Source organism: Onthophagus taurus, chromosome 6 (genome assembly GCF_036711975.1).
Source record: "Onthophagus taurus isolate NC chromosome 6, IU_Otau_3.0, whole genome shotgun sequence".
In the NCBI taxonomy this organism is placed as follows: domain Eukaryota; kingdom Metazoa; phylum Arthropoda; class Insecta; order Coleoptera; family Scarabaeidae; genus Onthophagus; species Onthophagus taurus.
In genome coordinates this window covers 21,976,681-22,032,152 of record NC_091971.1, presented here as the reverse complement: position 1 = coordinate 22,032,152, position 55,472 = coordinate 21,976,681, and the positions used below count along the sequence as shown (strand labels likewise).

Here is a 55,472-nt window from a genome sequence, read left to right as displayed (position 1 = left end):
AAAGGATGCTAATTTAAAAATTCCTGAAAGCCGTATTAATTGAAATTAAGGAATGAAACTTATTTTAAATTAAAGCTCTAAGCTTTCTCTTCAAAATGATGTAGAATAATCGTTGGGTTGAATTAGAAAAATATTGAGAAAAAGAGTATTGAGTTAAAACTAACATTTTCGTATAACCTAAAAATTTCAAAGAAGATGTTAATTTAAAAATTCCTGGAAGCCTTATTTATTGAAATTAAGGAATGAAACTTATTTTAAATTAAAGCTCAAAGCTTTCTTTTTAAGATGATGTATAATAATTGACGGGTTGGACTGGAAAATATTAAGAAAAAAAATGTTGTAACAAAACTTACATTTTCGTATAACCTAAAAGTGTCAAAAAAGATGCTAATTTAAAAATTTCTGGAAGCGTGTTTATTGAAATTAAGGAATGAGACTTATTTTAAATTAAAACTCAAAGCTTTCTCTTTAAAATGATGTATAATAATCATTGGGTTGGATTGGAAAAATATTGAGAAAAAAAATGTTGAAATAAAACTTACATTTTCGTATAACCTAAAAGTGTCAAAAAAGATGCTAATTTAAAAATTCCTGAAAGCCGTATTTATTGAAATTAAGGAATGAAATTTATTTTAAATTAAAGCTCAAAGCTTTCTTTTTAAAATGATGTATAATAATCGTTGGGTTGGATTAGAAAAATATTGAGAAAAAAAATGTTGAAATGAAACTTACATTTTCGTATAACCTAAAAGTGTCAAAAAAGATGCTAATTTAAAAATTCCTGAAAGCCGTATTTATTGAAATTAAGGAATGAAACTTATTTTAAATTAAAGCTCAAAGCTTTCTCTTTAAAATGATGTGTAATAATCGTTGGGTTGGATTGAAAAAATATTGAAAAATGTTGAAACAAAACTTGTTGAAATGAAACTTACATTTTCGTATAACCTAAAAGTGTCAAAAAAGATGCTAATTTAAAAATTCCTGGAACCCGTATTTATTGAAGTTAAGAAATGATACCTATTCTAAATTAAAGCTCAAAGCTTTCTCTTTAAAATGACGTATAATAATTGTTGGGTTGGATTGAAAAAATATTGAAAGAAAATGTTGAAACAAAACTTACATTTTCCTATAACCTAAAAGTGTCAAAAAAGATGCTAATTTAAAAATTCCTGAAAGCCGTATTTATTGAAATTAAGGAATGAAACTTATTTTAAATTCAAGCTCAAAGCTTTCTTTTTAAAATGATGTATAATAGTTGATGCATTGGATTGGAAAAATATTAAGAAAAAAAATATTGTAACAAAATTTACATTTTCGTATAATCTAAATGTGTCAAAAACGGTGCTAATTCAAAAATTCAAAGGGTTAATCAAACCAAACAAGTCATTTTCCTACCCAACTAAGAACAAACATGTTATGTTTCCACTCAACCAAAATCAAACATGTCACCCTAAATCAATCAAACAAATTACACTTATTGATTTTTATAAATCTGTGTACTTAATAAATATTGTTCTTTATTAATGAATCCAATTTATAATTGTTTTCTTATGCTACTTATTATCTGGGTAAAATCTAATTTGGTCCATTCTATAGATTGATAATTTAGTCCAGGCCCTAGACGACATTATTTTAGTTTGAAATGTGAATTTATTATCAGGTGAAAGTAGATTATCCTAGGCTGAACTAGTTAATCCTAATTTGTGTAGGAATTTCTAATAATATTGTATAAATTGTCCAATATTACTAATATTGGACCTAGGAAAAACTAGTTCTGCCTAAAATTCTTACGGAGACTTAAGATCTTTGATTCTGGAGATTTTTTTCAAGCAAGTAAGTAGTTTTTTTATTACTTTTTCATTATTCAGTAGGAATAATGAATTAACAGTAAGAATTCCGTACAAAATTATTTAATTCATATAAGGAAAATTAAAATAAATGTGGATTATACAAATTTCAAAGTAAAAACTATTCTGTAGGTTTTCTAGAAGACTCCGTGTCATTATTTAAAGTTTAATAAAACTAGCTGGAACAGCTTAATGGAAACAAACCCATTATATTTATCATTAAAAACGATAGCAAACAACAATTTTCTCATGGGAATAATAAACCCTAGGTACCGAGTCCTAACGGGAAAGACACGTAAGCGTATTTTCTAAACGACATTAACGTTCAGTTGGTCAAATTCCCATAAATTTCAGTTCTGAATTATTCAAAATTTACCGATCGATAGCACGTCCACGGGTAACACGTGCCGTCCTGGAGATTTCCTCCCCTTTTTTAATATGGTATGCTCTTGTGTTTTTCCCTTCGCGAGTAATCAATCGAATTGCTGATTTTGATTGATTTGCTTAAGAGGTTTTTTCTAGATTGTTTATTCATTTATTGACTTTCCTTGTGTTCTTCAAATACGTGGAATATAATTTGTGATTTTATTTCCTTTGCTTTTACATTCTAACTATATTATATTATTTCGCCACGATATTATTGATTCATTTACGAAAAATATATTAATTTTAAATATGTATAATATGTATAATTCCGAGTAATTTGCAATTTTTTAATACAATATTTAGTTAATTGCGTTATAGGAAAATATAATTATTAGTAATAATGTTGTACTGCATTCTAAGTAATTAATTGGAGTAGCATACATTCAACTCGATAAGCAAATTTATCATCAGAACGTTTTACATAATTATAAACACACATCCATTGTATTAATAACAATATATTATTTTTTAAAGTTCAACTTTAAATGAAAAAGTTTGAAATGTGTTTAGATAAAGAGCCATTTCCGGTTAATGGATTTAGCCCAAAACTTGATGCAGATCTACAGTTTTTGTATAAAAACTGGGCAAGATATTTCGTCACCACAGCTAATTTTGTTTTTAGAGTTATAATTATATAACACCAATCTGTGTGCACACTGGCGCAATAGCTTTTATAAACGTCTATTGGATAATAATAATAATAATAATAATCTTTATCCACAATCACCTTATAATTGAAGTTTTATCCACACTTATGAATCGTATAAAATACCACTAGTGGAATAAAGTTGCTTTATTCCACTAGTGGAATAATGAAAAATACAATCTTAAATCAATCACATCCTATTTATTTTTTATATTAACATTAACATTTATATTAATAGCAGTGATGGGCGCTGGGTAAATACCCGGCGGGTAGGTATTTATAAAATGGGTATTTATCTGGGTATTTACCCTGGGCCGGGGTAAATACCCAAACAGTACATATAAAAGTGATACAAGTAAAACTATAACAGATTCGGACAAAAATATAGAGAACATGATGAAATGGGCGTTGAAGACGAGGAATTGTCAACGATCGAAAACGTATTATAATCAGGTAACCACTGCTCAGTCTTCATTCTTGCGACGATGATCTGCCCAGTTCCACTTGAGCTTTGCTACAATGTTGACCGCCAGTTTACGCCAGTTTTTCTTCGTAGGTCTTCATTTCGTATGTGGTCCTGAGGGACCACCACGTATGTGAGCCTCTTGGTAATGGCCACCGTTAGTGTTAAAGTTTCGGAACCGTATGTCATAACCAAAGGAGGAAGCACGCATTGATTGAAAGCTTTTCTTTTCAATTATACAGGAATATCGCTCATGAAGATGTCTCTAAGTTTCCTGTAGGCTGCCCATGCAAGTATCATCCTTCCGTTTAGTTCGCTTGTTTGATTATTATCTTTCGGTACACGAACCTCATGGCCAAGACATATGGCTGCGATGCGAACCAACTGAGATGAGTACTTTAAGAACAATAATGGAAAAGACAAGAAGAGATAGAGTTAGGAACAAAATTGAGAGAATTTTGTGGATTCGGAGATATCATGAGATTTGCTAGGGTAAAAATAAAAAAATTTAATGAATACTTCCACAGAATGGAAGAAACCTGGCTGATTAAGACAGCAAGAGATCAAAGATTAGCTAGAAAGAGATCCCGGGAGACCAGGAAGTTGGATTTCCAGCTCTAATGAAACACCATGAATGATGCGTAAAAAACAGGTTACAACTTGAATAAAAGAAGAAGAATAATAAACTTCTAATATCTTAAACGAACTACTTAATTTTCATTAGGAAATCAACAATCTCATGGATCTTGGAATCTTGGATTTGAGGGAAGTGCAATATGACTAGAAAAGAATCAAACAACAAAAATTAATGAAGCACAAAAACTGAATGAGCTTGGAACAAAATTTGTCCTAAATTTTGTTGATATTTAGCCCGACTCTTGCACACGCCTCCTGTATACGTTCAGCATCAGTTTTATCTCTCCAAGACTATCCGAAATAAGAACTATATCGTCCGCGTAGCGCAAATTACTTAGGTATTACCATCAATGTTTATACCTTTTTAGGTCCAATCCAGTTGTTTAAATGCACTCTCCTGGACTGTGATGAACAATTTGGGTTGAACATTATATCGCCTTGTCTTACCCCACGCCATGGGTATTTGGTCAGTACTTTCATACAATTTTACCGTCATTGTAGCATTTTTGTAAATGTTATAAATAAGTTTGGTGTATCGATAATGGACTCTGCATTCTTGAATTACTTGCAAAACTGCCACCAACTCAATTTAAATCAAATTTTATAAATACCTCTAAATACCCATCTTGGGTAAATATTCCGGGGTATATATCCAGGGAATTTTTCCTTGAACATAAATATCCGGGTATCTAACAACACTGATTAATAGACATTTACCGCAAAGAAAGACTGTTACCCAGATCCTCTATCGATAACTGTAACACCAGTAAGTGCGAATATAACATTACAAAGTTTACTTGACCACACCACCAAAAGACTTTTTAAAACGCAATCAGAGGTAGTGTTAAAGTATCTTACGGTAACTAATCTCATATTAATGTGTGAGTGGGAATGTGATAGCTCCTCTCGACAAAGCCATATAAACAAATTCTGCCAGGTGAAACAGATCAATTAACCGATTCTCATTTGTTTATTTCATCATTAGTTTCTTTGCGTATAACCGACAAAACATGCACAACAATATTATGGGATAAGTCCATCCTTCTTCAACTTTAGTGTAAACTACCAATTATTTTTTACAATGATTGATGGAAAAGTATGCACATTAACAGATACTCCTTCTACATCTACTTGTATGGTATGCCTTGCCAAACCAACGCAAATGAATAATCTGGAGAAGGTAACAACAAGACCATCCATATAAATTTGGTTTCTCATCTTTACACGTTTGGATCAGATTTATGGAGTTGGTTCTTCATATCTCGTACAATCTTTCATTTAAGAGATGGTCTGCCATTGATCCTTTACACAAAAAAAGACAAGTACAAGACCGATTTAGATGAAGTAGGTATAATTATTGATAAGCCTCGACAAGGTACTGGAAACTGCAACGATGGCAACACTGCTAGAAGAATCTTTTCTAATCCTTCTTGCATAGCAGATATTACAGGAGTAGATGAGGATTTAATTAAAAGGTTTTCCATAATTCTTCAAACATTAGCCAGCGGACGAACCATAGATGCCAAAAATTTTGAAGAACTTTATGAAAAGCTATATAAATGGTACTACATGCCTGCTTCAGTACACAAAATACTTATACACGGTGAAAGCATCAACTTTCAACAACTTTCAGAAGATGCACAAGAAGCTAGAAATAAAGATTACAAAAAATACCGGTTACATAATGCTCGGAAATGTTCAAGGATTGCCACCATTCAAGATGTTTTCAATACGTTACTACACACCTCTGATCCTTATACAGGTGTATCTGAATGACTGCAACAAACTTCAAGGGGTGATTCTTTAGTGAATTTTAAGGGTACTTTGATATATGAACCATGGGCGACTTCGGCTCCCCTAAGGAGCTACACCCCTCCAAAAATGGCGGAAAATTTTGGTTTAATTTTTTTTTCTCAAAAACCATAAACGCTAGGAAAATGAAATTTGGGGAATATGTTTAACTCATAATAGGGCACGTTTTGACCCTATTTGTACTTTTAACCTACCCTTCTAAACTACTAAACGTAACCACCCCCGTTCAATTTATGCCTAGACTTTTTTTATGAAGATGATAAATACATCGGAAAAATTTCAGGTGGATAGATAAAACTATTCTAAAACTTTTTTGTCTCTCTGATGTTCTTCGAAAATTTAATAATTACTGAGAAAAAAAATAATTAAGCAAACACTAACTGTTAAGCTGTAGGGTTGTTAATCGAAAGTTAGAATGAATTTTTAATGGAAAAATCTTAGTAGGCTTTGCAATCTTTGTCAGAAATATTTTTGACGTTTAAATGTCGATGTGGTTTTCGTACTATTATTATTGTTTTATTTAAAATTTTGGAACGTGGAGTGAACGAGCGTAAATGCGATAGAACTTTATTTAAAAATTAATTTGAAAAAAATAATAATAGTAAGAAAAACACTGACATTTAAACGTCAAAAATATTTCTGACAAAGATTGCAAAGCCTACTAAGATTTTTTCATTAAAAATTCATTCCAACTTTTGATCGACAACCCCGTTGTTTAACGTGCAGTGTTTGCTTTATTATTTTTTTTCTCAAAAATTAGTCGTGTTTGGAAAAATTTTAGAGAGACATAAAAGTTTTAGGATACTTTCATCTACCTAGATAAAATTTTTTTAATGTATTTATCATCTGCATAAAAAAAATATTAGCAAAAATGTGAAGGGGGTGGTTACGTTTAGTAGTTTAGAAGGGTAGGTTGAAAGTACAAGTAGGGTCAAAACATGCCCTATTATGAGTTAAACATATTCCAAAATTTCATTTTCCTAGCGTTTATGGTTTTTGACTAAAACAAATTAAACCAAAATATTCCGCCATTATTGGAGGGGTGTAGCTCCTTAGGGGAGCCGAAGTCGCCCATGGTTCATATATCAAAGTACCCTTAAAATTCACTAAAGAATCACCCCTTGAAGTTTGTTGCAGTCATTCAGATACACCTGTATATCATCAATTAGACATGTTGTAGAAAAAAACAAATTAGATTTAGATTCAGAAGCCATTGATTTGCTAAAATTGCATTATTACGTGTAGTTTAACAAAAAGCAAGCATTATTTTTTTCTTAACGATAATTCTATATTTAAATAACATCTGTGTCTTATTTTAGAAGAAAGAATTGTGACTAACTTATGATTTCTCTGCAAAGTATACATAAAATTCTAGGATAATGATTATACCGTTTATATTATTTATTGGAACTTCACAGGCTTGCTATTAGGCGAATGGGACAACATATTAACTAACACTTTTAAACATACTATAAGGTTAGTAAATGTCTAAAATGTATACATTTATTTAAAAGTTATTGAGTTTTGGCCAGCAAAACTGCGACGTATTACAATTCTCAGAAAGCAGTATTTACTTTCTGTTCCAAAAAGGATATCAGCGGCTTTTAACAGGCAAGGTTTGATGCGTGTTTCACCGATAATGTGGCTTTTCTTGGTCTTTGCGATGAGTAGTGATAAATCATACGAAGTTTCAAACGCCTTTTCAAATGACTGAGCAAAGGATTCAGTACTATCTAAGTTTATGTGTTTCAAACTTGCAGATGTCTCAGCAAAACTCCTCTGGTTTATCTTTTAGCGCACTATGTTTTGTTGACAAATATCGCTCCAGAGGAGAAGGTCTCATAATAACTCACTTAACTCTCTGTAGCAAATAACACACTGTTTCTGGGCGATACCTTTTTTGTGTATAGCAACAACGATATATTTAATATAGTCATCACTGCATTTGCGTTTTTTTAGTCGAGCTAATGTCGAAGTAAAACGTAGTTACATGTTATTCCCATAATGATATAGCCATCATCAGCCATCATACATTCGGGAATTCCCCGTAAAACGAAAAAATGTAAAATATGCTTAGAAGAAATTGTATCACACTAACCAAAACGTAATTTGCTATTTTATAAGGTCACGGTGGAGTTTCATTGAGAGTTTTTACTTTTTCCGAAATTTTTACGAATTTATCGAGGGATTTTATACAAAAGAAATCAATAAATAGATAGATGAATAAAGAATTTAAACTACTATTATGTGTAAACGATGCACTTATGTCATGTTGGTTGCATTTTATATTTTATTACAAAGCGAAATGTTCTAATTCAAAATTAAGAGCAATTTTAAACGTAATTGTAATTATTTGAAACTGATGATTAAATTTTGTTGTTTATTTCGATTTTCTTAATTTTTTCTAAGAAATCAATAAAAAATAATCTTTTCAGAACGTCTTACCAGTTCTTATTAATTAATTTTGTTAAAAATTATTAACAGCGCAGAGAGTTAAAGAAAAAAATGTTGTCTTTAAAAAGATTGGGATTAAGAAATTAAATTTTATTATGCTATAAAGGTTTATTTGAAGTTCTAAGTTTGTTGAAGGTGACGGAAGGTGAATTGTGAATCGCAAATTAGAAATGAAACTTGTTGGGGTTATAAAAAAGCGCTCAAAGTGTGGTCATATAAAATTTTAATACAATATCGGAGGTGTTCACGGCCGATATTAATAGAAATAAAACTAAGATTAGAAACTTCCTAGTTATGGCGTGCGTCTAATAAAATACTGTTTGAGGTTTCAGAGAATATGTTACAACCTTCTATGACATCTTGACGTCATTCGAATTTATACATTGAATATTAATGCTTTCATCTACGCATCAATATAATTGGATCGTGTTGTTCAGTACTTACAATGTAAAATTCAATTATTTAATGTTGATATACACCTATTTTTATATCCTTTATAACCAACTTATCAAAAGCACTGAAATTTTGGAATCTACAAGATTGTCCTGAATAACTGAAAAGATTCAACTAATCGTCTAAATTAACCTAATCAAGCCATTTAACCACCATTTAACGGATAACAAGCAGAATGGCGTCAAAGTCGTGCTTGATGGGTACTTTAGAGACAGAATCATTAACATCAATAGGAAAACAGACCGTATCTTGGCTGTTAAACTTCCATTGGTTTGCGTGTATGTATATCAGGAGGGGTGTACGGAACCGGAAAAGATACATTCTGGGAAGACCTGGATGAAGTTATGACTAACGTACCATCTGGGAAGGCTAAATTATTCTTAGGCGACCTGAACGGCCATGTGGCAAAAACAGCAGAACTTATGGATATGTCCACTGAGGCATAAAAGATAAAGATGGAATTCTGCGCACGTCATAATCTAAGTTTGATCAACACCAAAATTTGTTTGGTGTTTTCAAAATAAAGATGAACATCTGGTTACTTATAAAAATGGAAGACCTTATTGGAGTACATATAAAGTCATCATAGATTTCATAGAATTCATCCTGGCTGATAAAGGTTAAGAGGGAACTTTAAGGATTACAAAGTTATACCGCGTGAAACACTGCTTGCTTAACACAGAATACCTATTAAAAAGATTATGGATAGAATAGTTCGAATTCAATGAAAAGAGCTTTCTGGAACATAGGATGACACCTTTCTCGAAGACTTGAGGGAACATCTAAAAAAGGATATAAAAGGTACTTTTGCCACGGCTATTAAGATGTGGATAAGTTTCAAGATGAAGTGCAGGAACAGAGTCAGTGACAAATTGGGACTATCTAAAGATCTGTTAACATAGGCAAAAGATCCCGCCTGGCGGGAGAAAGTGATAAGAGATACCATCAAAAATAAAAAGCTGGCGTTCAAAACTTGGCAGACAACGAAACAGAGAATTGATCACATCATCTTCAAAAACTCTAAAATTGCTCTTTAATCAATGATTTAAATCAAGTAATTTTTTTAAATTAGAGAATAATTTAAATCAAAATAAAAATATTCTTTACAAATATAATCCTTAGGAATTATAAAGATTATATAAAAATTGTAATTTCTTGCGCACATTGGAGTGGGCGAGCCCAAATGTTGAGAAGTCCCTTTCTACTGAAGTTGAAGAACAAAGAGTACATAAAAATTGTGTCAATTTGGAAGAAGTTTCTTATAATCAGGAACGTTTTTTTTGTGAAATCTACCATTCTAAAGCAAAAACAGTGGATATAACGTCCTTGGAGAACATAATTGCAGAATATGAATATAATAATTGATAGCTTCGTTCTTCTCTTCCATCGTCAATTTATATTTTGTTTTACTTACATATAAAATATATACAATTAAATGATAGGATGTAATTATCTTTTTGTACCGATTATGATAAACTACGTATTTGAGACAGATAATTCAAATTTTTCCTCAAATGCACATTATAATTCCTTCCACACTTCTACAACATCAGACAGAGAAGCACTTTTTTTGCAATTTGTAAAGATTCTTCAAGTCTCACGGATATTGGATTTAAGATTTTTAAGTTGTCTTCAGCAGATCGGTTGAGACCAATATTAGATTCTTTTTAGTATCTATCTTTTTCGTATTGTAGGACAATAATAATAATAATGACATAACTTTATTGCTATGGTTCATACAAAATAACATTTTCCTCATGTGTTAACCCTTAGCTACACGCGCTGCGATACAGAGTACCGCATTTTTTTAAATTATGTCATAAAACCGTTGTTTCTTGGAAACATCCCTGAACGGTTTAGGTACTCTTTAAATGGGATGCCTACTTAATGTACAACGTGAAATTTAAAAACAATATGCCTGTCCAGTATTATGTTACTTACAGGATTATGAACGAGTACTTCAAGAACTCTCTCACCCTTTGATTATATATAATATGGATTGAGCTAACTGAATATATCTACTAACAAAAATGTGGCTCAAGGTGAATAGACGCAGATGGAAAGCGATAATGTGAAAGTGTAACAAAGATAGACATAAAACGGTACTAAACAGACGGGCGCATGCGCACAAAAGTGTCAAACCTCTTCCATTTGACGTTTATCGTTTTGTTGTGTCACAGCCAGTCACACCGTTATGTTTAAAAATGTATTGTTTCGTGTGCAAAGTTCGCGACAATACAGTTTCACATCACCTGTAAGTATTATAAATGTTACTTCTAATTGATAGTTTTCTATCTTATAAATTAACGCACGCCCATTATATGTCAGTACGCTTCTATGTCTATCTCGGTTCGATCACCTTGCGCAAGCTATCTCTCTCGTTGGCTCAATCCATATTATATATAATCAAAGCTCTCACCATGATATGCAAGAGTAGCAAGAAGACCCTTACGATTTTACAGACGATAGTGAAGGTGAAGAAGAAACTATTTTGGAGGAGAGGGACGAAGGTGACGACGAACAATCAGGAGACGAAAGTGAAGAGGACCTGGCGATGACATTTGATTTCGAAGTTTTTTTGCCACAAGGAAAAAATAGTGACACTTTTTGGTTTAGTTCGCCTACAACCCTTCAGTCAAAAAATATCGTAAATATTTTGCCCGGACCTATACGCATTGCAAAAGATGCGTCTACCGAAATAGATGTGTTTTTAAAACTGTTTGATCTAAACTTGATTGACAGAATTGTAGAACACACTAATGTACAGGCTGTTTCATTTAAAATGACATATGCTTATATCTCGAAAACCAAAGCTCGAATCGAAAAAAGGGGGTTGCCTCAGGGTTACCTAAAGGTCCTTCTTCTGACGTCATTTTAATTTTTTCAAATCGCACATATACTTTTTTCTTTCAACGTCTTGAACAACTTAACAAACTAAGTATTTTTTGCTTAAAAGAAGAATTTTTTTTCTTCTCTGCACATTGCCAAGCATTTCTTCAGTTATTGATTTGCAAGCTGCTCTGATACGGTTTTTCATCTCGTTTGGTGTTGGTGGAACCTGGTTGTAAACTTTCTCTTTTAGGTAACCCCAAAGAAATAAATCGGGAGAAGTTAAGTCGGGTGATCTAGCTGGCCAATTCACCGGTCCATTACGTCCTATCCATTTTTCAGGAAACATTTCGTCTAAAACTTCTCTTGCGGCTAGAGCATAATGAGATAGACATCCATCATGCTGATACCGTAGCGCAAGTCTTCGCTCCAGAGTAAGGTCTTCCAACAAAACCGGTAAATCGTTTGTTATTCGTTAAATTAAAGTCAGTTTTCTTGTAAGAGATATATTGGCTTTACTGAGAACACAAAAAAAGAATATGTAACTGATTAAACTAAACGATACACATTATTTGGTCCACACAACACTTCCTTCTTCTTCCGACGATGCACACCGACTTGTTTTAGTTCGTACATCCCGTTTCCACACGCCACCTATTGTCGTTCGCCAACACGTTCAACAAAAAATTCCGATACTTTCTGCCATTCAAATTACCATCAATAAAAAAAGGTCCAATTATTTTATTGCCAACAATGCCGCACCAGACATTAACTGACCAAGGTTTTTGATGATCAACTTGTCTTAGCCAACGAGGATTTTCATGTGACCAGTAGTGCATGGTATGACGATTTACTTGGCCGTGATTGGTGAAAGAGGATTCGTCGGAAAATAGTACATTGAATAAAAATTTTTCATTCAATCTTAATTTTTCCACAGCCTAAGTAGAAAATCGCACGCGCTTTTCGAAATCATCGCCATGTAATTATTGGTGTAGAGCAGTGTTTCCCAAACTGTGGTACGCGTACCACCAGGGGTACAGGAACAGTTTGGTGGGGGTACACGTTGCATTGAACTTTTCCTACGCCTGGTGCAGCAGACTTTTAACTATTTTTTGATTAAACATTAAAAAAAATTAAAAATTTGTTATTCCTGTACAGGGTGTCCCGTTAAGCGTACGGAGCGGCTGTATCTCAACAACGGTAAGGCCTAGAGATTTGGGAAAAAAATCCTTATAAGCAAAGTGGGCAAGAGAAACAGCTGGAAATTATTTTGAAGTTCGTAATTCGACCGCTAGGGGGCGTAACTGCCATAGAGAAACATAAAATTCCCGCTATCTCAGAAAGTTAGACGATGAGCTATAACGTTGACAACGTCATTTAGTAGCTTGGATAATACCGCATCGCTTTTGTTTTGCAATATTTCTCATATCTCTCATAATAAGGGAGGGGGAGGCCAATGTGCTTTCAAATGTTTACATTTTAATATCTCCTGGACCATTCAACCGATTTGAATATTTTTGGTCTAGTTTGAAAGAACATTTCATGCTCTTTTAAAAGATATTTTCAGTAAACCCGCTTGGTTTAAAACAAATAAGCTAGTGGGCGTTATTTGCAGCGGTTACATATTTTTGTGATTTTTGAAAAAAAGTTAAATGGAACGGTACTATTTACTTCACAGACCGTTAATCACCATACAATTTGCTAAATATTACTGAAAACCGCATCTCGATATCTCCATCCATTCTCGAATTATAAAAGAAAATGTTAAAAATTCGTATATCTTAATCGGATCAAGTTACCTTAGGAAACAAATAAGAGAGATCAAAAATTTTATTGTCTAGAACCTTCCTTCACACTTTATCCAAGCTTAGAACTGCTTCAAAACTACTTTTGAGGCGTGTTGAAAAGCCAACGGATCAATGAAACATCAACAATGATAATAAAACAAAATAAACCAAAACACTTAGAATAACTTAAATTTTTGGCAAAAATAACTCACTAATGTGCGAAATGCCTTCCATAAACCTCGATGCATTTATTTAATCTAGTTTTGACGAAAAGAAAGCGCTGCTTAAGTCTCGGCCCTGGACACGTTTGTATTGGTATTTAGTGTTTTGTCATATTTTCCCTGGTTATTGGCTTTTCTTGAAGTCAGGTCGTTTAGTCTACCCAATAGATAAAGGGGTGAAAGCAATGTGGGTTTTGCTCGAACCAAGAATGCATATTATGCAAGTTTACATCAGCTTGTGGACAGATGCTTCATGCATCCATAGCATTTGTGATAAAAGGTTTGGATTTGCCCAAATCATATTTAAAAGTCAATGGTAATAGTTCAGTCTGTTATCATAATCGGTATCTGTTAAGGTCTGATGTAAAACAACGTGGTGGAGATATTAGTCTCTTGAGAACTCTTGTGGACAATTGTTTTCGGAGTTCCCAGATTATGTGGGATCACATTGCGCACCAATGTGATTTACGAATTCATAGAGATGTCTGAATGAGCTACACGTTGCCAGTTTTCCGTAATCGCTAAGTCAATCTTAAAAACACTTCTAGAGAAAAATGTCTTTCTTTGTCGTAATTGCATTGCACATTTTTGCCATGCAGTTGCATCGTATTCGAAACATTGAAAATAAATCATCATACGCTCTATCATACGCTTCTGCGTTAGTAAATGACATGTTTACAGTTACCATGGTTATGTGGTTTGTTTTTCTCGATGAGGTAACTGGATCCGATTGATGGCACTCGAGTTTTTAACATTTTCTTCTATAACTCGAGAACGGGTGGCGATATCGAGATGCGGTTTTCACTAAAATTTAGCAAATTTGAAGGTGACTAAGGGTCTGTGAAGTAAATAGTATCGTTCCATTTAACTTTTCTTCAAAAATCACAAAATATGTAATCGCTGCAGATAACGTCCTCTAGCTCATTTGTTTTAAAGCAGACGGTCTTACTGAAAATATCTTTAAAAAGAGCATAAAATGCTCTTTCAAACAACACCGAAAATATTCAAATCGGTTGAATGGTCTAGGAGATATTAAAATGTAAACATATGAAAACGCATTGGCCTCCCCCTCCCTTATTACGACAGATATGAGAAATATCGCAAAACAAAAGCGATGCGGTATTATCCAAGCTATTAAATGATATTGTCAAAGATATAGCTCATCGTTTAAGTTTCTGAGATAGCGGGAACTTTATGTTTCTCAATGGCAGTTACGCCCCTAGCGGTCGAATTACGAACTTCAAAATAATTTCCTGCTATTTCTCTTGGTCACTTTGCTTATAAGGATTTTTATCCCAAACCTCTAGGCCTTACCGTTCTAGAGATACAGCCGCTCCGTACGCTTAACGGGACATCCTGTATACAGGGTGAGTCAGAAAGAATACGAAATCCGAATACCGGAGATACTAGACACCAAAATATGATGATTTAACGTAACATCTCTTATACAAATAAAGATCAGTGATTTTTGAGGCATAGGGTGTTGAAAGTTACATTTTTTTTCGAAATTTCTTGATAATTTTGAAAGTTTTTGTACTATTAACATAAAATGTGGTAGTTTTATGTTTTCGAGCATGAGAAATACGAATTTGAAACTTGTTTTGTTATTGCTCGTAGAGGGCGCTAGATACACGCTGCTCGTTTGATAAGTCAAATCATAAGTTTTTTGGCTCGACAGCTACGACCAATAAGAGCTGCAAATCACAAAGAACATTCAATTTTACATAAAAAAGGTACTCTTATTTGAATTGTCTAAAGGTAGGCACACACGGTCGATTTTTAGTCGGCCGATAGTTTAGTCGATGGACATAAATGTATTAAGTTTAATGTATGTACACACACAACACAATTGAAGATCAACTCAATTTTTTAATCAAAAGGAGTCGATGTGCACTTATGATTAAAAAGTTGTGCAACTATCGTACAACTGCGATAATGCCACAGCTTCATATTGAAGCGCACACACAGCCGATAGTTTAGTTGAGGTCTTTAGGAATTTACGTTGCGCGCGCAACTTTAGTGAGAGTTGAAGTGTCTTCTCTAGTATAACATAAATCAATTACTACTTTAGTTTCTCTCAATTATTTTATGATAAGTGAATTTATATCAAAAATTAAGTTAAATTATTTTCCGTTTTACTACCGCAGTTAATTATATACTACACTAAATACAGTGTGTTAATTAATTATCGTACGCGACGTCATCATTGTAAGTATGCAACCAATATCACAGTGCAATACGCATCATACGCAAATCACGTATTGCAATACCAATATTGTGATATTGGTTGTATACGTCATCATTGTAAGTATACAACCAATATCACAGTGCAATACGCATATAAGAAAGAGACTAGCCAATTGTTTAAAAAAGTAATTATACGTTTTGTTTATTGATTACTCTTACAAAAATTGACTATAAAGATTTAGTTGTAATCATACGAACTGAATTATACAAGTCCTTTCTCTCGAATCAATACGATTGACAGGTAAACAGTAAACAGAGAGTGCGCTAACTCCGCAATAAACCTAACCTAATATAATCAAAATAAAAATCACTAACACCCTAAACCTTTTAAATCGAAAGTAACTAAACAATAACCTTACACGCATAATACGCAAATTGCGTATTGCAATACCAATATTGTGATATTGGTTGTATACTTGCAATGATGACGTCGGGTACGATAATTAATTAACACACTGTATATTAAAGTAATTCAATTACATTGTTTTCAACATTTGAATTATTTCCCGGTATTATTCAATACAATATGAATACAAGTTGTTTCGAAATCGATATGTGTGTGCATACAACATGATTTATGAACAACTAAACAGTTTAGTCGGTTATAAATTGATAATGCATCGCGATTTCAAACCAATCCAACTAAACTGTTTCGTCGATGAATAATCGACCGTGTGTGCCTACCCTAAGTCTATCGGTTTTCGAATTATTTACTTTTAAATGTTTAAATGTATTTTTTCTTCTAAAATATTTATTTTTTAACATAAGCAAAGTTGGGTTATTTTTCCGCTTATGTTTCGACAATTGCTTGTTAATTCTCAACATTGATCTAATTTCCGTGTGCAATAATCATTTTTACCAACAATAAAGTTATTACCAATTTGAAAATGCCACGACATAATGAGTTGTTTAATAGTGAGAAATCCAGATTTAAGTCCACTGGATTTTTGAAAATGGTCACAATATTCTATTGTTATTAATTAATTGTTATTGTTATCGATTATTATCGTTACTAATTGCTATAGTTACTGTGTGTTATTGATTTTAAATGTTAACCTTAAAATTACTTTGAAACAATTAAAAGCAGATAACTTGGAAACCAGTAGACTTAGACAATGTAAGCAAGAGTACCTTTTTTGTGCAGAATTGAAAACTCCTTCAGATTTCTGGTTCTAATTCACCATACCTCAACTGACAAAATAGTCATGACTTGATATCTCAAACGTACAGTGTGTATCTAGCGCCCTCTACGAGTGATCACAAAACAAATATCAAATTCGTATTTCTCATGCTTGAAAACATCTAACTACCAATTTTTAGGTTAATAGTACAAAAACCTTCAAAATTATCAAGAAATTTCGAAATAAAAATTTAACTTTCAACACCCTGTGTATTAAAAACCACCGACATTTGTATAAGACATGTTAGGTTAAATCGTTATATTTTGGTGTCTAGTGTCTCCGGTATTCGGATTTCCCATTCTTTCTGACTCACCCTGTATATGTTACTTTTTGGCGCCGAGTCGGCAGGCGCCGTGATTCCCCGGCCATTCAATTTGTGTCTGCCGGTGCGATTTTTCTAATTGTATTATTTTTTAGGTGCTTTCTTTAGTAAGTTTTATTGTTTTTTATTTATTTTTATAAAATATAATGTGTATATCTAATAATCAAGATTATGGATCGCAGGTTGCAACCCGGCTGTTCTAAACGCAAAGTAAACGAAATTGAACGAACGGCAACTCATGAAATTATCGATGACGAAACTTCTTCAAAACCTGTTAACAAAAAAGCAAGGAAGACTCGAAAATACGACAAAGAATACCTTAAATTGGGCTTCTTGTGGAGTGGTGATGATATCTTATGGTCTGTTTATCAATAAAGCGAACTACCAGCGTTCATATAATTCATCAACAACTATTATATTGTATTTACTTTATTAACCAACAGTGTACACGACTATTATAATTTTTATACAAGTCCAAACAAGTACAAACAAGCGACATGCAAGCGTCTCTCTTATTATTGTCTTGGCGGGAACGTGCCAGCAACATGAAGTTGTTCCGATACCAACATAAATAACGATAATGTTACTACATTATATAACAATGAAAAGGAACCCATTCCACTTTGCGTAATTTATTTTGAAAACCTTACCAATGAAAGTACCTATGAAACCATCGAACTTAAAGCGACATTTTGACACCAAGCACTTTGAATACAAAGATAAACCAATCGAATTTTTTTAACATAAACTCAAAGATTTAAATCAATCTCAAAAAGCAGTGTTGTTAAATACCCGGGTATTTATTTTCAAGGGTAAATATCCTGGATATATACCCGGGGGTATTTACCCAAGATGGGTATTTTGAGGTATTTATAAATTTAATTTAAATTGAGTTGATGGCAGATTTGCAAGCACTTCAAGAATGCAGAGTCGCTTATCGACATACCAAACTTATTTATAACATCTACAGGAATGCTACAATGACGGTAAAATTGCATGAAAGTATTGAAGAGAGTAAAAGTAGTAAAGTACTGATTGTGAGTAAAACAAGGCGGGACACTGTTGGAACTCAAATTGTTCATCACAGTCCTCAGAGTGCATTTAAACAACTGGATTGGACCCAAAAAGGCATAAACATTGATTGCAAATGCTTAAATAATTTGCGCTACGCGGACGATATAGTTCTTATATCGGATAGCCTTCGAGAGATTAAACTAATGATGAACGACTTAAAGGAGGTGTGTGCAAGAGTCGTGCTAAATATCAACAAGAAGAACATCAACATTGGGGATAATGAGATTGAGAGGGTTCACAGCAATGTAATCTTGGCTATGAGGTTCGTATATCGAGAGATAATCAAACAAGCGAACTAAACAGAAGGATCTTAGAGACATCTTCAAGAGAAAAAGCCAAGAAAGGCTTTCAATCAATGCGTGTTTCCGGTTATGACATAAGGCTCCGAAACTTTAACATTAACGGTAACCACTGCCAGGAGGGTCCAAGTTACGCAAAGATAGATGGAGAGGTCGATCCTGGGTCTAACTCTGAGGGACTACATACGAAATGAAGACCTACGAAGAAGAACTGGCGTAAATGATGTGGTCAACATTGTGGCAAAGCTTAAGTGGAACTGGACGGGTCATGTCGTGCGAATGAAGAATGAACAGTGGACAAAATGGTTGCTTGAGTGAAGACCGCGAGCGAACAGACGAAGTAGACGTCAAAAGAATGACCAACAATTGTATTCAAACAGCACAGAATAGGGAAGGTCTATGTCCAACAATGGACGCAGAGGGCTGCTTGGTGATAATAATCATAATAACTTGATCTAATCTAAATTACGACAGATTCGTCTAATGATAATACGTCTTTGATTGTTGGCAATTCCTCGTCTTCAACGTCCTCATCGTCTTCCTCTTCAATTTTATTGGAATCGATATATTTTTACTGGTATCACTTTTATACCCACTGTTTGGGTATTTACCCTGGGTCGGGGTAAATACCCGGATAAATACCCATTTTAGAAATACCTACCCGCCGGGTATTTACCCAGCGCCCATCACTGTCAAAAAGTAATGAGAGGTTTAACAGGAGGTGACAATCAAAAAATCCTAGAAACTTCGTATCGCGTCTCGCTTTTAATTGCGAAATGTGGTGCAGGTGAGACGATTGGCGAAACTTTAATCAAGCCGGCTGCCAAAATAATGGCAGAAGTAATGATAAAGCAAAACAAATTCTTGATCGTGTACCCTTGTCAAGTAATACAGTTCAACGAATAATTGATATGGCCAATAATGTGAAACAGATGTTATTGTCTGATATTTCTCAAAGTCGTTATTATGCATTACAAGTCGATGAGTCCACTGATATCACAAATTTTGCAAATTTTATGGCGTTTGTTAGATACGAAAATAACCAAGAAATTCACGACGACTTTTCATTTTGCCAGCCTTTATTAGGTTATACAACAGGAGAAGATATCTTTAACGTTATGAATAAATTTATGCAAGATAACAAAATTAGTTGGACTAAATGTGTTGGAATAAGTACAGATGGTGCAAAAAGTATGGTCGGCATTAATAAAGGACTCATTGCAAAAATTCAGAAGGTTGCACCAAATATCAAGTCCACACATTGTTGCATTCACAGGGAGGCTTTGGCAACACATAACATACCTGCTAATCTGCAAAAAGTTCTTGACGAAAGCGTGAAAATCGTTAATTATATTAAAGGTCGACCTTTAAACGCAAGACTTTTTGCACAAATGTGTGAAGAAATGGGAAGCAGCCATACCCAACTGCTTTTTCATACTGATGTACGTTGGCTATCTCGGGGAAAAATTTTAAGTCGATTATTTGAACTAAGACAAGAACTTCAAGTTTTTCTTTTTCAATAACTCAACGTGGCTATCCAAATTGGCATACTTAGCAGATATATTCTCTATTTTAAATGGACTCAATTTATCATTACAAGGTAAAGATATTTCATTGTTTCATGTCCAGAACAAAGTAAACGCTACAATTGAAAAATTAAAGTTATGGAAAACTAGAGTTAATAATGGAGAGCTAGATTCGTTTCCCTCTCTTCATGAGTTTGTAATAAAATCATCTGATAAAATTGATACGGATGTTCTGAAATGTTTAACAGTGCATTTGGACGGATTACAAGAGGGCCTGAAAAATTATTTTCCGAATTTAACGACAAACCTCAAATGGATAAGACATCCGTTTAATATTGATTCATCTGCCATGCCAGATAATTTATCTAATGTGGAACAAGAACAGCTCTTGGAGTTATCTGCAGACGGATTTTTGAAAAATAAACATAAAGAGTGTTCTTTAGCATCTTTTTGGCTGCAAATGCAACAACTATATCCGAATTTAACAGAAAAAGTGTTAAAACATGTTTTGCCATTTCCGACATCTTATCTATGTGAAGTTGCGTTTTCACCATTAGTCGATATTAAGTCGAAAAAAAGAAACCGGATTTCGGATGTGGAGCCGCATCTTCGATTAAAATTAACGAATAGGGAACCTGATTATAATCATTTGGCATCATCTCAACATAAACAAATTCATCCATCCCACTAATGCTTTCGTTAATGTTATTATTATTACATTTATTTATTATACTTTATTATTATCCATTTTATTTTAGTATTTTGTTTTTGCATTAAAAAGAACTAATATAATATTTCTTTTTTGGTTGATGCTAAAAGAACTTTTTTTTTAACGAGCGGTACTGGAAGTTTTGATAATTACAACAGGGGTACATATATGCTGAAAATTTGGGAAACACTAGTGTAGAGTATGGAGAATTTTGAAAGTTATCGATGAAAATTATAACATCGAAAATTTTCTCAAAACTTTAAATATTGTTTTCTCAAAAACTAAAAGTTATTTTTCAAAATGTGTTGGTTTATTGGAAAGAGGACAGTTTTACTAACACTTTGGGAAATTTTCATACACATATTCCAAGAACTCGATTTTATCCGAATTTTTAAAACTTAATTGGCGAAAATTACAAAATTCGAAAAAATTCGATCATTTCAAAAATTTATTCCTCAAAAACTGATTGTGATTTTTTAAAACGGCTTTTTGCATTAAAAAGAGGATACTGTAATTAATAATCGAAATGCTAAATAAAAGTTCTGCTAGTAATGAATGTGATGATGAATTACAAGTGAAGAGAAGAAAACTAGACCAAAATTGTTATAATGAGGTTGCTAATGTAATGACAAATCTGATATAAATAAAGTTGTATTCATTGAAAAAAGACCTATTGGGGTTGAACTTGATTATTATCTGCAGTGTCCAACACCTAAAAGAGATACTAATTCCTCTGAATGGTGGAGTACTAAGTAATAGGTTTTTAATAGCCGGCCAAAGCCGTATATTTGGTAACTATCCGGTATCCGACCAGATTTTAAAAAATAGCCGGAAAGGCCGGATACGGGATAGTTGCCGGATATCCGTTCCACCACTAACTAAGATCCTAAATGAAAATAATTTATCTGAATCAACAACCCAGGATCCGTGGCGTAGAAAAATTAGGAGAGCCCGTGCCACATGTTAATGTTAATGTGTTAATGTTAATGACTTACCGCCTTTAAATTTGATTCAAACTAATTTTAAGTTTGTCTTTGTATCCGAAACTGATGTAATAAAAGCTATTTCCTCAATTTCTTCTAGAGCTGCCAGTGCTGATAATATCAGTATGAGTATGTTGAATATGTGTCTTCCATTTATACCCTACTATTTATACCCTACTTGACACATTTACTCAATGTTTGCATTGAAACTTTGGAAGTACCTGACTGTTGGAAGTTGTCAATTGTGGTTCCTATCCCAAAAAAACGTGACCCATCTGAGCCTAAAGATCTGCGGCCGATTAGCATATTGCCAATTTTATCTAAAGTTCTGGAAAGAATTATGTTTAATCAGTTGCATCAATTTGTTCAACTTAATAATATTTTACCGAAGCATCAATCAGGTTTTCGTAGAAACCATAGCTGCGGTACTGCTCTTCTCAAGGTAACTAATGATATTTTACAAGCTCGAGATAAAGGATTATGTACGTTGGTAGTCTTGTTGGATTTTAGTAGAGGTTTTGATAGTGTTTGTCATGACTTGCTTGTGGAATTACACTGTTGGAAATAATTCACGAGCACACCCTGTATAATCTGAACGCGTGTGTCTAGCGCAATAAAATTTAGTATGGAAGTAGTACTAAAGTAGTGTAACTTACTCTCACAAGGAGAGCGGCACAACTCTGCTGGGAGGAGAAACATCAACAGCGAGAGTGTCCCCCGTGAGCTTCGCGTACCATCGCTACACGACGTGGCATGGAGTCTATAAGTCACTGTATTGTAGCAAGAGGGATGGCCAACCATGCCACCTCAACTCGCCTCGTAGGGAAGCACAACGGACCGTAGCACTTCATCTACGTATCGTTGACCCGTCATGGTCTGCTATACACGCAGCAAACGTGTACGTCCACCATGTGTAATAGCACCCCATACCATAATGCTCGGTTGTCGGTGGATAGGGCATTCTTGCACGCACTGCTCGAGTAGACGATCACCACGTCTCCGACGAACTAAAATTCGCGCATCACCGGTGCTCAATTCGAATCTTGATTCGTCGGAAAACAAAATGTCCCTCTACTCGGCAACCTACTAATGCCTAGCGTCGACCCACTCGTGACGTATGCTGCGGTGCTCGGGTGTTACTGGAATCCGCTGTATCGCACGACGCGCGCGCAGTCCACTATCTACCAAACGCTGCCATACAGTTCGCGTAGTGAGTGCGCCTTCCCCTGCCGGTGGCCAAACAGCTCCAAGTTGCCTTGAGGAGGACGCACACGACGCTAAAGCGCTGAGCACAAGAGTGCGATCCTCGTGTGTTGGGGTCGCGCAGGGCCGTACCGGCCGCGGCTGTAGGTACCTATGTCCTACCTCAAACCATTCTCGCCATGCCCGTTGCAGTGCTGATAACGACCGCTCGAGACGACGCGCAATTTCACAGAACGATACACCCTCAATGTGCATACCCACAAACATTCCTCACTCAAACTTGCTTAAGTAACGCTATCGCCCATCCATTGCGCACAGAGTACGATAACAATGTGGTCCCTCACACCACACTAAAAACGACCGGTATTTTCCATCCACTTCGGTCTCCATAGCGACGGAAGGTTCCACTTGGAAAGGCGGCTCAATCAACAATGCCGCGACGGAACAACTCGAAACTCGATAAATAAACTCGTCTACAGTAAACCTTTGTGCTCCGCAAATATCATGGATTTATCTTCACGCGTTCAGATTATATAAGGTGTGCTCGTGAATTATGTCCAACAGTGTATTAAAGTGTATTGGCTTCAGCGAATCCGCTTTAAACTTAATTGAAAATTATTTAAGTAATAGGCATCAATCGGTGATGCTTTGTCTAAATTTCGCTGTTTGAGCAAGGGTATAGCACAAGGTACTATTTTAGGGCCTATTCTATTTTCTTTATATACATCTCAAATCGTTAGGGGGTTAAATCATTGTGAGTACCATATGTATGCGGATGACTTGCAGATGTATGTTTCCTTTGATCCACGCGACTTCGCGTTGGGTATTACGAATATGCAAAAAGACCTTGATTACATTCGTAAAGTGGGAATACGGTCTACATCTTAATCCGAGTAAATCCAATGCTATAGTTTTTGGAAATTCCGCTATATGTAATGGTTTTCGGGAAAGTATTGATTTGCAAATTGATGGTTGTAACATTCCTTTGGTTAGTGAGGTAAAGAATTTGGGTATGATTCTGGACAACAGTTTTCGCTATAAGAAGCATGTCTCCAACTGTATATCCAGGGCTTATTATCATCTGAGGATGTTGTTTCCTCATCGACACTACCTTGGTATTCATCTGAAAAAGATGTTGTGCGAAGCCTCTGTTTTGGCTCAATTCGCTTATTGTGCTAAGGTCTACCATCCGTGCATTGACGTTAGCGATGTAACACGTATTCAACGAGTGCAAAATTCGTGTCTTCGGTATATATGTTACCGGCAATCTGTATAATCCGGTATTCTATACAATACCTAGGCATTTTATAGAATACCTAAAACGTTTAGGTAATGTATGAAATATTATTAATTTTATACTTTGCCTAGGTATCTTTAAAATACCGAATGCGAAGCAGGCAATGTGTGTAAAAGGCGAGAACAGGGAAGGGGGAGACATGTGGCCATGCAGTAAACAAACGCGCAGCGACTTGTTTTTGCTTGCATTTCATTACGCTGCGTGCGACAAGGGTGGAAGTGTCGTGTGGTTTCGTTAGTGAATCTAATTAATTAAAATGGCGGCCGATAAACGAGTCTCTCAGATGAGAGAAAGATTTTATTCACAGTTGTGTATTAAAAGAAAATCAGCAACTACTAAAAACTGCACGTTTATTGACGATCAATGGTATGAACAATTGTTAGAAGAAATAAAAAATGCAAAAACAGCCAATAAGAAGTTACCCCCATTATTGGTTATTGCAGCATTATGATTTTATAACTGTTGGTCAAAAACATAGGTTAATATTTCCTGTGAATACCCCACATAACAATATTATATATTATGTTGCTGATAGTGAATTATTCCAAGTACTTCACGAAGCACATCAAAGTATCGGCCATGGTGGTCGAGACCGTATGCTGAACGAGCTTTCTACACGATACAAGAATATAACTCGCCACGATGTTGAACTATATCTGCAACTTTGCGAACCGTGCCAGCAAAAACAAAAAGGAATAAAAAAAGGGATTGTCGTCAAACCCATACTTTCATCTGAATTTAATTCTCGCTGTCAAGTAGATTTGATTGACTATCAATCTCATCCAGATCGAGAATATAAATTTGTAATGGTCTATCAGGATCATCTCACGAAGTTTGTAATATTAAGAGCACTAAAAACAAAACGCGCAGAGGAAGTAGCTTACAATTTACTGGATATTTGTACATTGATTGGCGCACCAGCGATCCTACAATCAGACAATGGTAGAGAATTCTCAAACCAAATTGTAAGCAGTCTTAAAACGTACTGGCCAACTTTAAAAATTGTACATGGTAAGCCTAGACATTCCCAAAGTCAGGGGAGTATCGAACGAACAAACCAGGACATCGAAAATATACTAACAACTTGGATGCAAGATAGTGACAGTAATCGTTGGAGTGATGGTCTGCGCTTTGTACAACTCATGAAGTATATTCCATTCCATTCATGCATCAAAAGAACACCTTACGAAGCTCTTTTTGGATCTAAAGTAAAAGTTGGTATATCTTTACCTCTCGATGATACTCACAACTTGGAGAGTGAAGAGGATCTAGAAAATGTGTTTAAGTCATCACCAAGTATTCTGATTCTTTCAGAATCTTTAATAGTAGATCGAGTTCGGACACAAAATCAACCTCTAGAGGCTCAACATCAACAAAGCCCCGTCATCGAAAGTTCTGAGATCTGTAATGAAGTTTCGAATGCTCAAAGTGCGTTTGATGAACATGACGATGAACACATGACTATCCAAAGTGTCGAGACTCTTGATGAACCTGTGAATGTTGAAAGTCTTCCTTCTGAGGTACATGGACAACCCTTAGATGTTCTGAATTTTGTATCAGAACGTGAGCAATCATTGGATTCCCCACTCTTGTGCTGTGGGGGTACTCAAACGGGTACTCATTCGTGTAGAACATGCAATAGACCCATTCATGCTATTTGTGCTGCTCCGGAGAAAGATATGGCAGAAGGCTATGGTTCTAAAGTTGTTTGCCCATTATGCTTAAAAAAGGCTTTAGCTGTACAGAACCGCATCAGTTCAAAAGATAATTTAACAGAGCAAGCTCAGAAAATGCTTAACACTTCTGGAAAAAAATTTCCCCCTGTGCCATTGGGTACCACTGTAAGAATCCCTGTTCCGGAAGTCGACAGAGGTCGTGGTGATGCTCGCAATATACTAGCTGTAGTCTTACAAAAAACGGATGACGAACTTTATAAAATGGGAACAAAGCAGGGTGTTATAAAGAATAGGTATTCAAGACAGCAGTTTACAGTTTGTCGTCAAAAACTACTTAAAAAAGAAGATGTCCCTAATCAAGAAACGACGCCCCGTACAGTTGCGAATCTGCAATCTACGGGGACAGGTCAGGGATTTATTAAATGTAGTTGCAAAAAACACTGTGATACTAAAAAGTGGTCATGTGTTAAAAGTAAGATTTTATGCACTTCAAAGTGTCATAATAGTTCAGCATGTAAGAATAAATAAATATATTCTTTTACTTACTCAATTCTACGTCTTGTTTTTACACAATTATTTTGTTTCCTAAGTTTTTAATACTTATTACTTGATTACTTATAAGCAAATAAGATTATGTTAGTGATCCAAGACAAATTTTAAGTTTAATGTCATTTAACTGTGATTTTACTATAGTTACAGAAAGGTAATAATAATAATAAACAAACTTTATTGCCATAAAAGAACAAAGGAAAATTGTACATTATTATAATTATCCTATATTAGCGGCGGTAGTGTAACAAAAAAAAAAGCAAAGATGATTATAACAATGACAGTGACAGTGGAAAACAAATCATAAATTCAATTCTGACAAACGGAACGATTTATCGCCAAAGACGATATCTTCCAATCGACCCAGTCTAAACTATATTACAATAATACCACCAAATATACAGAATAGTAAGTAATTAACACACATAATTAACCAAAAGCGAAAAAGAAAAAAAAACAAACAACAAAAAGAAGGGAAGAAAAGTGTAAGAAATGCACAGAGAAACAAAGCAGAAAAGAAAGAAGGTGAATAAGGAACATAGGAAAGAAAGTAGAAAAGAAGAAAAGGAAGTAAAATATTACAAGATCGCAATTTGACGGGAGAAGAGGAAATGTGTAAGACAAGTCTTGAAAGATGACATGGTTGGAGCGTCTCTAATATCCATGGGGAGACCATTCCAGAGGGATATGGCGTACAGCGTAAATGACCTGTGGTATAAATTCGTATGATGTATTGGGAATAGAAGAATTAAGTCCGATTGCCAACGAGTGGGACGCTCGTGTGATGATAAGAATTTAAAATTATTAAATAAGTACTGTGGACTCTGAGTCTTAATAATCTTATAGAGACTTGTTAACACACGGAAGGACCGACGGTTTACGTACGTAAGCAAACGTAAGTTATTGCGGTAAGGAGTAATATGACAATATTTCCCAAGATCGAATATAAAACGTATGCAATTATTTTGTAATCTCTGGAGTTTATTACACAAAGATATCGACAGGTCAGTACAAACCGTATCCGCATAATCAAGATGTGGAAAAATCAGCGAATAACAGAGGTTGCGTCGAACGTAAGGTGGAAGAAAACACTTAAATTTACGGAGGGAGTGGAAACAAGAGTAAACCCTCTTACAAATCGCCTGAACCTGGGGGCGCCAAGACAGTGCAGAGTCCATCATAACTCCAAGATTCTTAATTACATCCGAAAATTTAATGACGGTGTCACCAAGTAGAAGTTGCGAGTTAGCAAAAGTAGCCACCCTGCCCCGTAGAGGATTTGTACCAAATATTATGGCTTGGGTCTTATTAGCATTGAGCTTTAAACCGTATAGTTTAGACCACTCTCGCAAGATCATTATTAATTCGCTCAATAGCTTGAGGAAAGTCATCAACTGTTGTATCGGTATAGATCTGCAGGTCATCCGCGTAAAGATGAAAATTTGAAGAAATAACCTTGGTAACACTATCAATGAAGATAGAAAACAGCAACGGACCGAGAACACTGCCCTGGGGCACACCACAAGAAAGCTCAAAGCGGTTGGAAAAGGTTGAATTGGCACGGACACACAGTGTGCGATGCGAAAGATATGAATGAAACCATGAAAGACTCGAGGAAGAAAAACCAATAGATGAAAGTATAGAAAGAAGAAGATCGTAATCGACAGAGTCGAAGGCTTTGCTGAAATCAAGTAGAACCAAAATAGTGAGACGACGATTATCACAGGCAAGTCTTATATCATCCGTGATCTTGATCAAGGAAGTAGTAGTACTACGACCCCTCCGAACAACCTCCGAGTCAACCATAGTCAATGAATAACTACGTGCATCATCCACGCTCCCATTCTCTGATGCACAAATGGTTTGAATTAAGGTAGCCTTCTGAGTAGCGTCAAGCGTTACCGGCGGTTCGGCAAAATAGCTGGCCAACAAGTTAGGATCCGGAGTGGATTGCGTGAGTTTGCTGTCAGTGACGCCAAGAGATCGCAAGGTCTTCCAAAATGTAGTTGGTGTCGACACAGATAATTTCCAATAAAAATATTTTTTTAGCATTTTTGCATTTGTGATTGCACCTATTACGCAAAGAACGATAGCAGTCGTAGTTATCAACTGACGGGTTACGTCTGTACAACGTTTTTGCTCTATTACGTTCGCTCATGAGACCCCTAATATCATTAGTTAACCAAGGGGCAGGAAAATGTTTCACTCTCCTTTGCTTTACCGGAGCATGTTTGTCATACAAACATGTTACTTTATTATTAAAATAGTTAACCTTCGTGTCAATGTCCGTCATAAGATATAACGGTTTCCAGTCTATCCTCAGCGCATCAGAGTTGAGTTGTTGATAGTCAACATGTTTGAAATCACGGTAAAATAGATTACGCTGAGGACAACCTACATTTCGGACTTGGACAGCGCAATAAATAAGATCATGGTTGGAGAATTGCAGAGCAGGTAGTTGACCGTGAACAAGAATCTTATCGGTGCAAGACGAGATGATCAAGTCAAGCAGAGAGTCGGACGAAGGAAGGTGATGGGTTGGCTGAGAAGGGATGATAGATAGATTTGAGGAAGAAGTGACAAATCGAAGTTTATCACTACGCAGGTCATCTCTCAATGTACACGTATTGAAATCGCCCATTAATACTATGGTGTCATAGCACATACTATGTCTTTCAAGGAGATCCTCAAATTGCTCAAAGTAATTCATCATTGGGGGACAATAAAAAACACCCAATAGTAGTTTAGCATTAACACACTTAACCTCAATCAAAACGAATTCCATTGCTCTCGAAGATCCATCGGACAATTCAATCGAGTCAACCTGTAGTTGATCTTTGAGGTACTAGGTGCCTTCTTTATACAATAACTTATAGATTATAAATAAGTTTATTATGTGTAAAAATGGATAAATACAGACCAAAATCTATTTATTTTACACATTGCCAGTCGACCAACAGGTACTCTATGTAATCCCTAGCAATTGTATACATTACCTAGGTAAAGTATCTAATGGACAATAATCTTCATAATATTTCATACATTGCCTAGACACCCCAGGTATTTTATAGATTACCTAGGCATTGTATAGAATACCTGAATTATACAGATTGACGGTAACATATATATGGAATTAGAAAATATAACAGAATATCTTATAAACTGAAGGATGCGGGATGGCTAAATATGTATCATCGTAGGAAAGTGCAGTGTTTGTGCCTATACCATAAAATTATAAACTATAAGGAACCACAGTATCTTTACCAACTGATAACTTTCCGAAATGATGTCCCCCGAATAAATACGCGATTTCGCGGATCGTTTGTCTTTGTTTCAGAGGTCATACATATTTCAAATAACTTCGAAATATAATGAGGTGGACGATAATTGCAAGGGTTTCTCACTAGGAAGGTTTAAATTTACACAGAAAAATTCTTGTTTTCTTGAACAATCTTGTTGTTGTATCTAGCTGTTGCTTTGTAATTTTTGGCCGAGTCATGTTTTTCTTTTTTTGTTTCTTAGGTTAGTTAGAGCAGCTGTACTAACTAGTACAAGCTGGAACTCGCCTATTTTCTTTTGTATGTTTTTTTTTATACAATTAAGCTTATGTTCTAATAAAGGCATTTATTATTATTATTATTACATACAGTGGGAATGAGCAAAGAAGAAGAAAAAGATGACCTCTACCGTTCAATGACATCTGACCTTGTTCATTGCGTAGGTATTTATCCGCTTTGTCCGTCCTTTTTCGAGGTAACTCCTTTGCCCTTCTCCTTTATCCGAGCTTGGGACCAGCAGTAACAGTTGTTGGGCTACTCAATCCACCTAACTCTCAAGGCAGAGCTTCGATGTTGATTTTCACTATTTTTTAAATCATCTATTTCTTTTGTAAGCGAAATTTTCCTAATTAATATTAATATAATTCCACAAATGTAGTAGCAGTTCAAGATCACCATCTCCGCAGAATAAGATTTTGTAATATATTTTGTATGTATCTATACTTATTAATAAAAAAATTAAAAAAAAATCATTTTAATCTCATTAACATTTAATTTATTCCTTGTTTTAATACTTGATGTTATATTTTATGAGCACGTTGTCCTTCCTGTAAAAATTTTAAGACAAATTTCCACTCTTTTTTTTACAGTTCACCTTCAAATTTATTTTATTACACTCAAATTTTTCAATAATTTAAGATAGATATTATTTCAAGTCGCAATTTAAAATTATTCCACTAAAACAAGCGTCCCAATGGAAAATTTCAATTTTAAATTAGATAATTAAGTTAATTTAGATTTGGTGAAAGTGATCTGTACCTAAACGAAAGGTTCTTCAGGGTTAATTTCTTCTAATTATTAAAACAACCTTGACACAACTCGCTTTTAAAAACAATTTTTGTAAACTCGCGATTACTCACTCCGAACTCAAATCAAAAGTAAAAATGTATTAATACATACATACAATATACAAAAACAAAAACAAATATTTTTTTATTGATTTCCTAGTTGGCTAAAGTTTATCTTCATATATACTCATTGTTCGTTGAGTCAATGACTATTAAAGCCATTGTTCTGGAAGGAAAAAGGTCAATTACATGTCAGAATATATTTATTCTGATGTATTTAATGCGGGTCCGATGTGTTATCTAATTTAAATAAACTGTGCTCATCGATTATTTCAAAAAATTTCGTTATTTCACAAATTTTAATAAAAATACAATTGATTTCTTTAAGTGGTTTTTCAATGGTTTAACTTGTAGAATGTTGATGATTTGCGAGAAGAAAAGAAGAAAGTTGCATTACGAAATTCTTCAAAAATGCTTTTACGAAGTTGACCCGATTGGGTTATACGTGTTACGTTTGCGCAGATCGTTTTTTGGGGTAGGGATCGATCCAATACAATACCCGGTAAAAAGTATTAAAAGCACGGGATTTCAACGTGTTGTTTGTTGTGTTTTGTGGTGTTTTCATGTTAGTATTATCGTCAAAGCAATACAAATATTAAATCAGGTTTGTTCTACTCAAATACTTTTAAAATATACTTTTTGAAAACGTATTTTTTTTGTAATAAGCCATGGACGAAGATCTTTACATAGAATATAACGAAAAAACAGGAGAACCTTTTCTAAGATTAGGGGAAAATATTTTAAAATTAGATCGCGAAGAAATATCTGGGGAATTCGCCGAGAAAGCATTCAAAGAATTAAGAGAAACGCCAGAAAATCGTGAAAGAGGACTAGATGAGTTGAGAAATTTGTTGAAAAACGAAGAGAATTTTTTTAAACCAAACGAAGATACGGCGTTTTTATTAAAATTTTTGCGACCCTGCAAATTCTATGCAAAAAGTGCTTTTAAAATAATGAAAAAATTTTATAAATTTAAAGAAAAAAATTTAAAATATTCCCAAAATTTGATACCTGAATCTGTTAAGAGATGTTATGTTGACGAAATTATTACGTTTTTACCTGCTAGAACACTAGAAGGGAGCCGAATTATGGTTGTAAACATCGGTAAATCCTCCAATTAAAATAAACTATCTCAAAATTAACCTTTTTTAATATCTTTTTAAAAGCAAATTGGAATCCAAAAGAAGTATCTGTCACAACGTTTATAAGAGGGGTATTCATTGCGTTAGAAATTGCTATGGGTGAACCAAAAACTCAAGTAGGTGGGGTTCATGTCATTTTAAACTTAGAAGGACTCTCTTTAAGTCATATTACACAATTTAATCCATCGTTAGCAAGAATGATACTTCAATTAGTTCAAGTAATAAAACAATGTTTTCTTAATATTTTAAAAAAATTATTTTTAATATCTTTTTAGGAATGTTTACCGCTGCGATTAAAAGGAATTCACATAATAAACCAATTGACTCTTTTTAAAGTAATTTATGCGATTTTTAAACCGTTTATAGGAGAAAAATTGAAGAAAAGGGTATTAAATTAATAAAATTTTTTTTTTGTTATGATCATTTTTAAATAATTTTAGTTGTTTTTCCACGGGACAAATTATGATGAGTTGATAGCAAAAGTTGATTCGTTTTGTTTGCCACCACGTTGGGGTGGGACTTTAAGTAGCCCTGACGCACCTGGACGGTTATTGTATGATATCATTCATTTTTATAGTTATGAATATAAAGGTAAGATGAATTTCTTTAATTAAGAATATTTCGGAAGAATTTCAAAATTAATACTTTTCTTTGTTGTTGCAGAAATAAGTACTTATGGATACACAAAAAAGATTGAAACGTAGATTTATATTTGTTCTTAAAATTAATTTTAGTTATATATAAATAAACTAAATAATATATAATTTTTAATAAAGAAATTTTGTTTAAAACGGCGTTTTTTTTTATATGGGTTAATAATAATCACTAATATATAATATATCTTGTAAAGTATAAATCAACCCATACTGACTGTGATGGTAATTATTATCGAAACTTGAGAAATTGTGTTACGGGTGCTATAAGAGCTGAGAAAAAAGCTTACTTTATGCAGCAGCTGTCGAGTGTGTCTAATTCAAACAAATGGAAATTCTTACGTAACAATGACATAATTGTTAATAAACGTAATAATAATAACCAGAAAATCTTAAGGATGGTAATATGCTCAATACGTATTTTGTAACTGTCATTACACTTTCTAATTCGAAAGATGGTGTGTGTCTAAAATACTCTTCTTCACTAAAAAATGGTATTAACAAAATGACATTGAAGACGCGATGGTGCAAATTAAGTCTAATGCCACTGGTGCTGATGGTATTAATCTTAAGATTCTTAAGCTATTTTGTCCTTTTATTATACCTGAAATACGACATATTATCAATTCCTGTATTACCTTGTTTGGGTTCCCTTGCTGTTGGAAGGAATCAATTGTTATTCCCATTCCCAAGATTCCGCAGCCATACTACCTGTTTTGTCGAAAATTTCCAAGGGATATTACCTAAATTTCAGTCAGGTTTTAGGAATTTTTATTATTGGGGTTGTGATACTGCGCTATCATGTGTCACTGATGATATACTTGCAGCATCGGACAGGGGATTTATCACGGTACTAATAGCTTTGGATTATACGAAGGCATTCGATACAGTTAATCACGGTATTTTGCTTTCTATTCTTCACCATGTTGGCTTGAGTGATGGGTCGGTTGAAACGTTGAGGAATTATCTAAGTCACAGAACACAAAGAAATGGATGATGAGTTGTCTGATGTATTGGAGGTGAAATCAGGCGCACCATAGGGATCTATATTCGGCCCAGATTTACTTTCTATTTACACATCTTTTCTTCCTGATTGCCTTAAATATTGCAAATATCACTTCTATGCAGATGACACTGTGGTTTATTACTCCTTTCCACCCAATCAAATTAAAGAAGCAGTGAATCTAATAAATTCTGATCTAGATCATTTGGCTGCTATGTTTGAGGCACACCAACTCAGATTGAATCCATTGAAGTGTTCTATGATTATAATGGGTGCGAACAGCTACAGAAAGTTGTTTTTGGATGTTGCGGCTAATGTTGAGATACCTCACAATCCTGTACCAATCGTGGATAAACTCAAGGTGTTGGGCAACAATTGATGGAGATTTACGGTTTAGTAATCATATCAACAATTTGATATGACAGTCGTATGGCAAATTGAAAATGTTATACCCAAGTAGGCAACTGTTGAATAGAGAAACTAAGTTGTTATTTTGTGATTCGCTAATTTTTTCTCTATTTAATCACTGTGACTTGCTGTATGGGTCTTGTTTTACTGCTCTTGACTCATTAAGAGTTCAGAGAGTGCAGAAGTATTGCCTGAGATTTGTCTACGGTATTGGGCGAGGGGATGGGATCTCTCATATGATTGCGTACGCTGGTTGGCTGAACATGACTCGTAGACGTTCCCTTCATCTGGCGTGTCGTCTACATCAAATAGTAACTACTCCTCCTTACTTGTACGAAAAATTATCTATATAACTGATGTGCATAATTTAAATTTAAGACACAAAAAGGTGATTTTTATTCCTACTCACCGTCATGAATTATTTAAACGTTTGTTCTCTTATTTAGCAGTTACAATTCTTAATAGTATACCATTTGATTGCACACTACTTAGCCGGTTTAGTTTTAGAAAGAGATATAAGTCTATTCTGCAAACGTAATTTGATTTTGTGCGAACCAGTTACCTCTGAGTTTCACCCGCCTGTCTGTGAATGAGCTCTCTTATTGTTAATTACAGGTGATCTATTGCCATTTTGGATTTTATTATCTTATTTTATTTTGTTTGTTAGTTACAATGTGTAAATTGCCTTTCGCTTGTAAAATGATATTTGTTTTTTTTTTGACATCAATAAAGTGATTATTATAATATAAATATGAATAATATACCACATTCCATACAGAATGATTAAAAAAAAATAATAATAAAAATACAAAAAATAAGGCAATATAAACTGACCGGCAAAAAAACCGGCCACTATAAATTTGCCACAACTTCAAAGCTGGCTTTCTCGCGAACCGCGCATTCGATTTTGATGATTCTTTTTTTGATGGATAGGTTGATTCTTTTGTAATAATCCTGCGATAGAAATTTTCGTTCAGATTTTAATTATAGTATATACGGGGTGAGAAAAATGAGTAAGACTTTTATTCTCGAAATTTGTAACACCCTGCGGGGTGCAGTTGGTACAGCAGAGGGTATTACCTGGAATCAAACAGTAGCCCAATCTTTTCTGAGCATTTTCTTTTTTTATTCACTCTATTATCTCTGTTACTAACGAAGATGCAGTATTTTAAAGCGATCGCCTGTGAAAACAAGATGAGTGACAATAGTAGCTGATGACCGTTTTATTGTTCTAAGCAATCGTAGAATGACAACTGTAGAGGCCGCTGTGATGTCAGTGAGAGAACCATTCGCTGAAAACGTGCTAGAACTGGTCTGGCTGCAAGAAGGCTGCCAAAGGGCCGAGGCTGCTTCCTAGATATCGACGTGCACGTCTTCAATCTGCGCGCTTACATGTTAATTGGGAGATCGAGCAATGGAAGAATGAGTACTGCAATGGAGGTCTTTTTTACGGAGGAGTAGTGGTTTTGTCTACTATCACCCGATAGTCAGAAACGAATATGAAGACGTTGAAATGAAAGATTTGTGGACTACACAATTATGAATCAATTGTCCGGTAGGACAGGATGACGACGAATGCGTCTCTGAAGTTAGTCCCAAAGATGTTCGATAGTGTTAAGGTCCGTTCAATACCCATCTCATCAAGATATTCGCTAACCACACGTGCTACGTGAGGTCGCGCATTGTCATGCATTACCGTGAATCCGTCACCAATAAAATGGGAATAGGGCACGACAACTTCTTGCAGAATATCTTCGATATAACGGTGGGCATTTAGCGTGCCATTTTCAACAAAGATGACCGCTGTATACGCTTCCGTCGAAATACCCGCCGATACCATGACCGAACTTCCATGGAAAGGTACTCTTTCCGAAATTGTGCAGGTGACCGGAGACAAAATCGGGACTCATCAGTGAAGAGCACCTTACCACAGTATAAAGTAAAGCAGTAGTCTCACTTCGTGTCGGCACGTTTGACGTCGTGTCCGTAGATTTTTTACTGCGCATCCGCTGCGCGCATCATTGAAATAAATGTTGCAACAAACTTTTATGTCGATGATAAAGATCACGTACTTATAAGGTAGCAAACGTAGTATGAATGCGCGCAGCGTGTGCGCTGTAGCAAATCTGAGGACGCCATATAAGGCAAGTGAGACTACTGATTTACTTTATACTGTGACCTTACCCCATTGTTCCATTTCCCAATTCGTATGTAGGTGTCCAAATTGAAGACGTGCTCGCCGATATCTCTGGAGCAGCCGCTGTCTTTTGGCAGGTCTTCTTGCAGTTAGATCACTTTCAGCAAGTTTTCGACGAATGGTTCTTTCACTTACGTCAACCCCACGCACCATTTGAAGGCGATGCCGACTTTCTACAGCAGTCGTTCTACGATTCCTCAGAGTGTTTAGCGCAATAAATCGATCATCAACTGCTGTTGTCACTCGTCTTCTACCGGAACCTTGCCGCCTAGTAAAATTTCCTGTTTCGACATATCGGTTCCAGGCATCCTGAACTGTTGTTCGGGGTATACCCAACGTATGGGCAACGTACCGCTGACTTTTGCCATCTTCAATTAAACTAATAATACCCGCAACGTCAGTTATTGACAACTGTCAATTTACTATTCGAAACAACATACGCTACCTAGCGCGCCACCTTATTTTGTATGCTTATTTGTCATGTTTTCACAGGCGTTCGCTTTAAAACACTGCATCTTCGTTAGTAACAGAGATAATAGAGTGAATAAAAAAACAAAATGTTCAGAAAAGATTGGGCTACCGTTTGATTCCAGTTAACACCCTCTGCTGTAGCATCTGCACCCCACAGGGTATTACAAATTTCGAGAAAAAATGCTTTTCTCATTCTTGCACCCCGTATATGCTCAAATTAATATCCGAATAAAAATTTCTATCGCAGGATTATTACAGCAGAATCAACCTTTCGATCAAAAAAGGAATCATCAAAATCGAATGAGTGGTTCGCGAGAAACCCACCTTTGATATTGTGGCAAAATTTAAGTGGCCGGTTTTTTTTGCCGGTCAGTTTATTATAAAAGAAATTTAATTTAGTAATTAAGAAAAAAGTCCGAACATATAGGCGGAGTTCAGGTCAACCCTGTCTTCCATTCAACCTAATAGAAAGAAAGACACTAAAGAAAATAAGAAAAAAAAACAACAAAACGAAAGAAAAAAAGATACTAATACCACTTGCATGGAAATAATGAAAACTCATAGAAGAATTGAGCTACTCACTGAAGCCCTCCATCACCCACCCATCACCTAACATTTCAATGCTCTTTTAAATCGGTTCAGGGGTAGTCCAATCAGGTGCCGAAGTAAATTATTGTATATGGCGTATATCTGACAAGAAAAACACCGTTTGAAAAATTTTGTCCGGTGGGAAGGAGGTGTTAGTCTACCCCTGAACCGAACATTAACATTATGTACGTCCGTTCTGAATTTAATCCCATCGTGCAGGTATGGAGAGGTACCTGCAGTGATGACCCAATAATACAAGCAGGTCTTGTGGATGTATCTGCGAGATTTCATATTCAGTAGTGATGGAACGGATATCTGGCAACTATCCGGTCGGATACCGGACAGTTACCAAATATCAGGCTTTGGCCGGATGTCAAAAACCTATTACTTAGAACTTCACCATTTACAGGAATTAGTCTAGGCTTTTAGGTATTGGACACTGCAGATAATAATCAAGTTCAACCCCAATAGGACTTTTTTCATTGAATACAACTTTATTTATATCAGGTTTGTCATTAGCAACCTCTTAACATGTTTGATGTTGCAATATTCATCGATAACTTGCAAAATTCGCTATAAAATTAATTTCTTGAAGGATCCTTGTGGAAATATCACCAATTATTAATTAAAGTATCCCCTTCATAATGCAAAAAACCGTTTTGAAAAATCAGTTTCAGTTCTTGAGAAATACGTTTTTGGAATGATCGACAATTTTTTCGAATTTTGCAATTTTCACCAATTAAGTTTTAAAAATTCGTATAAAATTCATTTCTTGGAATATAAGTATGAAAATTTCCCAAAGTGTTAATAAAAGTGTCCTCTTTCCAATGAACCAACACGTTTTGAAAAATAACTTTTAGTTTTTGAGAAAACAATATTTGAAGTTTTGATAAAATTTTCAATGTTGCAATTTCCATCGATAACTTTCAAAATTCGCTATAAAATTCATTTCTTGAAGGATCCTTGTGGAAATGTCGCCAATTATTAATTGAAGTATCCTCTTTTTAGGGTTAAGAGAAAATTCAGATATGCACCAGAAAATATAACCATAATGGCCGGATAGATATGCCGGATAACCGGATATGCGGCCGAACGGGATGCCATATATCCGGTATCCGCTTTTTCACAAAATCACTATCCGTTCCACCACTAATATTCAGCCATTTTAACTGCTTAAATACCAAAAGACCAAAAGAGTTTTTTTTATTTTTTCCTGATGCCTGAAATCCAAAAAAGCCCCGTATATGCTGTCACAGTAATTAAAGTGCGACAATGCCAGAGAATCGCATAAAAGCTTTTTTGTGTGCCAATCAAGACTATAACGATTAGAATAAATCAATTTTAACGAGCCATAAGCTCGACCAATTAACTGATTAGTGTGTTCCCAAAGCTTAACGCCTCATCCATGACCAGTCCGAGGTTTTTGACAGACTTACTCAATGGAATAGGAGTATTTCCTATCGACAGGTGATAAAACCCATCAATAAATTTCTGTTTTAACTTCGGATGCCTGATAATGCCATGCAAGTCACATTTAAACTTATTGAAGCTTTCATCAAAGTGGCCTTCAGAAAAGGACAGATAAATAAGAGTATCATCAGCATAGTAGTGGGCGCTACAGAAATTAACGAAGCTATTGAAATTTATTGTGTAAACTTTAAATAGCGTAGGGCCAAGAATCGATCCCTGCGGAACCCCAGACCTTATCTCCAAAGCACTCGCCTTCACCTGATCAATACTGACTGATTGAATCCTGCCTTTAAGGTAATTTTTGAAAAAAGCTAATGAGACAGAATCAAGCCCGATATGATCAAGAATTGATATTAACAAGCCTTGGTTTAGAGTATCGAATGCTCTGTAGAAATCCAACATCCCCAGAAGAGTCAATCTATTAGAGTCAGTTGCAGTAACAATATCATGCACTATATTGTTCAGACCAGTTTCACAGCTCCTTTCCTGAAACCAGACTGATTAACTGGAACAATGCGCTCATCCTTCAGAAACTCCATCAGTTGTTTGTTAACTATTTTTTCCAATACTTTTAATAAGGAACACAAAATGCTTATGGGTCTTAGGCATGAGTATTCGTTTGGACTTGGTACCTTTGGTACCGGTATCACCATGGACTTTTTCCATATTGAAGGGGAAAACACCTTCTAATAGACAAGTATTAATAATATTTGTTATATGAGGTAAGATTACAGAACAAGTCATTTTTATAAATTTAATCACATTTGATCGTATATTGTGTAATTCAGCTAAAATATTACTTTCGGACACCAACCTAAATGAGAAAACACCAGGGTCAAATTTTGTGTTGCCAAAGTCATTAATCAAATTATAAACCCTACAGTGGCCATAGCATTGAGCATCCAAGAAGAAGTTATTTAGTTCGTCGCCGTTTTTTGAGTGTTGTGGAAGAGAATGAATCTTACATTGTAATAAATTGTTTTTTCGCAACAGTTTCCACGAGTTAACAGAATTGTGTATAGCATGAGTAATGTAAGCACGATTTCCACACTTAATAACGGTATTTACAAGATTTCTTAATTCTTTATTATAGGTCCAGTCAGGCTGACTTTTGTTTTTTAAATTTTGACTGAGCCTCATCTCTTAAGTCTCGCATCGAACTAACATTATCAGTAAGCCACAGACAGGGATCTTTGGCAGAAGTTACTCTCACACGTGGGGTATATCTGTCAATAGCTGAGATTAGTGATGGAACGAATAATGATTTTGCGAAAAGCCGGATACCGGATATTCGGCATCCCCTTCGGCCGGATATGCGATTATCCGGTGTATCTACCCGGCCATTATGGTTATAACTTCTGGTGCATTTCTGAAGTGATACCCTACATTGCCACATTATTGCGATATTTGAATAAAAATGAAATTAATAAGAAAGCTGATAAGATATGTCAACTTATTTGATCCAAGATACAAAATGAACTTTTTGGGTACATAAAGATTAAAAAATGAAGAGTACATAAAGATCAAAGCATGGATAAATTAGAGAGAGAGAGTAGTCTCCAATCCATCCTCAATATAAATTGCTACCGCCCCTCCTCCACCGGCATGATCATTCTTAAATAACCGATAACCAGGAATGTTAATCAAATCATCAGATATGTTTGTTGATAACCAGCTCTCTGACACAGCAAAAATAGTAAAATTATTCATTAAAGTAAGGTCACGTACACCGTCAAAGTGAGCAATGAGTGAGCGAATATTGAGATGAACAACAGTCAGACCACATAAAATGCGTGAAAATCAGAATTGACAGCACATATATAACTTAACCACAGAAATATGTGAACAAACATTAATACAAAGCAGAATAGTTTATAAACAACAGTGTTAAGTGAAATCGCAAGCGATAAAAAAGTGAAAATATTGTGTGCCTATATCTATAAATGTAAAATAACAATGACACAAGAAATACAAATAATCCTCGCAACCGCAAAAAAAAAAGAAAACATAAAGGTATTTCAAAAATACACTCCTTTTTAGGTGAAACTTGTTTACAATCGTAACAAAAATAAAACCGCTCCATCTTTCTCTAACATTAATCGGTTCATAGCGATTAAGTTTAATGAAAATTAACAATCAAATTGATTGAATTAATTGAACTTAAGCAAAACAAGAAAGAAAACAATATTTAAACATACATATGAGTAGACTTATCCAAGGTAGATAAATATATACATATATTATATTAATTCAAATATATTTAAATATATTATATTTAAATATATTCATGTACCTTGGACTTATCTGTGAGGATAAAATCTCTTCAATCTGCCCAATGTTTGTAACATCTAAATTATCCATTTCCAGATCCGATAAAGATTTTACCCATCTAGCCCACAGATTAGTTGGTAATTTACCATAAATTTTACCGTCACGTGAAAACAACGTCTTGAATATTGTTCTGTCGTCCACTTTTTCTTTAAAAAGCAGGGTTTCCCTTTTCCAGTTGTACAACATATTCTTGAAGATTGTTAATTTCCTTTATAACCAAATTAGCAATTTTACAACAAAAAGGTCGTTTTCGAAATAACCTCACCCTACTAAACCGCGATTTTCCGCGAAACTATATGGAATATCGAAAAAATAAAATATGCCCCACATTAAGAACACATCGGTTTATCATCAGTTCAAATTTAAAATTTTTTTGTCAAATAGTTTTGGAGAAAAAAAAATCGCAAAGTTGACAAAGTTGCTGGCACACTCATAAATCGGGTACTTTTTTCATTTAACTCGCGATAAAAGGAAATCCGTGGATCCGAAAATTTTCAAATTACAATATGTTACGTAGAAATGTTCAGTGATTACAATAAACTTTACCGTATTTTTTTTACAGAGAGCGGTTACGAAGATATCGATCTCTAAATTGAGAGGCCTTGACTTTTTGTACTGATAGTAGTTACTACTCACTGTCAGTCATCTTTCTTTTTATGATACATATACTATACAATCAGAACATTAATAGACAAAACAATGGAACATTTTGTGGACAGCAACATTTGTGGACCTAACAGCAGCCTTTGAGAAAGTACCAAAAGAAGAAATATGGAAAGCCTCATGAGTGTTACATATAAACAAAAAATTACAAAGAACATTTAAAAGTGTATAATAGTAAGGTAAAAAGGTGCGTCAAACTAAATGGGAAAATGTCCGAAAACTTTAATATGGCTCACTACTATTTGTAATTTTTATGGATCAAATAATTAACAAGTGTGAAACAACAACAAAACACCGATAAAGACCTTTGACTTAGTGTATGTAGACGATATAATGCTGTACGTAATGCTGCAAGTACGAAAACAGAACTACAAAGAAAAATTGACACCTGGAAAACCTGTTTGGAAAAAAGGGTAAAGGAAATAAATATAGGGAAAACCAAGATTATGCATACAAGAGAATCTGAAAATTGTGGATAGATTTGAATACTTGGACACCATTATTACTAAGAATATAACATTAGACAGAGAAATACAAAATAGAATACAAAAAGGAAGTAATGTATATTACCAAATGAATAACACAAATGTGGGCAAGAAGGAAGTATGAACAAATACAAAATTAAGAATTTATAAAACTATATACAGGGTGAGTTATTAGTAGCCCGGCGGGCGATAGTACCTAAACTATTTGAGAAACAAAAAAATGTTTTATACAAAAGTTTGTTGACTCACCATTTTCTATTCCGGAAAACTATTTTTACTTATACAGACGTTCCATTTAAGCGTAACGGAGAGTATGTAGATTTTGTTAAATGGAACACCCTATATATTTTATCATATTATGAATAGCATTAAATTTGTTTATACAACCGTATATGTTACTTTACTCATAGCATTCATAGTTCCTGAAACGACATTTTTTCCAATTTTGAGTTCTTTATAGAATAATATGTAATAAAATATGCGTTATTGTACTTAATATTACATTCTGTCTATTTTTATCAGTTTTTTTGTTCTTCCTTTTATTATTTGATTAATATTTTATAATGTAAAATAATTTATATATACCATTTATATGTATATACAGTCTATGCACAAAATGTAGGTGGTCAAACATCTCAAACAAAATTCTCTGCGCAGTCGGTGCAGCATGGATTTGAATGCTCCAAACAGATGCAAGTATCACAAAACTTGCAAAAATATTTCGATTTTCGGTCCTTGCAGTATTTACACCTTTGTCGACCAGTCGAAACCGTTTGAGATTCTTGTGAAGTTGGGAGTCCTGATAATTGAGCCGTTAGTCGGCAATGATTTTCGATTGGATTGGATTGTACCAACTACTGTTAGTCGATGTTCATGCAGCAATCGACTTAAGGCGATGTTACACGGTTCACTTCTGCCTTTCAATTTAGATGAAGCAACGAAATTGAGTCATGTAAACATAAAAGTGAATCGTTCAATGTGATTGTGTAATCGCGTTGAAAGAATAAGGCTGGTTTAATATTTTCACTTTTGGAGTGAATTGCGATTCATCATTCAACGCAAATGAAAGAGAATTGAACGTGTAAACACATGTATTGAATGATTCAGTACATATTCATTGCAATTAAAGAAACTCCTCCTACATCGGGCCTTAATCTGCCAACAAAAACTACAAAATGTTATGGGTCAGGAACGACTGCAGTCCATTACAAGCTCTTCCACTACAAGTTCCCCATTAAATTCACAATCTACATATGATTTTGTAGATACAAATATTCAATCTGCAAATTCAACATGTCCATCATCTCAAACATCTTGGTCCGTGAACTCACCAGACTATATTATTGAAGAACAATTTGAAACATTAACTCAAAATTCGCCGACTTATCACACTCAGCCTACTGCTCGAACACCTACGCAACAGTTTGACCAATATAATGAAAATAGTACATCGGACGTGCTGCAATCAGCATATTAATAAGAAATAAAATAAAAATAAAAGATAACAAATATAAATTAGTTGTTTTATTTATGTCACTGATTACCTTGATGTAATCTCGTAGTGCTATCCAGACAGCTTCACATACTTCTAGAATAAAAGAACAAATTGTGCATCGGAGTACTCTGTATAATTTTATTGTTCCAATGATCCAAAACAATCACCAGTAGCAAGATGTTTGAGGACGATTTGCAATTTTATTCGTGCTGGTAAAGCATCTCTCATCACAGTACTTTCTTTCTGCATTATAGAGTAACCATTTTTAGAAGTTTTTCAAATTCTGTCTTATTCCTTCAAAGATTATATGAATCTGGATCCTCTTCTGCCAATTCTCTCAATAGACAGTTTGAAGCTCCCAATGTCTGTCTTCTTAATATCCATGATCGTACCCACCAACGCCTTCTATTTCTTTGCTTCTTTTTGTTAACTCCTTAATTGATGATCACAAATTAAGGTTATTCCCAACCATACGACCTGATTCGATGGCATATTCCGCGCAAAGTGAGTTGAATAGTTCATTTTAGTGGATACGTATAAACAGCATATCTTTCATTTCTGCGCATTTCAACAAAAGTGAATCAATTTGGTTGAACCGTGTAATATCGCCATTACGGCTTCGACACTAGTGAACCAGCGGTCCATGGTAATATTCCGTCCTGTTCCCGAAATATGGGTGGTCATTCTCATAATGAAGACGGCTGCAGAATTATCCACTTGAAAGGGTCCTGTAGGTTGTAGTCCAGCATAAATCTCCAAATGCGATGTATAAAAGGTTCTTGCATCCACTGAAGAAAATACTTTTATCCCATATTTACTTGGTTTATTTGGAATGTAAACCCTAAAGCTACATCATCCGCAAAATGCTAATAACATTTCGTCCAAGGTTACATATTCACCCACACTATAATGTTTTTGAGGAGCACGCTTTTTCCACTTAGTTCAATCACTTCCATAAAAATACTGAGATCGGGTACTACCAGTACTAGTAGAAGGATTGTCCTCTTCATCTGGTTCTTCTTGTTCTGTATCAGTACTATGTTCATTAATTATATCTTCAGCAACAGACTCACTATCAGATTCGTTACTAACGTCTGGACTTGGAATTTCATCGGTAAGTGCATTGATTTTCTGTTCGTAACTATCCATTTCACAAAATGAAAATAATAAATTCGCTTGTAGAGAACGTTATGTGCAAGTAACTTACAAAACACTAAACATAAAGCGGTTTAACCTTCACTTATATAGTATTCCGAAATAATATTAAAGAACAGGGGTTACTCTAAAATGGATTCACCGGATTGCAAACAAAAATTTACCTTCTTATTTAAAAGCAACCGAAAGAAATACTTCTTGTATTCAGGACTTCCCCTGAATAGAAGGAACACCGTATAGTTACAACGCAGGGGATGCCCCAGGAACGTTTTATACATAATTGAAATCAATTACCTGTACAATTTTTATCATTTATGATAAAAAAGTTACATGAAAAAAAGCAACAAGAACACACAGGTTGGGTCTAATATTCCCAAAGCCCTTCTCATAAAAATATTTGAAAAGACAATAAAAAAATGATTTTAGCAGGTCTCACAAACCCAGCCCGTCAACCGGAGGATTAATGCAGTGTAAGAACTGTTTAAAAATTTTTGATGATTAAATTTTAATGCAACAAGAATAAATTTGCAAACGTTGGCCGAATTCAACGCTCGTAACGAAAATTGCGTAATATATGGGTCACGACTCAAAGGAATAAATTAAAAAAAAATAATATTGTTAGCATGCAAGAATCAAAAAAAAAAATTTTAAGTCACATAAGTTGTATAACTACGCTTTTCTGTCACATTTCTTCATAACGATCAAGGTCCCTTGAGTATTGGTTATAAGGTTATCCAACTCGAATAAATTGACGTTGACGGGGTGAGGTAGGAAACGTGACGTCATTGGAGGAAAAGTATAATATAATATACAGAGTGCCCATTATGTATGGAATATAGTATATACTATACAGTGTGTTCCCGGATTGTGAGCCCGTAAGGTATAATTGACGATACATTTTTGAATTCAAATTCCATCTTTTGCAATTAAAGTCTGGATGTCACTTTTTGATAAAAATTTAAAAATTGTTTATTAAGAAAATTTTACTAATAACATGAATCTAGATATCCGAGATTGTCAAGTACCTCGAAGTACCTGGAATTCCGAACACGAGATATAGAACTAGAAACATTCGGGTTTAGCCGTCTTTAGAGACGTGCGGCTAAACCTAAATGATTCTAGTTCTAGGTCTAATGTTAGTTCCATTTCAGTAAAAATAGACAACATTTTAACACTTAGTAACAATTAAGTAAGTCTTCAGACGCACGGCTAAACCCGAATTTTTCAAGTTCTAGGTCTAGTGTTAGTTCTAGTTTTAGTGCAATAAAAATATACAACATAGTGATATCTAGCAACATCATGTTTGGACTCATTTTAATAGTTTTTTTTATTAAAGAATAGATCATAAAAGAACACCATGAAGTTGTCCATTTGTCTATTATATAATAACTAACTTCAGATTTAAAATGTCAACCTCAATTTTAACATATTTATAATCTTCATTAAAAATCCTTTAAAATGAGTACAAACACGACATATTTATCTTCAATATTAATGAAGTTATGGTCAACTTCCGGTTAGAAATGTCAACGTCAATTTTGACACATTTGTAATCTTCGGCGTCGTGAACAATCCTTTAAAATGAGCCCAAACATGATACGTTTAATTCCAATATTATTCGAGATATAAGAAGCGACTTCCGATTTGAAATGTCAATGGCATTTTGACATAATCTTAATTTTTATAAAATATATTAATATTTGTCACAAAAACAAAAATATAATAAAAACAAAATAAAAAAATTAAGGTTGGTATTAATATTATACTATCTTCATTGTTGCTAACTTCGGGTGTAACGTTTTTTATTCTAACTTTTTTGTTTTTTGAAATAAGTGCGTCATCTTTGGACTCATTTTAAAGGTTTTTCAATGAAGATGACAAATATGTTAAAATTGAAAGTTGAAAGTTCGAATTTTTTGGTTTTTTGAGATAAATGCATCAAAGTTGGACTCAGTTTAAAAGTTATTTTATGAAGATTTCGAATATAATAATAAAATTAAAGTTGACATTGACAACTGAAAGTTTTTTTCAACACTAAAAAGACTGTTTCTAGTTCTAGGTCTTATGTTAGCTCTAGTGATACTGCTAATGTAAAACTAGACCACAAACAGACCACTAACACTAGATCTAGAACTAGAAATATTCGGGTTTAGCCGTGCGTCTTCAGCGTTTTCGAAGTTCTTGTCTAAGACGCCCGGCTAAACCTAAAACTTTCTAGTTCTAGGTCTAGTGTTAGTTCTAGTTTTAATTGTTATTTAACCCTAAATTATTGTACACTTTAATTGATCTAAAAATTTTTTTTGATTTAATCCACTTACCTTGCTTATAATTTCATCCATTTACTCATTTTGAATTAAATACAACCTTTAAATCCAATTAATTATGTGTTTTTCATTAAAAAAACTTAAATTCAGCGTCAATTTTGACAAGCAACTGCAATATTTGGATCTTAATCACCATGGTAACCGAGTCAAGTTGATAACCTTAAAATAATAAAATTTTATTCCGATTTTTTTATCAATTTAAACCTAATTTTTATTAATTTTAAAACAATTCGAATTCTTTACGATTATCTCGCATTCACAACAAATTCTTTAATTGTAGTTAATTTAAATCGATTCTAATTAAGAGAAATAAATTAAAATTTTTTTTTTGATTTAATCCCCTTACCTTGTTTATAATACTCTAGATAAACCAATTTTGAGTTAAATACAGCCTTTCAAACCAATTAAATAAGACTTTTCCTTTAAAAAAGTTAAATTCAATTTCAATTTTGACAAGCACCTGCAATATTTGGATCTTAATCACCATGGTAACCGAGTCAAATTGGATAACCTAACAATAATAAAATTATAACTGTTAATATTTCGCTTTATATTTTAATATTTTTTTAATTTAATTTTATATTTTTGTATATTGCTTCTTAAGTGAAATACACTGTATAAATAAAAACATAGAAATGTCAATTCTTTGCTGGGAATACGTTCATATGGAGTTGGATAACCTTATACAGTATGTTTACTCAACGGACCTTGCTTAACGATATGACCATCTCGTTTCAACATAAGCATGTACATATTTTCTATTTCATTTTAGTTCTTGAAATCACAAAATTTCAAATCGGTTTTCACAGCTAATTTCACACTAATGAACTACGTCGTTGACATGCCCAGACATGTCATTTTGAAAACGAGGTTAATCATCTGTTGTTAAACACCAACAAGTGCGCTTCCTGTTTAAAATGGCTAGTTCTTCAAGGTAAGCTTAAATTTTTCCACAAAAATAACTAAAAATTCTTAAATTTTAATCGTACTTATAATCGGCACAGACACGATGCGAATAAAGTTTGCTGTAGCCACCATCCAGATGCTCCCCTCATAGAAGATTATAGAGCAGGAGATCAAATTTGTTCAGAATGTGGTTTGGTAGTCGGCGATCGGTAAATAACTCAATTTCAACACTAAATTTTATATAAAAGATAAAATTTTTAGTGTAATAGATGTTGGTTCCGAATGGAGAACATTTAGTAATGAAAAAAATGGTGTAGATCCTTCTCGTGTTGGTGGACCAGAAAACCCACTTTTAGGGGGTTCAGATTTGACAACTATGATAGGCCCCGGGCGAGGTGACGCCTCATTTGATTCGTTTGGTGTTGCTCGTTATCAAAACAGACGTACAATGAGCAGTTCAGATCGTGCTTTAATAAATGCATTCAAAGAAATCGCCTCTATGGCTGATAGAATCAATTTACCGCGTACAATCGTTGACAGGGCTAATAATTTATTTAAGCAGGTGCATGATCGCAAAAATTTAAAAGGGCGTTCAAACGATGCAAAAGCCTCCGCCTGTTTGTATATAGCATGTAGACAAGAGGGTGTTCCGCGTACTTTTAAAGAAATTTGTGCTGTAAGTAAGATTAGTAAAAAAGAAATTGGCCGGTGCTTTAAATTAACTTTGAAAGCTTTGGATACATCGGTTGAATTGATCACAACCGGTGATTTTATGTCTCGGTTTTGTTCAAATCTTGGTTTACCTAATATGGTGCAAAAGGCTTCAACACATATTGCTAAAAAGGCGGTTGATTTAGATATTGTACCTGGAAGATCTCCCATTTCTATTGCTGCAGCAGCGATTTATATGGCATCTCAAGTAAGTTACAACAAAAAATGTTTATAAAAATATTACATATTTTTAATTTTAGGCGTCTGAAGATAAAAGGAGTCAAAAAGAAATTGGAGATATCGCTGGTGTTGCTGATGTGACAATAAGACAATCTTATAAATTGATGTACCCACATGCTTCTCAATTATTTCCAGAAGATTTTAAGTTTGCTATTCCAATAGAACAATTACCACAAATGTAAAAGAAAATATTTATGAAAACATATTTTGGTTCAATGTAAAGAAGATTGAAAATATCTCTTTTTTAGTATTAAATGATAGTTTTGTAAGATAGAGATAAATATTTTTTTTAGTAGGTTTTTAGGAGGTTTAATTATAATGGCTAGTTTTAATTTAAATTTTTAAAGAAATAAATAGAATACATACGTATTTTTATTTCTTTTTTTTATTCAAACTATTCATATTAAAATTAAACACTATTATAAAAGAGATTAATAAAAGTAGCCAGACTTCTCAAAAACGCAATCAATGTCACAAATTTGATGAAGTTTCATTAGACCAATATTATATGTTTAAAGCATCTTGTAAAACCCTGAATTATATACGCAATTTTAATTTTTAAAGTATTTTGAATTTAACCTGCATTTTAGTATCTGTCAAAATACTTAAAATTGACGTTTCGTTTGAGGTTATATTTATTAAAAATGTTTATTATATTCGCTAAATAAATAAAATTAAAATTAATCAATTTTTTTATTCAATTATTGTTGGTTTTTAGATAGATTGGCAACCTTTTAGGGTTGAACTGTGAAGCTTTTCTAACGTTATACTCTCAATATACAGGGTATATAAGAAGTATGGAATAATGGTTCTACAGCCTAAACTTCAACTTAAATTAAAAAAAGTTTTAAATAAAAGTTACTTGAAACTATTTTCCGCATATCTTGGCGTAGAAATAAAATAAAAATGATGACGGCAGTCTGAGTTACGACATGGGGAGTGTGCTTTTTAAATGGAACAACCGGTATATTTTTACTTTTTTGGATTCCTTTTGACAAGGTGTTGCAAAATGATATAAGATTTTAATGCTTTAAACTGCATAATTTTCGAGATATTGAAACTTTTATTTAAAAAGATTTGACGTAGCGACAACCAAATAGACAACGAAAGCCTTGTTTGGAGTCGGTATAAACTCCGCTCATCCCTGTGACGTCAAGGCTTAGGTTGTCTATTCCATAATGACGCCATAATTTGGTTGTCGCTACGCAAGGTCTATAGAACATAAGGTTACCCAATACCGATTCTCCTCCTCTGAGAGGCAAGGTGGGTCAGTGACGTAGCTGGTTCTATGAACAACACAACACCACCTATACTGTGGTACAGTCTATATAAAATATTTAAACCTCGCATCGTGTTGTCACGTATAGGCACATGTATAGGCTATCTTTTATTCTGACTGTATCGAACCAGTGACGTCAATTTGCGGGGTAATAATCGATACTACAGAGGCATAGGGAATGAGGTAACCTTATGTTCTATAAACCTTGGTCGCTACGTCAAATCTTTTTAAATAAAAGTTTCAATATCTCGAAAACTGCAGTTTAAAACATTAAAACCTTATGGAATTTTGCAACACCTTGTCAAAAGGAATCCAAAAACCTTAAAATATACAGGATGTTCCATTTAAAAAACACACTCACCATGTCGTAACTCAGACTGCCGTCATCATTTTTATTTTATTTCTACGCCAAGATATACGGAAAATAGTTTCAAGTAACTTTTATTTAAAACTTTTCTTAATATAAGTTGAAGTTTAGGCTGTAGAACCATTATTCCATACTTTTTGTACATCCTGTATGTTCATGGATGAAAATTCGCCTAAATTAAAACAAACTATACAGGTGTTTCAGGTTGGGTTGTTATATAATAATATAACAATATTAATAATGTAACATATACAGGGTGATTCATAAGTAATGGGCCAAATTGTAAATGTACGTTCAGGAGGCCAAAATAATAATATTTTCATTAACAATAATGGGTCTTAGTCTGCTCCTTACTGAGATACAGGATGTTAAAGCGAAAAAAATAAAATAGATTTTTGTTAATAGATCAGCTACTTTTCTACATAATGACTCATAGTTGACTTATAGTTTTTGTAAGGGTAAACAATAATGTGTGAGAGGATTTGAGTTAACTCGTAGATGTCGCCACATGCGCCATATGAATTATGAAACGTCAATGAGCTTTTACGTTTAATGAATAGTTTAAAACATTTTATTGTTAAGTAAACTGATTCATTCTTGTCCTAACATAAATCAAAATGCCGAGACATAATCACTTTTCAAACGAAGAAATGAGAGACATGTTATGCGTTTACGCACAAGAACGTTTTTCTGGGCAAGCAGCATCCAGAAAATATCGTGAAATGTACCCTTACAGAAGGCAGCCAAACCGGAAGATATTTCAAAATATTTATAATCGATTGGGTGAAACAGGTTCATTTCGTCCAAAATATCATACAGGACGTCCTAAGATTATCACTCCGCAGCAAGAAGATGAAATTTTGGTAAGAATTGCGCAAAATTCTGAAATAAGCACTCGTCGATTGTCTGCAGCAACTGGAATAAGCCAACCATCCGTGACTAGAATTTTACACAAGGAAAATTTATATCCCTATCATTTTATACCTGTGCAAAATTTACTTCCAACAGATTATCGAATCAGAGTTCAATTTTGTCAGTGGCTAAAAGGAAAATTGAATAATAATCCAACATTCCTAAATAACATTCTTTTCACGGATGAAGCAACCTTTACCAGACGCGGAGTTTTTAATTGGCGAAATAGTCATGCCTGGGAAACCGAAAACCCTCGTTTAAAAAAAGATAGACATTTCCAGCACGAGTTTAAAATAAATGTGTGGTGCGGTGTAATAGGCAATACATTACTGGGCCCAGTTGAATTACCTCCTAATTTAAATGGAGAGTCATATTTAATTTTTTTAAATAATGACTTAGTCGACCTCTTGGGAGATCTTCCATTACAACTAAGAAGAAATATGTGGTTCATGCAAGACGGTGCTCCTCCACATTTTTCACGTGCTGTGCGCGAACATCTGAATGAAACATTCCCTCACCGTTGGATTGGACGTGGTAGTGAATTTCAGTGGCCACCTCGCAGTCCCGATTTTAATCCACTTGATTTTTATGTGTGGGGTTACATGAAATCAATGGTCTATGCTGAACCTACTATAAATACACGAGACGAGTTATGGAATAGAATTCAAGATGCAGCCAATTCAATACGAAATAATCCTGCTACATTTTTTAAAGTCAGACAATCCTTAACCAAACGGTTAAATGCGTGTATAAATGCTGGTGGTGGTCATGTTGAAAACCTTTTGCAGTAGCTCATAATTAAGCTTAAATTTAATTTAACTTCGCACAACATTAACATGTAGGTTTTGATAACAGTTGTCGTAAGTGGTCTTAGTTCAAGTCTGTTCTAATGTTGTATTTCGTTTTATTAACTGGCGTACAATAAATTGTTTTATTACGTAATTTTTTTATGGTTTCAGTTTAATATTGTTATCAATTATCAATTACGGTTAGGTAAATGTCAACATTCCATGCCATGCTTGTGTCTTAACAGATTAATGCTACGTCGACCACCGTGAAATGTAGTGTAGTGAATTAGTAAAATTCAAATATCTCGAAAATCGTTAATATTTTCAAGATCAAAGAAGTATAGCTTTTTTCTACAGAAATGATGGGGCTATCCAAATTAAACAAGTATGTTGTAAAATAATGAGCGATAAAAAATTTGTAGCTGATTTCATCTAATTCATATGGCGCATGTGGCGACATCTACGAGTTAACTCAAATCCTCTCACACATTATTGTTTACCCTTACAAAAACTATAAGTCAACTATGAGTCATTATGTAGAAAAGTAGCTGATCTATTAACAAAAATCTATTTTATTTTTTTCGCTTTAACATCCTGTATCTCAGTAAGGAGCAGACTAAGACCCATTATTGTTAATGAAAATATTATTATTTTGGCCTCCTGAACGTACATTTACAATTTGGCCCATTACTTATGAATCACCCTGTATAATAATTATTATAAGGAGCTGAGTATTTTAGAAGTTTAGTATTCAGTATTTGAGTTGTGTTTATAACTCAAAAACCGTGATGACTAGAAAGATTCTACGTGCACCATTGGATTCCACGTGAAAAAATCTATTAGAACCCGTTTTTACTTTCTTACTAAGTTTCCGGATAGCCGAGATACAGGAGGTGTCTGAAAATCGTAAATTTCAAACACTCGCTGTATATCACAAACGAAGAGGGCTATGAAAATTTGGTTTGCGCCATTGTAAGTTTCACGAAAAAAGTAGCTCAAGTTCGCGAAAGCCGCAACTTTCTATCTTTCATAATGACTGAGATACCCTGCAAACCCATCGAAATTTGGACACCCGTACAGTTCTGTTCAGATATAATGAGAAAAGAGCCTAAAAGGGGCATAATCGAAGCATTCAATTCGGTTTTACCTGCTCTGTAGTCTTGTAAAAGTTCCGAACAGGCAAGCGGGGTGATGTGATTTATGGCCAAGATGACTGAATCACAAAGAAAAATTAAGAAAATAAATAGGTATAAGCAATTCATTTACTTTACACAATTTCTGTAGTAAATGAAAACAATTACTAATAATTACTGTATTACTTTGGTAATACAGTGGAAGGATAAGTCGAACCTCAAAATAAATGAAAATGATATATTGATAATAAGTTATATATAAACTATACATATATTGAAATATATCGCAAACCATTTTAATGTAATAAAATCAAACAATCAAAAATCAATATAACAAAATATAACACTCCTATATAACAAAAATATAATATATTGTTATACATATAAAATATAATCATCCATTATACCATCAAATATCAGTATTTTGTATAATACCCATTATTCTCTATGCAACATTGCAATCTGGTGGACATCAAATTTACTAATCTTTCGCATACATCCTTGCCGCGAAACAATTCCCACACAACTGTAATGTTGCGGCGCAGATTATCCACGTTGCGAAAAGGAAAGTGGCATTTTTATTGAACTGTTTTTCCACCAAAGCCCATAGATTTTCGAATGGGTTTAGATCCGGTGACCAGGCTGGCTGGGGTATTCGCCTAATCTCATTATGATCGTCAAACCAATCATGAACAATTCTTGAAGAATGCACGGGCGAATTGTCTTGGACTATCGTGATGATCCCTTCTGGATACAGGTTCTTACTGGTGGTATCAAAACATCCTCCAGCACTCGAATGTATTAAATCGAATTAAATCTTCCTTTAATTTCGGTCAGTTCTCCCGGTCCATGAATGCTCATCCATCCCCGATAATCCAAGGAAATGCGCCCACTTCTTGTATTGAGTTGAACATGATTAGCATCATACCGGGTTCCATCCCTTCGCCATAGTAATTTCTTATGGTGTCCGACGAACAGATGATTTTTCCGTCTGTGAAGATGACTGGTTCCCAATTATACTCAAGATATTCACGGGCAAATCGTAACCGTGTTGTAGCCAATTGCTCCGTAATTAGGGTTTTTTTTACAGCTACCCGGTCATGAATGAATTTTATCTGACGTTTTATATATAGAAATACTCTAAAATCATTTATTAGAGGAACATATAAAAAATCGTGTATTTGTTGTGCTTAAAAATACCAAAAAAGATTTAAAATAAAATAAAATTAACACATTTAAAAAAAGGGTGATCCATTCTTTGGCCCACTTCAAACTGGGACGGTTTTACCCTCTTCCTTTAGTCTCAGAAATCGAATTGAATAGAAACAAAAGATGTCTCAGTCTTGTTCCAGTACCAGCGTCATGTCGGAGCTAACAGCGGCCGATTCGCATGAAATCTGAACAGACCTGTACATACTCCAGACATACCAACCAGCATTTACATCACCACAGCCACCTACGCTGATGATACTGTTACCTTGGCCTCACATTGGGATTCCTAAATTACTTCTGACCATCTTCAAAAGCACTTACTCAAACTGGGTGAATGGACAAATGTGCAAATCAACTGCAAAAAATCTACAGTCACCTTTATACTAAAGAGACGTGTTCACAAGTAAGGTTAGACAATGTTTCTTTCCCAATTTTATTCAAATTGAAATTAAATACATACTTGGGATCCATTTAAGCAATCATTGGAACTGGGG

The 55,472-nt window shown here is 34.3% G+C and overlaps 3 protein-coding genes across 3 annotated transcripts; all 3 read left to right on the top strand.

Moving 5' to 3' along the window:
- Positions 1-24,810: 24,810 nt before the first annotated feature.
- LOC111414914 (SCAN domain-containing protein 3-like) lies at positions 24,811-26,619 on the top strand. The gene has a single exon (XM_023046381.2). The coding sequence runs from the start codon at positions 24,811-24,813 to the stop codon at positions 26,617-26,619; it is 1,809 nt and encodes a 602-aa protein (XP_022902149.2).
- A 4,777-nt stretch (positions 26,620-31,396) lies between these two features.
- Positions 31,397-32,978, top strand: LOC111422712 (alpha-tocopherol transfer protein-like). Its single transcript, XM_023055928.2, has 6 exons — positions 31,397-31,649; positions 31,712-32,149; positions 32,212-32,405; positions 32,463-32,573; positions 32,628-32,778; positions 32,851-32,978. Exons 2-6 carry the CDS (start codon positions 31,714-31,716, stop codon positions 32,889-32,891), a joined length of 933 nt encoding a protein of 310 aa, XP_022911696.2. The 5' UTR covers positions 31,397-31,649; positions 31,712-31,713; the 3' UTR covers positions 32,892-32,978.
- Positions 32,979-48,247: 15,269 nt separating this feature from the next.
- On the top strand, positions 48,248-49,656 carry LOC111422694 (transcription factor IIB). Its single transcript, XM_023055912.2, has 4 exons — positions 48,248-48,364; positions 48,435-48,545; positions 48,598-49,255; positions 49,308-49,656. The coding sequence occupies exons 1-4, from the start codon at positions 48,348-48,350 to the stop codon at positions 49,467-49,469; spliced, it is 948 nt and encodes a 315-aa protein (XP_022911680.1). The 5' UTR covers positions 48,248-48,347; the 3' UTR covers positions 49,470-49,656.
- Positions 49,657-55,472: the final 5,816 nt, after the last annotated feature.

What these genes read in the sequence shown, in the direction of transcription:
- LOC111422712 (XM_023055928.2), top strand. Translation starts at nt 31,714, where the DNA reads ATGGACGAAGATCTTTACATAGAATATAACGAAAAAACAGGAGAACCT. An exon ending in AATTATGGTTGTAAACATCG is followed by an intron (nt 32,150 to 32,211) that starts GTAAATCCTCCA and finishes TCTTTTTAAAAG; the next exon opens with CAAATTGGAATCCAAAAGAA. An exon ending in TGATACTTCAATTAGTTCAA is followed by an intron (nt 32,406 to 32,462) that starts GTAATAAAACAA and finishes ATATCTTTTTAG; the next exon opens with GAATGTTTACCGCTGCGATT.
- LOC111422694 (XM_023055912.2), top strand. An exon ending in GGTTTGGTAGTCGGCGATCG is followed by an intron (nt 48,546 to 48,597) that starts GTAAATAACTCA and finishes TAAAATTTTTAG; the next exon opens with TGTAATAGATGTTGGTTCCG. An exon ending in CGATTTATATGGCATCTCAA is followed by an intron (nt 49,256 to 49,307) that starts GTAAGTTACAAC and finishes TTTTAATTTTAG; the next exon opens with GCGTCTGAAGATAAAAGGAG.
- LOC111414914 (XM_023046381.2), top strand. Translation starts at nt 24,811, where the DNA reads ATGCAAAAACAGCCAATAAGAAGTTACCCCCATTATTGGTTATTGCAG.